This window comes from Apodemus sylvaticus, chromosome 19 (assembly GCF_947179515.1).
Source record: "Apodemus sylvaticus chromosome 19, mApoSyl1.1, whole genome shotgun sequence".
NCBI classification, from domain to species: Eukaryota; Metazoa; Chordata; class Mammalia; order Rodentia; family Muridae; genus Apodemus; species Apodemus sylvaticus.
In genome coordinates, this window is record NC_067490.1 from 27,070,589 (window position 1) to 27,122,646 (window position 52,058).

The 52,058-nt window shown below is 51.8% G+C and overlaps 1 protein-coding gene across 1 annotated transcript; it reads left to right on the forward strand.

Annotated features, from left to right (window-relative positions):
• The first annotated feature begins 285 nt into the window (after nucleotides 1–285).
• On the forward strand, nucleotides 286–39,869 carry Slc29a3 (solute carrier family 29 member 3). The gene is made up of 6 exons (XM_052163846.1): nucleotides 286–376; nucleotides 2,332–2,630; nucleotides 22,914–22,996; nucleotides 29,573–29,799; nucleotides 32,634–32,796; nucleotides 38,124–39,869. Coding segments are annotated over exons 1-6 (1,428 nt in total). The 5' UTR covers nucleotides 286–375; the 3' UTR covers nucleotides 38,779–39,869.
• The last annotated feature ends 12,189 nt before the right edge of the window (nucleotides 39,870–52,058 follow it).

The window sequence follows — 52,058 nt, forward strand, 5'->3', positions numbered from 1 at the left end:
GTGCATCTTGCTCTGGAAATATTGAGAGGGATCAGAGAGTGGTGGGGCACCCCAGGGAGCGAGGGGGGCGGGGAGATTTTCTCAGGTCTCAAGTCGTGGATACCAATAGGGAGTCAGGCAGCGACCCTTCCCAAAGCCTTACTTTTTACACTTTGCAATTGGACGCCTGCAGTTACTGCGGTACGCCAGGCTGAGGCGCGCGTGGGGGGCCGGGCCAGTGGGAGGAGTCAGCAAACCCGGAAGCGCTGAGCGGGGCGGGGCGAGCTGAGAAAGGGAGGGCGGGGCTGGCAGGACAAGGGCGGAGCCCGGCCTGGCTGAGCTCTGGTCGCAGTAGCCCAGCGCCCGGGACCTGGTGGAGGTAGCAGCGGCAGTGACAGTAAGTGCGGGTGCAGCAGCCCCCAGGCTTGGCTGGGTCTCCCCTTCCCGAGACTGAGCCTGGCCTCCCCACCACACTCTCTCTGGTCCTGCGTGTGGGGACAGGTCAGCCCGAAGGATCCAGAAGGCTTTGCGGGTCCGGATCGGATGCCACCGCTGCCTCTGCAGAGAGCACTTGTCTTAGCCTACTGTCAGGCTCGCTCTTGGTCCCCAGCCTGTGTCCTCAGGAGCCATCAAGGCGCACGGACTGGCCAGGAATGTTCTCAGTCCCCAGACTCCCACCCTTTCCATCTCTGACTGGCCCTTACCCCAGGACCCCAGGCAGGGGCAGGGGCAGCCTGGCCCCGGGGAAGTTCTCGGCCTCCCCTCCTTTCTTTGTCTTTCTCTATTCTTCCAAAGCCACAGCTACCTTTTATAAAGAGTAATAAGGCTTCGCTCAGTCCACTGCACCGCCCGTGACCTGGTTAGAGAGGATCCCTGGCAACTTCAGATGCTTGGTCAAGGCTGAATGGTCCTTGATGAATAGACACAGTGGCTAAGAAGGGACTTCGACCCTGTGTGGGTCTGGGTGGCCCACGCTGAGGCGCTGAGCCCTGCACCCACCCTCCTAGCCTGAACTTCTGGAAACGGAATGACTCCTTGCCAGTTCTCTGATGGTTCATGATTATCTTTCACATTTAAAAAAAAAAAGTATATATGTGTGTCCCTTTGTGTGGGTCTGTGCAGTTCTTTCGGGTGCCCACAAAAGCTACAGGAGGACATAGGATCCCCCAGAGCTGGAGTTAAAAGCAGTTGGGCTACCTGACTAGGGTACTCGGAACTGAACTCCCGGGTCATTTGAAAGAACAGCAAGTGCTCGCCACTGATGAGACATCTCTCCAGATTCTGTTTACATTTTTTAAAAACAATAATTTTAAGCACATTTGCATGGGGGGGGCGTCTAGTTAGAGGGTCATCTTTGGTCTCTGTGTGAATTAAGGCTACAGAAGGGCCCTGCTCAGCCTGACAGGACACTGTAGAACCTTCAGCCTGCCTGCGCCAGGGCACGGCTGCAGTAGGCAGGGATCTATCCATTCAGTCCACTTCGGCCATCTCTGCTCTTAACTTCTTGCTGCAGAAGCCTTTGGGAGGAAGGGCTGCAGGGACGTGGAACCAGCAGATAAAGTTACATTCCCAGATTATCCCTGGGCAGGGGGAATGAGGCTGGGGAATCCCCATTGAGGGGTGGGTGGCATCCAGACAGTGTGACTATACCATTCCATGCCACTATGACCTAGGCAAGTGGCTTGAGCCTTCTGAGTCTCAGATTCCTCAGTACCTAGTACCGCTGTCATGGCTGTCATTGCTGGCACTCTGAAGTCCTGCAGTCTTTTCTTTGTGAGATAGGGTCTCACTTAGTCCAGGCTAGCCCTGAAACTCCCTCTGTAGCAAGACTGACCCTGAATCCGGGTCTTCTTGCCTCTACCTCCAGGGTGTTTCGGGGTTGCAGATGTGCCTGTGCCACCATTCCTGGCTTAACCTGATTGAACAGCTAACATGCTTTGTTCAAAGTAAAAGGCACACACGCGAAAAATATAAGAATCAACACTGATGTTCCCTCCCTGTCCCAGTCTCCCTCCAAAACACCCACTGTTGGAAGGCCCCTGTGTACCTTTTTTATTTTTATTTTTATTTTTTCTCTGTGTACCTTTCAAGGTATGCCTGTTCCCATTGAGAGTTCGGATTTCTATGTAAATGCATTTAGCCCAGGCTTGCCCTTCTGCATAGCTTGCCTTAGCCCACACCTGCAATAACGTTCACCTGGCTGTGTTGTCCTTGCATGGTTGGAACCACCTCTGACATCACTACAGGTATCATTGCCAGCGTGGACGAGAGATATCTTCTAGGATACACCAGCCCCCAAACCTCAACGCGCACTCACTCACCTGCCCTGTCTATGTCTCTCTGCCCTCACAGTGGCCTTCGCCTCCGAGGACAATGTGTACCACAGCTCTAATGCTGTCTACAGAGCCCCGAGCAGCCATCACGAAGCTGACCAGGAAGCCCTGCTGGGGAAACTGCTGGACTACCCAGCCCCGGGCCTGCAGAGGCCAGAGGACCGCTTCAATGGGGCCTATATCATCTTCTTCAGCCTGGGGATTGGGGGCCTACTGCCCTGGAACTTTTTTGTCACTGCCAAGGAGTACTGGGCCTTTAAACTCCGAAACTGCTCCAGCCCAGCGTCAGGGAAGGACCCTGAGGACGCAGATATCCTGGTAAGGGATGTTTCCCTCACAGGGGGGAGGGGAGCAGGCAGTCCGGAGCCAGCACATCCTATGTGCTGAGGAATCTGCGTGTTGATGCAAAGCTTGCGTGTGCACAGCAAAAAGAATCCCCTGGGCCCGACACCCTGCATGGTGTGATACCCAGGCCTCATCTCGTTCACCTCCTGAGGCCGATGAGGTGGAGATGGGCAGACCCAGTCCATTCCTCAGATTGCCTGCCATTGTCCCTGGGACAAGGGTGGGCCTGATGGTTCTCTACACGGTGTGGTGGTGCACGTAAGAACACAGAATCCTTGATCCCAGCAATTTGAAGGTGTGACTCTTACAACATTAAGGCAGCTGTGAACTTACAGAAAATTCCAAACAGCAGTAGCTAAGACAAAGGAAGGTCATTTTTCTGTCACACTCAATTTCAGATAGGTGGGTTGCTTTGACACATGGGGTTCTCATGTCCTGGGTCACCTTATAGTCCAAGATGGCTGTTGACGCTCCAGCCATTATATCTTTAGGAAGAGAGAAAGGAGGGACCACCTGTTGCTTGTGAGAACACTTCCTAGAAGTTGTACCTTCCTTCTGTTTACATCCTATTGGTCCAAATTCAATCATGTGACTCAATCAGTTACAGAGAAGACTGGGAAATGTAGTCTTTTGTGTGTGTCCTATCACTTAAAACCAAGACTTCACACATGTTAAGATGCCCTGCACACACACACACACACACAGAGCTGTCAAATATAGTCGTTAAGCCTAGTTTTACAACATCCTTGCTATTCTGGAGGCCAGATAATATCAGTCTGTTTACTGTAGTTGGGAGCAAAGTACCACAGGCCAGGTGGGGGATGATTGCTCTAAAGAATGAAAGAATGGTTATGGCTCTAGATTGAGAGGCTGTGTCTGGTGATGGCTTTCTTGTTAGTGGCATCTTTCAGGTAGCACAAGGCATCTTGTGATGAGGGAAGATGAAGAGGTGTGTATCTATGTGAGTTTGGTCCTCCTCTGTCTTCTCATAAAGCCACCAGGATTCAACTGGGGTGGGGGTGGAGGGGCTCCACCCTGTGACTATCCACAATCTCCCCTAGACGTCATAGTTGGATTCAGTTTCCATCCTCTTAACCCATCCCTGTGAGGAGTGTATTTCTGTATAGGAAAGTTTTTTTTTTGGGGGGGGGGGGCTCTCAGACCATCTACCAACTATAACCCCAGGGGAACAGAGCCCTGGGGACACACGCAGGTCACTGTGGTCTGGAGCAGGTGGGTTAGAGGGAGGAAGTACCAAGGAAGGAGGTACTGACTTAAAAGTCCTTTGTTTTCTTCCCCTGCTCTGAGGATACTGCTTATCATAGGTCACCATGGCAACCTTCCCTCCATGGTGGCCATGGCCATGGTGTGTCTGTCAGCCCTAAGGAAAGCCATACCACCATCGGGGCCAAGGTAAAGGCCTAGTACGGGAGGTGGGCTCAAAGGAACCCTGAATGCCCCTGGTGAAGGGATCTGTGGAGCGCGTCTGCGGTGGCCTGGGGACAGAGCTGGCTTATAAGCACATGTAAACACAGGAGGTTAATACTGTTAAGCTATGCCGTCCTCCTCCACGGGTTCCTCGGCGACAAGAAGGGTTGTGCCAGCAGTCCCCAGCTGGCCCTCAGTGGCCCCAGGGCTGACTCACTTCTCTTTCTTTGGAAGGCCCTCTGAGTCCTTGACCAGTTCTCCAGAACGTGGCTTAGTTTTGTGTGGGAAAGTCACAGGATGACCAATTCCTGTGAGCGTCGCTCCGGGGGCCCCCACCTCATATGTGTCTGACTCATTCACTACCAGAACTACCCATGACACCTACCTAGCCCAGGGATTCTGCTCGATTTAGCTAAAATGAGGGACATTGGTTTCTAAGGTTTCACATGACCGCCGCATTTCCCTCACCCCACCCATACCGTCCTGGTGCGTGGGAGGGGGCTGTTTCTGCATGCCTATGGATTCACAGGCAGCTCCAGGGACTGCAAAGGCCATCACTGCATACGTGCACCTGAAGAGTGTCCTGGGGGAGGGGGCGAGGGAGACAGACCGCCTTGACCTGCAGTACCACTGCCCCCATGAGGGACTGTGGGACCAGGAGCAGCCTGAGAACGTGTGGGAGAAAGGCCCTATTCCACCCCGAGCCTGGAGTCGGGGCTTACTTGATCACGTGGGTGGCTGATGGGCGTGGCGAACCTCAGGAAGCTCCCCTGAACATGGCCTTTAGACCCTGCACCCTTCTCTGTGGTCCTCGTGTATATACCGGCCCTTCCGCCATCCTAGCGTGTCCATGACAATGAGGTCCATCCTTACGCGTCACGGGATAAGGCTCGGTACCCCCATTCCAGGCATTGTGTAAGCAGCCTCTCCGGCATCCTTCGGGTCTGGGCCTATTCTTTTGTGAACTAAGGACACAAGCCATCCAGTTTTCTGCAGGCCTTCGGGACCCTCCCTGCCCGATCGTCCATCTGTCTGTCTCCCCAGGCCAGGGCTAGGCTATGTGCACCTGTCCCACCCGCCTCCGACCATCATCGTCAGGCCTGTTTGCCAGAGAAGGGCCGGGGTGCCTGCAGCCCTTCCCAGCTGCAAGCGCTTAGCGTTCCAGGTCCTGCTAGGATCCTTTATTGCAGCTCTCAAGCACTGGCAGGTGCAGGCCTAGTACCTGCCGGCTGCCCGCAGCTCCTGGCTCTTGGCATCAGAGATGAGAGACCTGTCACCCCTCGATTCATGGGCCAGGCTGGGGAAGCGAGCGTGCTGTGGGGCTTTCTGCCTTTGACGGGGCTGTTTTTCTTTGCCTCCTCATCGGTGGCACCCGCTGCTACCCATCTCCCCCCTCCTCTCTCCCCATCTTGCTGATGGCCCCGCTCTGCCCTGTGTCCTGAGGGCCACTGAGAGAGGCGGGCGGATAGCCTGTTCCTCTTCAGCCTTCCTCCAGCGTGTTGCTAGGATGGAGGAATCTGGCCCGATAGGAATGTTGACAGCCTTTGCCCATGTGTCACCTTCGGGGACATCTCCCAACCCTGGGCTCATTTTCTTCTGCCTGTGGCAGGTTTGGAGATGGTTTAGAAAGCGCACTGCCTCCCCTGCCCTCTTCTCTTTGTTCTTGAGAATGAGGACCTCAGATGAAGCCACTGGGGTAGGGGGTGGGGCTAGGGGAGTTTGGGGCATCCACCCTGGTCCCAAACCATCTGAGCACCAATAGACTGATTGCCGAGAAAGGGTAGCTTGGGGTGGGGGGGGGCACCAGGGGGTGATGCTGTGTGGGTTCTGGTTTCCTAGACATACCAGACAATCCAGGGTGACACAGACTTTCTCTTACAGCCCCGAAAGATCTGAGTAACCTCTTCTGGAGACAGAAAGCCAGAAGCTCTGAGAGGTTAAGCAACCTGCCCAAGATCACACAGCAAGGCAGGGCTGGAGAGACGTGCATTGGGAAATGTGGGTGGGTGGATGATCACAGACTGGCCGAGCTCTGAGAGTGCTGTGTGGGAGGGAGGCTGCTGTGGCCTGAGGCCAGCCTGCCTTCTCACTTGACTTTGAAGACCAAGGGACCTGAGCCCTGCCCTTGGGCTCCGCCCCTGGTCCCAGGCTGTCAGTGTCCTTTATTAGTATCCTTACTGCTGTCTCTGAGGCTCTGTGTGTGTGCGTGTGTATGTATGTATGTGCTTATCTGTATGTATGACTGTGTGTGTGACTGTGTGTGTCTGTGTGTGTGTATCTCTGTGTATGTGTCTCTGTATGTCTGTGTGTGTGAGACTGTGTTTGTCTGTGTATCCATGTGTGTGTCTATGTGTGTGTGTGTGTGTGTGACTGTGTGTGTCTGTCTCTGTGTGTGAATATATGTGTGTTTGTGTGTGTCTGACTGTGTGTGTATGTATCTGTATGTGTCCGACTATGTGTGTGTATATGTGTGTATGTGTGTGTGTGACTGTATGTGTGTTTGTGTGTGTGACTGTGTGTATGTGTATGTATGTCTGACTGTGTGTGTTTGTATATGACAATATGTTTGTCTCTCTGTGTGTAACTGTGTGTCTGACTGTATGTGTATGTGTGTAGTAGGTAATTATTAGGAAAGAGTACCGCCCCACCAGGCTTCTGCACCACTCCGGTAAAGCATGACTCTTAAACTTGAATAGTTAACCAAATATCTTTATGTATATAAAACTCCCAATTACATAAAGCCAATTTACAATGATAAAGTCTTATCCCAATTATCTAACCTCTCCAAAACAGCAGAAATAGATCTGAAGCCATCTGGATATCCGCACCTCTTTCTCCGCCCCGCTGGTCTAGTCCACCCAGCCCTTTCTTTCTCTCTCCGCCCCTCCTTCTCTTAGCTCCTCCTCTCTCCCCTCCAATCACTGGCCTCTCACTACCTCAATGTGAATGGATAGGAAATATCTTGCAACATTTCACCTTTTCTGTTTAATTAAAAAAAACTTTCTCTCTAAATATAAATTGAGCACAACTATTACCATTTTGTAAAATATAAAGTATAAGATAGACCTAACACCCAGTCCATCCTGTTAATCAAACAGAACCTCTGTCATCTGTCCTATCTTAAAAGGCTATAATAATTAATACCTGACTCATGTCTTGGCTATAAATTTTATGGCATCTGAAAACCATCTATTTAAATCTATTATCAGCTTTCTCAAAGTTAAACAGCTTCAGCTGGCTATGAGACTAAGTCTCCAACCCCGTCAGAAATCCAAGAGCGACCAATAATAACTGAAAATTTGAGAAGCACAAAATATAGCTTCTAAAACTTAGCCAATTCATAGAGACAGCTGATCACCTGGACAGGCCCTGTACTTCGAAAAGTTGGAGCATCGGTCTTCAGCCTTCTGGCCCAGGATCATCTGACAGACCTTGGTAATGCAGAATTTTGAAGGGCTGATTACTCTGTCTTAGCAGAGATTATCAGTTGACTATTCTGCATAGTGTGTCCCTTTTTTGGACAGTGTTTGTCTGTAGATGAAAAGAGGCAAGTCTTGTCTGGTGGCTGTCTCACCACAACTGAAGCAACTCTATTGATGCTCAGTTTCTTCTTTGAATCCAAGAAAGGGAAGCTGTCAGGAGCAGACTAGTCTCACCAACATATGTATATGTATGGGTGTATGCGTGTATGTGTGTGTGACTGCATGTGTGACTCTGTGTGTGTGTGTCTGTGTATATATCTCTGTGTGACTGTGTTTGTGTGTGTGTCTGTGTGAGTATATGTGTGTCTGAGTGTGTGTGTATGTATGTATGTGTGTGTGACTGTGTCTGTATGTGCATGTATATGTGTGTGTCTGACTGTGTGTGTATATGTGTGTGTATGTGTGTGACTCTATGTGGGTGTGTTTGTGTGTTGCTGTGGGTGGTCCTTCCTATTGGGAGGACTCCTCGATGCACTCAGCCCCTGCTGCCGTCTAGATGGGCTCTCCTAGACCAAGAACAGCAAAATCAGTCCCCTCTGCCCCAGATGGGAGAGGCAGAACTCAGTTCCATGGGTGTTTCCTGAGAACCTCTCTGGGTCACAGGTTTACCTCTGTGCCCTCAGAGCCCCAATGCTCCTCCATCAAGGTCTCTCCCTGAAGCCCAGGTGGTCGAGCCAATCTTGGGTGAGCATAGCCCAGCCTCTCGAGACAGCAAGGGATGTAGGATCCAGACGACCAGGAGGATCGTTGTCTCTCCACATCGTCAGCCCTCAGGAAGTACACTGGGGAGCGTGTGGTTGGTGCTAGGCATATGGTAATACGTCACAAGGATGTCTGGCATGGGTTATCATGTGGCCTAGGAGGAAAGTTTATCCTGACCTAAGGGAGGGAAACAGATCTGGGGTCACTGTGGCGAACCCACCTTTCAGATGGGTTAGAATACAGGTTAAATGAGTCTCCTCCCTAGGGAAGGCCAAGTTTATCTGCTTCAGCAGGTGGGGGAGTCCCATTCCAGTATCTACAACCTACTGGTCCTGCTCCAACTGCTTAGATACAGGACAGTACCGCACGGGAGCTGCCCATGTAATTAAGAGCAGGCATTCCACTCCAGGGTTAAAAGGAACCGTGATGAACTGACTTCAAAAAGAGGAACTGGAGGATGGGTTGGAGAGGACTTGTTGGAGATCTGCTGACTGTTACTGAGTCCCCACCATGCTGCTTGTACCCACCCACTCCTTGACTTACCACCCACCATCCATAAAATACCCTGATGGATTAGTGTTTTGTCCCCAATTTCCAGACGGGAAAACCGAGGCTCCCAGGTTTGAGGCCACCAGCTCAAGATCATTTGCTAGCCAGTGACAGAACTGAGATTTAGACCAAGCTCAAGATCTTGCCATAATCGCCATGTCCTGACTTGTCCCTGTCCCCACCACAGTGGTGTCACCAGGAAGTCGCTACAAACTACCCACCTACCCAGTTCAGGCTCACTTGGGCATACACATGCCCAGCTTTGTAGCCTGGGAAGAATGGAGATCAAAGTCAAACGGCACTTAGTGGGGCAAAAAGCAATTATCATGAAATGGGAAGTGCTATAGCGCCAGAGACGGCAGGGAGCCTCCTCAAAGAACTCTTTCCAGTGTAAGTCAAGTTGCCAAACCTGGCACTGAGTGGCAAACCTCTTCCCTGCTTCAAGAACTACATCAACCCTACCTGGAAGTCCTCTGCTATAGTAGAGAGCCTGAGAGTCCTGGCCCTTACATAGCAAGGGGGCTAGAAACTGGAGGCTGGGGGCTGGGGACAGGGCTGGGTACCAGGGGCTAGAAACTCTGGAAGCTGGGGGCTGGGGGAGGCTTGGCTAATGTTGATTCTTCAGTGTATCAGCATTGTCTCTAAGCTGCATGTCAGCCAGAGATGGTCTTAGATCTCTTAACCCTGTCTCAGAGAGATGCCCGCCATGGGGTGGGACTGGGGAGCCTATTAAGTGTGACTAGGAAGAGGGCTACATATTTGTCTTCCTGTCTCCAGGGCTTATGGACAGAACCAGCGGGGCCTGTGGGGCCTCCTCAGGATAGGTGTTGTCTGAGGGGAACAAAAGCAAGATCACAGGAAGCCCTGAGAAAGGAAGGGGCCCCCTGGCCTCTTGCCCACTGTGAACCTCTGTGAGGCTTCCACAGGCCCAGGAGCCTCCCCTTAGTGATGAGGGTTTAGGATCATTTGTATCATTAGTATGTGGGAGGAAGTAGGCCGCGGGCTGCCTCCTGGGGCTGCAGGGCAGCTGGGAGAGCCCAGTCACATCCAGGATGTGACATGCTCTCCTGGTATTTGTTTGTTTGTTTGTTTGTTTTGTTTTTGTTTTTTGTTTTTTGAGACAGGGTTTCTCTGTATAGTCCCGGCTGTCCTGGAACTCACTCTGTAGACCAGGCTGGCCTCGAACTCAGAAATCCGCCTGCCTCTGCCTCCCAAGTGCTGGGATCAAAAGTGTGCGCCACCACCGCCCAGCTCTCCTGGCATTTTTACCATGCATCCTGTCCTGAAGCCTTCTCTGAAGCAGGCCACAGCGGCCTTTACCGAGCCTTTGCCTAGGGGCATGGAACCTGCCTCTGGTTCTGTGGTATTTAGCAGGCACCCAGCACCAGGCAGAGTCTTCATAAGCATGGTCTCCTGGTCCTTTGTCATGGACGTGTAGCAGTTCTGCAGGGACCATCACCCAGACTGAGCAGACAGGAAGTCACTCCCAGTAACACATACGTGACAACTGGGGCTAAGCCGAGGACACCAGTACTGGATGTCATCTCTGCTTTTAACTCCCCTGCCCTCCACGTCTGCATTTGTTTTAAAGTGTTTCCACTTCTTTTTGACCATAATGTTTGCTTCACCTGGCGAAGCCCACGTGTGCAACAAAACTGTACTTCCCAGAAGTGCTGTCTTTGTGTAAAAATGTAACAACCCCTTCAGCCTAGCGTGGTGGGGTAGGCCTATCTGTAATCCCAGGTACGCGGGAGGCAGAGGCGAGGTCAAGGCCAGCCTGGGTAACTTAGTGAGACCCTGTCTTAAAAGAAAAAGCAAAAAGCGTGCCGAGGAGTGAACAGCAGCGATAGGGTATTTGCCTAGTGTGTGAGAGGTCCTAGGTTTGGTCCCCAGTAAAACGTGAGTTAAGCCATTGAGCAAACCCCTCAGTGCGAGCAGGTGGGAGGGGCAGTGTGTAGTGGTGTATGCCAGGCGGGATGGACACAGTCTGCCCTTGGATTGGATCCTGGGCCAGTGTGCTTAGAGACCCTGGGAAGTGGAGATGGTACTTGGACAGCCTACTGGCCTGCTAGGGGGTGTTTACTAAATTAACAGGAGCAAGACTATGTCATTGGAGCTGATAGAGACAACTCAGAGAACACTTGATACTCTTCCAGAGGACCCAGGTTCAATTCCCAGCACCCACATGGTGGCTTGCAACCATCTGTAAGTCCAATTCCGGGGGATCCAACACCTTCTGGCCTCTGGGTACCAGGAATGCCTGTGGTACTCTGTGTGTGTGTGTGTGTGTGTGTGTGTGTGTGTGTACACTTTTAAAAAAGGGAGACCAGAGGAGAGGGCCCCAGAAAATAGTACATTTATTGATGTCTTAGGGTTTTAGTGCTATGAACAGACACCATGTATGACCAAGGCAACTCTTATAAAGGCAAACATTTCATTGGGGCTGACATACTCTTTCTGAGATTCAGTCCATTATCATCGTGGTGTGGCAGCGTCCAGGCAGGCATGGTGAGGAAGGAGCTGAGAGTTCTACATCTTGTTCAGAAGGCAAACAGGAGAAGACTGACTTATAGGCAGCTGGGAGGAGGGTCTTAAATCCCACGCCCACAGTGACACACCCACTCCAACAAGGCCACACCTCCTAATAGTGCCATTCCCTGGGCCAAGCATATTCAAACCACCACAGTAAGGAAGGCAAAAAGAAAACAGGGTAAGATGGAACTCTGGTCAGGACCCATCCATCATCCCTTTGCTTCCTAGACTGTCATGGGCGTGGCCTGTAATATAAGACACGTCCTGCCATTATGAGGCGTGAGGACCATGTGTCCTTGGCCTCTGCTCACAAAGGGACTGAGATCTGTGAGGAACCTGCTGGTGGCGCCTCCCACATCAGTGCTGGGTAAAATATCTGTCGTATTCTTAGCTCCTAGCCCTATCCTGCAGACTTGCCTCCCAAAGGGCAGATGTGGCCAGCTGTCAGGGGGACCAGACCTGTAAGAAGACTGTTCCCAGTATAGGGACACCACTGTCCTAGAGACAGGCAGATTCCTTCCCAAATGGAAAAGGGATAGTCTGTTTGGTCATGAACTTTTTAAAAGTCCAACCCTAGCTATCTCTCACCTTTCACACACTCCAAAGTGAACTGAGGCACCTGCCTGAGCCCAACCACGCCTCAAAAGGAGATAACAGTGGTCCGTAGGCTGCTAGGGGCTCCCACTATCAGCCACAGAGTGTGGGTAGGTGGCCATCACGCATAAGGGTCAGCTGCCTGTCTCCATGCCAACTACCCATCGCATGGCCTGTGTGGATGGCCGCTGTAAGCCATCTGTAAAAACCCAGAACCAAAACGGAGTCCATTTGTGAGTTCCCCTGTCTACGCTCTGCTACTAACCTCAGTCCAGCCAGCATGGCTCCCGGTGTGTAACACCTGTGATGCCCCCCCTTCTGCTCCAACTCTTCCTCTTTCCGTGAAGCTGTCAATCACATCTCCACCCCCCCTGCAGCTCCCCCTCCCTCTCTATCTCTTCCCACCTGCTCGCCATCCCCATCCATCCCTTTCTCTCCCTCTCCTCTCCCTGTCTGCCTTCCATGTTATTTCTTTTTGCATATATCTTTAGACTCTAGCGACAGCCTCCCCAGCGTGAGTAAGGGAGACCTGGGCTGTGGTGGTCTTTTTAATATGGTTGATTGTGGTGAGAAAGTTGGGAGCAAAACTGATTGGTGTCTTTGCACAAACTCAAAGTACTTTTTCCCCCCTTTTTTTTCTTTTTTCTTTTGGTTTTTCAAGACAGGGTTTCTCTTTGTAGCCCTGGCCATCCTGGAACTCACTCTGTAGACTAGGCTGGCCTCAAACTCAGAAATCTGCCTGCCTCTGCCTCCCAAGTGCTGGAATTAAAGGCATGCACCACCACCGCCCGGCAGTACTTTTCTTTTTAAAGATTTATTTATTTACTTATTTATTTTATGTCTCTGAGTCTATTGTCGCTGTCTTCAGACACACTAGAAGAGGGCATTGGATCCCATTACAGATGGTTGTGAGCCACCATGTGGTGGCTGGGATTTGAACTCAGAACATCTAGAAGAGCAGTCAATATTCTTAACCACTGAGCCATCTCTCCAGCCTCAAAGTACTTTTCTTAAGGGCAGTCCTTGGCTGAGAAAGTTCTGCAGGGACAGTGGAGGGCCTGGGTTTCTATTAGACTGTCAGTGGTGTGTGAGTGTGTATGTGTATGTGTGTGTATTTGTGTATGTGTTTTGTCTGTGTGAGTAAGTCTGTGTGTGAGTGTGTCTTGTGTGTGTCTGTGTGAGTGTATGTGTCAGTGTGAGTGTATATGTCCCTATCTAGGTGTCTGTGTGTGAGTCTGTGTGTGTCTATGTGTGTGTCTGTCTGTCTATGTGTCTGTGTGTGTCTATATGTCTGTGTATGAGTGAGTGTGTATATCTGTGTGAACATGTTTCTGTGTGAGTGTGTATGCATGTGTTTATGTGTCTGTGTGTGAGTGTGTCTGTGTGTGTGTCTATATAAGTGTGTATGTCTCTTTATGAGTTTGTGTATGTGTTTGAGTATGAGTGTGTATGTGTCTGCTGTGTATGAGTATGTTTGTGTCTGTATATGAGTATGTATGTGTGTGCATGTGTGTGTGTGCACCTGAATCCGTTCACAACCTGTAATTCTGACGCCACAAGACTCTTCAGAGAAGTTCGTTGCCACAATGGAAATGCTGTGCGTGTAGGAGGAAGCACCTGGCAGCGCTAGCAGCGAGGCCCTGAACAGCCGTGTCTCAGGCATGACCCTTGTCCCTCACTGCTACATGGGCCCCATCTAGGGTCTATAGAAGGCTGCTCTGTGTAGACATGGCTAGATGGGTAATAGGGGGTTCTAAGAGAGTCACCTTTCTGTGTCCTCATGGCTTTGGAGGAAGAGAGACAGGCAGACTTGGACACACATGTTGACTGTCTCTGGTGTGTGTGTGTGTGTGTGTGTGTGTTTCTCAGACTCCTTTTTCTCTGGTTCTTCCATCTGTGGCCTCCCCCAGAGCCACTGTTTGGCTGGCTGTTTCCGGTGCAGGGGGAATAGAAAGAGGAACAGGGGAGATGCTGGCTTGTCCCACTGAGGCCTAGAGAAAGCTTGTCAGGGGTGGGTGGGGTGGGGTGGGTAGAAAGAACACTGCTGTTTTACTCCTTCTCCTGAGGCAGGAGGACCACAGTTTGGGCGAGCCAGCTGTGTTTCACCCTTATTAGTGAATAGGAACTTATATGTCCATTTTAAGAGTGAGAAAATTAGCCGGGCAGTGGTGGCGCACGCCTTTAATCCGAGCACTCAGGAGGCAGAGGCAGAAGGATCTCTGAGTTCGAGGCCAGCCTGGTCTACAGAGTGAGTTCTAAGAAAGCCAGGGCTACACAGAGAAACCTTGTTTTAAAAAACAAAAACAAACAAACAAGCAGAAAAAGAGTAAAGAGGGCTGGAGAGACGAGGCTCTGAGGTCAGATTCCCACACGAGCAGGATGTGTGTGTAACTGCAGTCTTGAGGGGTAGAGATGAGAGGATCCCGGGTGCTTGTGGCCAGTCTAGCCAAACCTGTGAGCTCCCCAGGTTCAGCAGGAGACCCCGACTCAAAAATAAAATGAACACCTGAGGCATTGACCTCTGACCTTCACACTCACAAATACACACGTGTGTGTGCACACCCATAAGAACACATAGCATCCATGTGTGTATCTGTGTAAAATGAGATGAGACCGGGCCAGCCTGTAAAATCATCCTGTGAGGCCCAGAGATCAAACACTTCCCGGGCCCCAGGATACTCAGTGGAGCCACCATCTCAGGCAGGAGTGACCACATCGCTATGTTTACAGAAGGCTGAGGACCACCCTTGGCCCTCGGACTGGCTCTGGCCTGCCTGTGTTGGTGGTACAGGCCTGGGCACAAATCAGATTGTAGGGGTGGGGGAGGCTGGAGCCACAGCTCCAAGGAAGAGCATTCTTAACATCTTACATCCTCTGGGGACTTTGGACCCTTGGCAACCCTGGGTCTGCCGGGCAACCCTGGGTCTGCCGGGCAACCCTGGGTCTACCGGGCAACCCTGGTCTACCGTCCCCTCCCCCACCTTGTGCACAGCCTCTCTTTTAATGTGTGCCCCAGGCCTTGGGTGTGGAGTTCACCTCCCCTCATTCTAGTCCTGATCCGAGACTTCTTTTCCAAAGCAGGGCTCGCCCCAGGCCTCTAAGACCACCCTAGGTCAGAGCGGGGCTCCTGGACCCACTGTGGAAGGTGACAGAAGATGACAGAAGCATGCGGTTAGAGATGACCTGGCTGTGGGGACCCTGGTACCAGATGCGGGGAACGGTTTCCCAGGGCAGCCCGGGAAGAAGGCAGGCAGAGCCTCCTACAGGGAGGGCAGAGCCAAGGCTTTCTAGGAGTCCTCAGGGAGAGGAAGTAAGGAGCTGGTGGGGGGAGGGGAGGGCAGTGAGGTCAAAGTACCTTTTTTTTTTTTTAAGCTCTTGACCCACAGAGAAGGATGAGCCAGCCATCCCTGAAGGACACAGAAATTGCGAGTCAGGGCCGTCTTGTGCAATGGCTGGGCAGCAGAAGGAGGAGAGACAGTGCTTCCTTCTGTCAGGGAGGCCAAAAGGAGTGCTCCCTTCTGGTGGGGAGGGAAGAAGGAGTGCTCCTGACTCTCTGCAGACAGGGAAAGTATCTTTAGCCCAAGATAGCCCAAGGACTCAAGGGACCCAGGGCTGAGGGAACTATTTGATGGGAGCTCCCCATCCTTAGGGAGACCTATGGTGCAGGGAGACCTGGCGGACTGCAGGTTTTTGAGGCTTCCCTGTCTGATTCCAACTCAAGTTGTTCCCTCCTTTGGACCCCCAGTCCCCTCCCCACATCTGGAAGTGTCCCAGCCTTCAAGCTTCCCCAGTATCCCAGGCCCATGTCCCCTCCATGAGACCCCAGGAGCACAGGAAGCCACTGTCTTCCCTCTGTTTGCCTCTTACCTTGTTCAGACGGGAGTGGACTGTTTCAGGATGAGGGTGCATCCTTAACATCGCAGGCAGTGGAACCAGACAGCTGAAGGCAGCAGCCTGCATGGCCAATCGTTCTTGGCTGCAGCCTGCTCGCTGCTGCTAATTTCATGGCCCTGTGATCCAGGTAACGCTCTGCCGCCCTGAGCTACCATCCCCGGGCTGGAATCACTTTCCTTACCCTGCAGGAGCCCCCGCTAGCCTCCTCCACTGCAGACCGGAGGCGGGGGGCCCGCGCAGAACGGCTCAGTGACAGTCGCTTCAGACGCTGAGGCCGCTGAGGGCTCGTGACTAATGTACTCTGCTCATATCAAAGGATCCAACTGGCATTCCGAAGAGAGAGAATTTTACCCAAGGCCTGCCGGAGATAAACGGACTTGTTTCAGGGCCTCCCTGCCCAGAGAAACCTTCTTACCTGGACCCGGAGCCCAGATTCAGATTCTTCCAGAAGAGCAGCTTAGCTCGGGGCAAGGGGGAAAGGGGCTCTCAGCGAGGTGGCTGGAGGAAGTTCTCTGCTGGAAAATGGCTTTGCATTTGGCAGCCTGGCTCAGCTAGGCTTTTGAATTTCATTCGAAGAGTGGTCCTCTGGTTCCTGGTTTTCACTCCAGAGGACAGCAGATGAGAACGGCTTTTCTTATTGCAGTGCTAGTGAAGCAGGCAGCCCCTGCCCTGGCCAAGTCCACACTCGCAGGCCATTCATTGGGAGGCTGCTGGTACCAGCTACCCCTCAGCCAGGCTCTGTCCAAAGCCTGGGGTCTGTCCCATATCTTCCTGGGAGGCTTTGGGGGTGCTGACACCATCGGGAAGAAGCTTGGAAATCTGCCCACTGCTGCTCTCCATGCCACCTTCGGCCCAGCATGGTTTTGTGGTGCCAGGCACAGAGAGCAGGATCCCACACATGCCAGCCACGCACTCTGCCACCGAGCCACACCCCAGCCCATCTGGCCTCTTGAAAGTGACCTCTGCTTAACCACTGACCACCGCCATCTACCTCCTGGGGCCAATTGAGGCAAGAGTGTTCTTCTTAATACTGTGTAGACCTATTCGCCTGTGTACATGCCCAGGGTATGAGGAGAGACAATGCCCACATTCCTGGTCACCCCACAAACAGACAGGAGAGGTATCAAACCCCAACATTTGCTGCCTTGGGGCAGAAGAATATGACAGTCCCTACAGGGAGAAGCGTGGTTTGCATAGGTAGACCACAAGAGCCTCTTGAAAGGCTTGTCTTGTAAGCATCCACCGAGGAATGACACCCCTGATTCAAATAGTATGTAAACGCAAAGAGTGTTTGATTCTGCAGAAGTCCAGCACACTGGGGTCTCCCATTACCAAGACAGAGAGACAAGTGAGCCTGCAGGCCTGATTTACAGCACGTTAGGGGACTTAGGGGTAGATGACCTCTGTTAATCTGTTGGGTTCATCTCTTCAGACAATCCATTACAAGGGTGTGGGGGCTGGAAACTTGGTTGAGAGGTCTGGAACCTGCTGCTGACCCATTGTCCTTGCCTCAGGCCAGGTGGAAGGGCAGCCTCTGAGGCCTGGACTTGCCCAGATCTTGGAGATAGAGATTTAGGCCTAGTCTCCTGAACTGCCTATTTGAAGCCTGTCATGGAGTCAGCCTAGCTGTCTCAGTCTTACCATTGAGGCAGGCGACACACCATGGCCATGATAGAGTCTGGACTTGTACAACTCGTGGGGATCACAGAATGAAATGGCCGGTGTCCTCCAGAAATCCAGTGAGGGAAGAGACCTGCCCACCATCAGGTGTGCATCTCTGAAACTTGGCCGCCGTGCATGGTTAAGTGTGACTCGGGATGTCAGCCTCCTTGTCCTCCATCTTGTTTGAGCCACTGTGTCTTTGTTGTTTGTCTCTGAATATGCCAGGCTAGCTGGCCCATGGAAACCCTGGCTCTGTCTCCCATCTCCCCACCTGAGCCTTGGGGTTACAGACATGTGCTTCAGACCCAGTTTTACCTGGGATCTCTGTTGTATCATGGTTTTTTTGTTTGTTTGTTTTGTTTTGTTTTATCAGCCCCAAACAAGCTAGAGTTACCTGAGGAGTCTCAGTTGAGAAGACGCCTCCCTCAGATCACCTCTAAGCAGGAGACCTTTGTCTTAATTAGTGATTGATGTGGCAGGGCCCAGCCTGCTGGAGTCAGTGGGACCCGCAGGGAGGTGGCCCTGGATGGTATAAGAAAGCAGGCTGAGCCCGCCATGAGGAGGAGCAGGCCAGTCAGCAGAGTTCCGCTATGGCCAGTGCCTGCCTCCAGGTTCCTAGCTCTCTGCCCTCAGCCCTCAGTGGTGGAGTGTGACCTGGGCATTGAAAGATGAATTAACCCTTTCCTCCCCCACGTGACGGTGATGATGTTTCTCATAGCAACAGTAACCCTAACTAAGACATGGGGATTTACCGACTGGGCCATCTCCCTCATCCCAGCCTCGGGCTTCTAATTTGTAAAAATGGGGCCTATCCCAGACCTCCCTGCACTGACAGATTACTATAAAAACAAAGGGCTGGGAGGGGGGTGGTGGCTTTCCTACACCCACTGTAGTCACCACGGGTCCTAAGGTGACCTTTGGTGTCATCCCTCCTGCTGCTACCAAGCTCTTCCTGAGCCAGGCAACCCAGGGAGATGACAATGGGCGTGGGTGGGTTTCACTTCACACTGGGTTTGGGTACTAAAAACCCCCTCTGACATTAGCACCATAGGAGCATGGCTGTCTGGAACCCTGGAATGCCTGGCGACCCCGTTAAGGGCTTCCAGTAGGTCAGCTTCCAAAGGGAACATGGCAAGGTGACATCACCTCACGCCCAACTCTCCTCTGCACACGGCCCTCTTCCCTTGTCTGTAGGCACACTACCCTCGTCTTCCCAGATGCCACCCAGACTGGTCCTACAGGAAGCCCCTGGACACCCCCCCCCCCCCCCGTGTCTACCATACGGTGTCTCTTGTGCTTCCAAAGACCCCCAAAGGCAGTCAGGCAAGGAGGCACTTCTGCCCAGGAGCACTGCGCTGTGCTACACTGCACATGGCCATGAGATACCAGCAAAGGGATGAGGTAAAAGAGAAGGTGCTGTTGGCATGGATGGTGGCTGCCCGGCCATGACTGAGGGCCTAGGGTGTCCTGTGAGGTTCAGATCTTGTGCCTGGGGCCCAACCTGCTAGGGCAGAAAAGCCTGCTTGGCGAGGTCTTTCTGCTTCGTCACTGTCTTTTACCTGCTGTCCCACAAGGCCCACTTGGCCTTCAGGGCTTCAAGAGGCTGTATCAATCAACAGCAGCGCCATCGTGCAGGTCTCCACGGCTTGGGCAAAGCTCAGCCGTCGTCACATAATCACCTCTTTGTAGGGGTTCGACCAGGAGTCAGAGTGAAAGCCAAGGAAGTAAGATTGGCACAGAGAATAAACACAGGCTTCAGGACCCTAGAGCTGGCCACAGCACAGCAACAGACACGGCTAATACCCAGCTCCATGACGGCATCCCCAGAAGCCATGGGAACTGTATCACGTTTTAGAACTGCAGTTGGGATGGGAAGAGATGAGCAATTTCATCTGTGGGCGTCTTTTTATTTCCTACCTCACACTGGCCAGAGTTAACTCTGGGGCATTGAGTCAACCTCCCCCACCCCCAGCACCCTTCTGGGAGAGTTTTGAGGCCCTGCGTACAGCAGACAGTGTACAGGCTTGGTGGGCCTGGGTACTTGGTGGGTCAAGTGTCATTCACTGGAATCAGGGTGTGTCCACAGAGAGGTGTGAAGGTGAGGCTAGAGGGATGCGTGTTCCCAGCAAGCAGACCTTTGCTCCCCTGAGGACAAGTGCAGGCCTGAGGTCCAGGTTTGGCTTGGCTGGGTTCTCTGAGGCTGAACTGTTAGAGGGTCAGTTCGAAGCTTCCTTGGGTTTCTGACAGAATCTGGTACCTGGTGGCTGAGCACCCGACAGCTTTCGTTCTTACAGCCTCAGCAACTCGGGCTCACCTGCAGATCCTTGATGTATGGGGTTTCCCAGCAGGCCACCTTTCTCCTCAAAGTCAGCTGAGGAGAACCCAGCCTATCCTATCTGGTATCGATGGACAGTCAGTCATGTATGCCTGTCACATTTGCTTATCTCTCTTGGCTAGATGACTAGAGCGTCCTAGACCGTGGATGCTCCTGGTGGAGGTTATAGGGCCATCTTAGGTTGGGCCTGTAACCCCAGCTACTTAGGAGGCAGAGAGGATCCAAAGTTCAAGGTTTGGTTGGACAAAGACTGAGTTCAAAGACAGCCTGGGCAACTTGGTGAGACCGTGTCCCAAAATAAAGGGATCGAGGGCTGTAGCTCAGTAGTAGAGTGCTTGCCTGCCTATCAGGGACAGAGCCCTAGCTTCATGATGCCCTAATTACACACACACACACACACACACACACACACACACATTCTCCCTCTTCCTCTCTCTCTCTCTCTCTCTCTCACACACACATTCTCTCTTCCTCTCTCTCTCACACACACTCATTTTCTCTCTCTCTCTCTCTCTCTCTCTCACACACACACACACACACACACACACTCAGATTCATACATACTCATACAAATATACACATACACATTTTCACACATTCACACACTCACACATTCACACATAAATCACAGACATACACACAGACATACACATATACTCACGCACATTCTCTCTCTCCTCTCTCTCTCTTTCTCTCTCTCACACACACACTCTCTTCCTCTCCCTTTCTTTCTCCCTCCCTGTCTCTTTTACACACAAAACACACTGATACACACACACTCTCACACATGCACTCTCTCTCTCACACATACTCTCTCTCTCTCTCTCTCTCTCTCTCACACACACACACACACACACACACACACACACACACTCACAATGCAAGCACCATATTTGCATGGGAGGCGCCAGGCCCACTTCATATCATCACCATCTGCAGCTCCAGGCCCTGCTTCTGGAGCGATGGCCCAGCCTGAGTCCGTTCTCCCCCGCTGGCTTGTCCTTCATAAAGTACAGAAATGGGCTTCGTCCACAGCAAGGGACTCCGGGTCTCCTGCAGCTGTCAGTGCTGAAAAAGCTTCCCAACTTTAAAAGGCAGTCCTCAGCTTGGCTGTATGCAAACCAGAACATTCAGTTACCTGGAAAATCCCTGTCCCTAAAATACCCAGGGACTCTGAGCCTGCTTGGAAAAAGCGGAACCCCATGTGGCCACAGTCCCAGGTCTGGTCAGGGGATAGAGGGAGCCCGCGGGGACAGAGGGTCTCCACTTCTCCTCTGGCCTTTGTCCCTAACTCTCTCATCTCCTCTCCTCTGCCTGCCTGGCCTCACATGGGCTCAGCCAGTGTGTCAGGAGGTAATTGACTGACTGCCCAGCTCAGGGCAGGCTCTGCTGAGCCCATCAGGCCAGGGACAATGAGGGGCACCTCAGAGGCAGCAGGCTATTTCTAAGACTCACGGGTGATGAGCTGCGATTATCATTTTAATTTCAAGGCTGTCACTGTATAGTCAGGGTGCCCCTTCCAAAGAGCACAGAGCCCTCTGCAGCCCTCAGGGGACCTGAGAGGCTCTCACCACAGCTCAGGGCCACCCAGGACATTCATGCTCCTCATTTTTGTTCTGCACCATCAGTCAGACCCTCTGTCCGGGTCTGACCACAGCTCCACCGCTCCCTCCGGGACCTTTCCTTACCCCCTCCCTGGTGCAGTGCAGTTTTCCACTGTCTCCGCCCTGGGCAGGTCCCACCTCTTCCCTGGAACTCCGTGAAACTCTACTCTCTTCTGGTTAGCCAAACAGCAGGAAGTTCTCACAGATCTCTGGGGTTGGAACTGTGAAAAAAGCCTTCACACACCTTCTGTTACTCCCAGTGGGATGCGTCACGTTCCTGGAAGTGTGTGTGTGTATGTGTGTGTGTGTGTGTGTGTGTGTGTGAGCCTAGACAGGATGAGGGTTTTACACACACGCACTTCTTTGCACTTGGCTCCAGTGATCTCTTTCCTTCCTTGTGTGTTGGTTTCTTAAGAACTCCAGAGAGGAGTACTCACATGCTGCCTTTTCTTTGCTTAGAGTTAAATGGCTTAATCCATTTAAATCCCTCCTGTTTGTTACACAGAGAATGCTTAATGTGTGTAAGCCTTACTGCAGCTCAGAGCTCTTCTGGGGTTCGTGACCAAAGCAAGACAGTCAGCCCTTAGTTGACTTTCCCCCTCCCTCCCTCTCTCTCTTCCTCCTTCCCTCCGTCCCTCTCTCCTCCCCTCTCTCACCCCCTCCCTCCCTCCTTCCCATCCTCCCTTTCTCCTCTCCCTCTCCTAGTGCTGGGGGGGGGGGGTAGAAGGTGGCTGAATTCGCCTCCCCTGCAGTTAGTTTGTTGTGGTTGACTTTAAAGATAGGTATGCCCAGAGACAATCAAGACTGTCATCTAATGAATGAGTGGACGGACGGCTGTTGGGGTTTTCAGAGATGCATCCAGTTTGTACTAGCCAGTCTGTAGCCCTGAGTCCCAGCCTGCTGTGTGTGTGTGTGTGTGTGTGTGTGTGTGGTGTGTGTGTGTGTGTGTGTGTGCCCTCTCCAGCTCCCTGAGGATTGCCCTTTGTCCTGGCTCATCATGGAGGTATGCATTTACCCTTCTGGCTTTGACCTGCAGTAGATTTTTAGAAGTCTCCTATAAGCTGAGGTCTGGTCTAAATGGTCTGAGAAGCCGGTTACTATAGTCAAGGGGCTAACAAGATTAACAGGGTGAGCTTACCTTTTAGCTATCTGTAGAGCTCCATTCCCCTCCTCCAGTCTGTGGCTTGGGTAAGTGGAGCACTGGAAGTGTGGTCCTCCCAGGAGCTGAGAGCAGTGTCAGAGCCGACCCTGTGACCCCAGCACTCAGCCCCGCTACTAGAGCACAACTGCCATTGGAGGCTGTTGGCTGACTGACTGACTGAGTGAGCCTCAGATTGGAGATAGGGGTGGGACCGTGTGGAGTGCGGTAGACTTAGCCATGGCTCCTAGGTGTGTGGGGACAGTGAAAGTAGCCCTCCCTTGGGGGCCCTCACCACCTGAGTGACAAGCAGCCTCCTTCCTTGTGTGTTTCTAGAACTACTTTGAGAGCTACCTGGCGGTTGCCTCCACTGTGCCCTCCCTGCTGTGCCTGGTGGCTAACTTCCTGCTTGTCAACAGGTAGGTCAATGGCTCCCTCCCATGATCTTCCCCTCCCCCTGCCCGCTCCGTTCTCCCCCAATCTACAGCAGGAGTTTTCTGCTTAAATCGTGGTTCTCCAAATTGGAGGCAGGCAGTTCAGCCTTGCCATGCAGTTTACAGATCAGAGCCAGTGTCCTGGGGCTCCAGTCAGGGTTCCTGTTCATTTATAGCCACTTACAGTGACTCCCAGGTAAGGGCCATCTCCCTTTGAGAGGCCTGTAGGGCCGCAGGCTCTTGTAGCCAAGGCATGCTGTGTGGAGCAAGGCCCAAGGAAGCTGTTCTTCTATGTGCTCTGAGAATAGGCAGCTGCATCTTCTGAACGGTCCTACCTGCAGGAAGCAGTCACCACTGTAATATGTTGATGATACCAGCCGATGTGTCCCCTACTCATAGTGAGAGCTCGTAAAGATTGCAAAAGTCTTCTGGATAACACTGTGGAAGATGGAAATATTTGAGAGATAAGTAAGTTGGTATGGTCTATAGACTCTGCTAGCTGTCCCTCCCTGTGCAGTCTCAGTTTGTCCTGACAATGGCAATAGAGACTAGAGACTAGTTTCATCTGCATTTTCCTGAAGCTGTCTCGAGGCAATAAGCATAACTTCACTGTGGTCCAAAATCTTGGGCTTGAGCTCATAGAAATGTCACAGATCTTTGGTGACAAACTTATTTAGCTCTGGTCACTTAGTAGTAACTTAACTTCTGGATCTCCTGCTGAAAAACATTCTAAGGTACATCTGGCCTCAGGAAGGGTGCTAGGATTGATTAGTAATGTCTGCTCTGGGCACAGGAGGGAAGAACAGAATGTACCCTGTGTGCTACACCTGTGTATAGAGCAGTCTGTCTAAACAGGCACAGTTGTATAGAAGATCCCAAGGCATAGTGGCTTACAACAGTAACAGGAATTAGTTTCTTTTACTCTCTGGGGTTCTGGAGTCAGCCAGGCTCAGCAGAAACATGCTGATGCAGTCAGACCGTGCTGGGGCTGGAGACGCTCATCCTTTCCTACCTCCCTGTTGTCTCTCCTCATTGGCTTGTTCACATGGGGTCAGAGACTGTTCCCATTGTGACTGAAGAACAAATGTTCCCTGAGAGCCAGGGGCAAGCCACAGAGAGTCACTTTTGTCACACTCAACTGATTAAGCTGTCATAAAGCCTCCTCCATTTCAAGGGGACAAGGACCCTGTCTCCCCATAGAGGGAGTGTCAAAGAACCTGTATCCCTCTAAAACCAAAGTGTAGTCTAAGAGAGAACTCAGCCTCACCTCCTGGCCCCTAGAGCTACCTGCAGCCATCTCCTCCCTAGCCTTTAGACATCCATCCTTGGAGGTGCAAGTGATACAGAAAATTTGGAGGTGTCTTTGAGTTCAACAGAGCCTGTCTGAGCTCTCGGTCAGCTTATGTGGGGTGGGACAGGAAGAGACTGCAAAAAACTCAAGGGCTATCCTTAAAGTCACCCAAGCCAGTGACTTTTGGATTCTTGTGTTGCTAATAAGATAGAATTTACACGCCACAGAGAGTAGAATTTGGAAAAGAAGTTACAGATAAGTAGACATGAACTTTGGTGAGGGGACAGAGCTCCTGTACAGCAGGAAGGGTCCTAGGAAATGGGGTACTACAGAGCTGCTCCTGTGGGGCCCTATGAAGGACTTATGATGTCCTTCACAGAGATGACTTAGGTGTGGAGCGGAATGATGTGTCAGTACGGTTACGGTTGGCTCACCAATGATGTGTTCAGATACCCCTTCTTTTTATCAGTCACACCTTCAAGTATAGTTTCCAGGCAAGACTAGGAGATAAAAGGGACCCAGGACCAGAACCTCTCCTAGCATTACTGGTCTCCAGCAAGGACATTCTCAGAGTGGCTATCCTGGGCTCCCTGTCCCACCCGACCAGGGTCTATCCCCTGCTCTCATGGCTAAGCACTTCCAAGCCACTGAAGATAGTAGAATTCTAAACAGTGCCCAGAGAGGTGAGAGGAAGAGATGCCAAGACAGGGTGAGACACAAGAGCGCCTGCAGAGGCAGGGAGGTTCACCTCACCCACCCTCTGCCCTTCCAGGCCTTGTGACTGACTTCCCTATCCACCTGCTCCGTGGCACTGGGCACGTGCACAGCTGGGACAGCTCAGTTACCCATGGACAGGAATTCCTGTTGTCTTTAAAAGATCCACACCACCACCTCTCAGGGGCAGGGTAATATATACCTACCACCCCTTTGCTGCGCCACCCTGTCTGCGCAGTGACTGAGGAGGTTGGCACATCCTGGTCACAGATGTGCCACGGTGGAGCCGCATTCCTGATGTTTTCCTTGGTGGCCTTTGGAACCCGAAGCTGGCCCAGTTCTGGGGTCAGCAGAGCAGGCAAAAAACCCTCCTGGGACCTTGGAGTATATGACCTCCAGTCACGATAGACAGCTGCCAATCAGTGGCCTTGCATAAAGGAAAACAGCCCACTCACTCGGGTGACCACCGCAAGTAACTTGGCCATTGAGGCCAAAGGGTGAGATTGATTTCTAGAAGGATCTCCTCAGACTGTCTACGTGTGACACCTGAGTACTTAATTCCCCAATTTTATAGCCCCTTGGGCCAGGCTCCAGGCTTAGCTCTGGGCATGGGGGAAGGTGGTTAGGAGGGGGCTGGGCAGGGAAGTGGTTTCACAGGTTCCCTAGTCGACTATTGGCTGTAGGCGATATTCGAGGGCCTCTGGGAAACAGCTCTCCAGCCTCCCTGGTTGCCAGCTGCCAAGGACAGTTTAGGGCGAAGCTGTTTTTGATTTAATGTGGAAGATTGAACCGTCTCCTTCCTTCCCTCCCTCCCGGAGCACCCCGGCTTCTGGTCTGGCTCATCCATAATCGCCAAGTGTTTTATTATGTTAAATCTGCAGCTTTATAAATACAGATGAGCCAGATTTACATTTTGGAGATTTGGGAAGAAATCAGTCCCCTGGGGTCCTGGGCTCCCACTGGCAAGGGAGAGGAGTGTGAACAGGCCGAGCCCACCTCCAGGATCGTCAGGGCCATGTGGCCTCAGCCTGGCTCATAACCGGCGAACACCAGGCAAGCCGGCCAGCATATGCCTAGACCTCCCTAGAACCTCAAGAGTTTCCACAGTGTCTATAACCCTGGCCTCCAACATCATGGCATTGAGACTTGCTCCCATGGGGCTTCTGGGGGCTCTGCTGGAAGGTGCTTACGCAGGAGGGAGAGATCCCCTGGGAAGGAGCCCTGGGCAGGGGGGACAGCTATGAGCAGTTCAGTGGCTGCCTTTGCTGTAGGCTCTTCTTGCCTCTCCCCCCCCAGTAAGAAGCCACCGATGCCTACCAAAGCCCCAGACACCCCACCTTATCACCATAACCACGGGGAGGTGGCTAGGAGCAGGGGGATAGGGTGCAGCCACACCTCCTCTCTTCTGGTCCATCTCTGTCTCCAGCCGTCCTCATCAGGGGCCCCATGGAAAGCGTTAAAATGTTTTTGGTTTTTTTTTTTTTTGTTTGTTTGTTTGTTATTTGTATCACGGTGTCACCAAGAGGATTTTTTCAGCAAGACCTTCCTATCACCAGGCTCATTTTGGAAACGAGGAGGAAAGGTGGCAAGGGTAAAGGTTTGTCTGAGGTCACACAGCAAAGCCATGACAAAGCCAGGTTTTGTGCCGCTCTCCCTTCCTTATCTTGTGGGTGGGTAAGTGGCTCCTTAGGCCAGGAAGATGAGTCTTTGTGGGGCAGGTAAGCGTGTGTGCGGGGTCACCTTGAACATTAAGCCTGTGAGCCTACAGAGTACAATGGGGTTCACTTACCATTACAGCTTTGTGGGCTCCAGGCGTCCAGCCACTCCACCTGGCTCTTCCTCCAGCCCTAGCTTGCCTGAAGCAGAGTCTAAGAAGAGGCACCCCAGCGTGGGGTCTTAGTGGTTATGGGGGCTAGATGTTTCCCAGAAGCAGGCCCCCAAAACAAGGAGACATTTGAAAGTATGTAGTGAACCTGGAGATAAAGGTAAAGAGAGGAAGAAAGTAGTCAAGAGAGGACACCAGTCCCACAGAGAACCCCCAGAACCCCCAGGAATCTAAGGGAGCCCCCCTCCCGAGAGGGAGCTAGGACCGGTATCCACCAATCTCACCAGCCCTTGGCTGTAGGCTGCTGTTGGGAAGCCATTGATCCCAACTTAACCCTGAACCACAATGTCCTGAAACCAGCTCTGGAGTTTCAGGCAGTGTTGTTCCCCTAGCCTGGGACCCCGGTGTCTCTGTTAGTGGGCACACTAGTGACAAATGACATGCAGGAAGCATTATTTCTTCTCTAACAGAAAGTTAAAGTCAGATTTGTCCTCAGGCATAGCTGGGTCTGGGGACTCTCCTTTCCTTGGCGTCAGGGCTTTGTGGGTCTTCATGGAGTGGGTACGCTCCGTATCATAGTCCTCCCGCACACAGCTGGCAAGGTGGCAGCATCCAGCGGCCGGACACAGTCAGGCGGATGCTCCTGCATGGTCCATGACACCACCCCAGGGAGGGCTGGCTGGGCCGCGTGGGCCAGCTTCAGCCTCCTAACATGGGGGAGCCAGGATCACTAATGCTGTTCTTTGAAGCTGGACGGGTATGGGTGGTATAGCCCAGCTCCTTCACCATGCTGGAAGTGAGGGAACGTTTTCTCTCCCAGAGAAGAGATGCTGACAGACAAGCCTGCAGACCCGCCCCGTGCCCCCTCTAAAGATCAAGGCCGGTCTCATAAGTAGATGAGATGCTCGCATGCAGACTGGGGTTTTGCCTGTCTTCAGCTCACACAGGCAAGGCTCAGCCAGTCTTGTCTCTTCCTTGTAGCACCTCAGCTGTGCCCTGAGATGTCACCAGCCTCCCTGCCAAAGTCGCAGAGTACCTAGTACTGGGTGCACTGAGCCTGGTCACTCTGACGATCACACCTTCACTTCAGATATACAGTTGTTGCCCAGTGCCTGAGTGTAAGACAGGTACTTAATCAGGACACGGGGTCATAAAGGAGCCCGGGCTGGGGCTATGCTCACATAGGTTCACATCCCAGCCTCTAGGGGCGCCCTGTGTGTCCTTCCTTCCCCTTACACGGGGGGGGGGGGGGGGGGGGAGGCTGCCCCATTCTCCCTCCAGCCCTGATGGTGGAAGACATGCCACCAGCCAGGGGAAGGAGCGCCTGTAATAACCCCGCTTCCCTCCATGCAAATAGATTCACACCTAGCTGTGTACACAGATCTCTGTTTCCACCTTCCAAGTTTGACTTTGTCTTTGTCCTTGTTTTAATCCAGAAAACATCTTTGCGTCTAATCTGGCTTTTCTCTCCACCCCCACTCTCTCTCTAGTTAGTGGGAGACGGAATGGAACATCCAATGAGGCTTAAAGCGTATTCTAATCTGATGGTGGGTCCAGCCGCTTTGGGGCGGTGTCCTCTCTATTAGGGTAGAGGCCTGCACAGCCACCGATGATGGTTCCTATCCCTCCCTGCCCTCCTCCCTGGTCAGTGGGGGTCGGGGTAGGTAGCTGGAGTGCTTGGCTTGGGTGCAGGGTAGTGTTTTAATGGAATGCATGGGACTCTGGCACTGGCCTGTCAGGGCACGCTCTCAGTAGCTTCCATCCCAGCTAAGACCATCTAGGAGAAACTCCTGAGAGCTCCTGGCCTCATGGCTGAGTGATCTTGAGCCAGTGACCTTTCTGAGCTCAGCTTCCTTACCTATGTATAGTATATGTATACGTATAGGAATAGGTATAGGTATAGGTTTAGGTATAGGTATAGTATAGGTATAGTATAGGTATAGGTATAGTATAGGTATAGGTATAGATATAGGTATAGTATAGGTATATGTATAGTATAGGTATAGTATAGGTATATGTATAGTATAGGTATAGTATAGGTATAGGTATAGTATAGTTATAGGTATAGTATAGGTATAGGTATAGATATAGGTATAGTATAGGTATAGGTATATGTATAGTATAGGTATAGTATAGGTATAGTATAGGTATAGGTATAGGTATAGGTATAGTGTAGGTATAGTATAGGTATATGTGTAATATAGGTATAGGTATAGTATAGGTATAGGTATAATATACATATATGTATAGTAGGCCTGTCCCCCCACAGAGCTCTGTGGAAAGTGAACAAGGGAGAGCATAGAGAACATTTGGAAGGAATTGGGCACACACCAAGTTCTGTGACATCAATGACGGTGACACTCTTCCCTCCCCCACTGCCAAATTTGGATCCATCAGGAGTTCAGCGATGTAGCAGAAGTGGGGTCTTGCCTGGTGGCCTGGCCTTGAGCCTCACAGATTGGTGACAAACATCACTGTCTCTCGGCCTTGCCCTGGGCTCTGATCTCTGTGCTACAGAAAGCTCCCTGGCGCCCCCTCCCCCCATGGACACCCCATCCGCAGAAGTGGAAGCTGGGGTCCTAAGTCTCATTTGGATGTCACAGGACAGGTGGTATTCAAGGTCACGCCCCCATTGAGCTCACCCCCCTTCTCTCCCGTGGCTCCCCACCTCACCCTTGTGGAGGCCTGAGGGTGTCTGACCACCTCCCACTGCTTCCGGCCCTCCCCCCAGGGTCCAGGTGCATGTCCGAGTTCTGGCTTCGCTGTCCGTCTCGGTGGCCATTTTCATGGTCATGGTTGTGCTGGCGAAGGTGGATACCTCCTCCTGGACACGAGGCTTCTTCAGCGTCGCCATCGCCTGCATGGCCATCGTCAGCAGCTCCTCCACCATCTTCAATAGCAGCGTGTACGGCCTGACAGGCTCGTTCCCCATGAGGAACGCCCAGGCACTGATCTCAGGTGAGAGAGCCCACCACGAGAGGAAGCCACGGTGGTCCTTCCAGAAAAAGAAATGCGTCCTGGGTCCACTTTATTTTCCTAGCGTCACCAAGCAAACCGTCCCAGACTGGGTAGCTGGGAGCCATTCTTTCTGCTCTGTCTGCAGCTTAGACAGCAGATGGGGGTGGGGGTGGGGTGTGGTGGGGGATGGGACGTGGCTCTCCACTACCCCACCCAGTGTTCACAGGGGTGGGCCTGGGTGGCAGTGAGTATGGACCTCACCATGGTTGCTGGGCTATCTTGTGGCATAGGCCCAGGCTGTACACAGAGTGAGCATCAGAGGAGACTCAGGTAGCCATGGAAGCCATGTTGGGAGCAATGTCCAGGGTCCTTAGTTCACTTAGACTCCAGATGATTCTCTGGCTCCATGGAAGGTGTAGAGTCTTGGCAGCAGAGGAACACAGGTTGAGGGTGGGTAGGATCACAGCCATGGCAGAAGTACCCTATGCCTTCAAAGCATCGTCTCTGAAACCATCCTATCTTCCTTCCCTTCCCTCCCACCTTGCCTCCTCCCCCATTCAGCCCATTTCCTCTCCTTCATTTTTCCTTCCCCGACTCCTTTTCCTCCCTCCCTCTTTTCTGTCTTTCTTTCCTTTCCAGTTTTATAGAGGCTCTCCCCTGTGCCGGGGACATCCCATCAGAGCCGATAGTCTAGGGGCTAAGCTGCTGTTTCCCCCAGACCGTGCCATGCCGTGGCTTGCTTGCCTGGGCCCTGACTTGAGGCGTCTCTCTAGCTGAAGCCTCGAACTGGATGCTAAGCCGGTTGGTTGGTTACCGGGGACCTTGGCTGGTTTCTTTCCTCTCACCCAGATGGCCCCCCCCTGCAAGGTAAACAGAGCTGGGTCAGTTAGCATCTGTTTTATGTGAAGACCACTGTCCCCTGAAGCAAGCCCGGAGGCTGCTCCTCTCTGTGTCCCCAAGTGTCCCCGGTGCTTTTAAACACTTGCCTACCTGAGAAGAATCGTGGAACGGGCAGGCCTGTGCCTGTTAGTTAATATGCCAGGCGGGATGCAGCAGTGATGACAAGTGTCTCAGACAAGCGCATGTCCACCCCTCCCCGCTCCATACCAGTGCCAGACATCACTAATAGATCCCTATCTTTCCTCCTGAGCCTCTAATTCCCTCTCAAGCCAGCACTTGAGGCAATTACTCTCTGTGGATCAGAGGCTAGATAGGAGCTCCGTCTGTTTGCCATTTTTGATATAGGCTTAGGTTTCTCCTCTATCCCAGGAAACCCTTGGGCCCAAAGTAAAATAGAAATGAACTTGTCATTGGGTTTTCTGAATATAGTCAACATGTTCCTGGCATGGCTTCTAAAAAGCAGGGCTGGGCCCAGCGGAATGGCTGTCAAACGCTAATCCCTCTGTCACTGCTGACTGGCCTCAGAAAGAGGCTCTTATCCCCTCTCTTCCCACCCCTTCCCCATCCTTTTGAGCTCTTCAATACTGACACAGCCCTGCTGAACGCCGGCAAGGGCACGTGGGCCCCAACAGTCCACCTGAAGATCTCTAGAGTAAAGGGTCTTCTGGGAAATTTCTTTTTTCTTTGAAAGTCTAGTTTTGTTTTGTTTTGTTTTCAAGTGTGGGGTATACAGCACACACCCATAACCCCAGTACTTCACAGACTTGAGACAGGGGGAGTGTGAGTATCAGGCCAGGCAGGGCCACATAGTGAGAGTCGGCCTCAGAGAATTAAACAAACAGGTGAGATTAAGACTTTCCTGTCAGCACTAAGGTGTGCCAGGCCTCCCCGGCACCGGGCCAGCACCCTGGGCCAACCGAGCTGCCTCAGTTTTCCAACGGCCCCAGCCCCCTTTCCTTTTTGGTCCAGAGGAGCCCATCTGTGAATCCTGTGCATGTTGGCATCTGAGGAACAATTCATTTGTTTCGTGCGGGTGGTGGGTTTTTTTTCCTTCCCAAGCCCTCATTTGCATATATTTCCATAAGTGATGAGATAGAGAGAGTTATGAAGGATGAGCTCCCGGAGGCCCGGTTTGTGGCTGCCGATAATATTGTAGATTCAAGTTGGAAGGGAGCGGGGATCAGTCGGCAGGGCTGTTAAGATCTCTTCCTCCTGGCGGCCACCGACCGGCTCTCTGAGCTAGCCCCGCTTCTTCCAGAGCGCCCAGGTGGGGATTAAGGCTTCTCAGAAGTGGGCGCCCCTCCTGGCAAAGGGTTTACCCCATTGCTTCCGCTTTGATGTGGGAAAGATGGGAATAGCCAAGTAGCTAATTGGGAACCTGAAGATTTACTTGGCGTTCGCCTCCTGTCTGCGTCAGACTCTGTTTAACAAGCAATAATCCTTCTAATCCCTATGGCTGGCGGTCCTAAGGGTGGGCACTCCCAGTTACACAGGAGCAAGCCGAGGCACAGAGAGGTCAAGAGGCTTGTCAGGGATCACACAGCATGTGTCCCCAGGATCACTGTGCTAGTTTGTGTTTTGCCTGCCCTCAAGTCTGGGCTTCCAGCCCCACCTGGGCTGAGAACCTATCTGGGGGGAACTTGGAAGAACTGTCTACTGGCACCAAGGGCAGTTCCCGTAGTATGGGAGAGGCAGTAAGATGGACAGAAACGCTTGTCCAAAGCTCTGGACCTCAGGCTGCAGGGACTCTTCTCCCCTCCCCAACCTCCCGTCCAGCTGCATATGTTGTGAGCACCGAGGTGTTTTCAGTGGGGGATGGGGGAGGATGGAGGGTGGGGGGGATGGGGGAGGATGGGGGGAGGGTTGGATTCTGAGACAATGGGCCCTCCTGAGCCCGTTGCGATGTCCTCATGGTGTCCTCCTGCTCTCCATAGGAGGAGCCATGGGAGGGACAGTCAGCGCCGTGGCCTCGCTGGTGGACCTGGCAGCATCCAATGACGTGCGGGACAGTGCGCTAGCCTTCTTCCTCACCGCAGCGGTCTTCCTTGGGCTCTGTGTGGGGCTCTACCTGCTGCTGCCCCGACTGGAGTATGCCAGGTGAGGTCCCCCTCCCTCCACATCTGGTCATGTGATTGGACCATAGGTCCCTGTCCCCCAGGACTGTGAGTTTCCAGAGGGCCGAAGCATGAGGGAGTTTTGTTCGGGGATTGCAGGTGTGTGTATGTGTGTGTGTCCCTCCGTTGTGCTGTAACTCGGTCTTGGATGGGAGGAGCTGGCTCTGACCACACCTCTAAACCACGCCTCTAAACCAGTATTGTTTAAAAGCTTGTGGTCAGGAAAGACCACAGCGCAAATGGGATTGAGTAAGGAAACACGCTCCTAACTAACACTGGATGCACCCCTGCTCCCACCTCGTTGCCCCGCCCTGTGGTCACGCCTTGCAGCCACGCCCCACAACCATGCCCACGCCCACGCCTGGGTTTTGGCGGGAGGTGGGGGTCTAGCTGAGTTTGTCTCATTTATACCCGCAGACTCCTATTTCTCTTAAGGTCTTGGTACCTAGCTCTTATTTCTACATGCAAGGTAGGAAACCAGGAGTCAGAGCAGTCGAGAGTCAGGAGGTAGCAGGGCGAGGGTGAACAGGACTCCAAACCTCTATTTTCATCTCACTACCTGTGCAACCCCTGGTCTCTCTCAAGCTCCACCTATGTCTTTGTGCCTTCTACTGCTCTTTGAAAATTGAAGCTGAGGCTGAGGTTGTAACTAAGTTGGTAGAGTGCTTGGCTTTAATGTATGAAGCCCAGGGTTCGATCCCCAGTGCACACATATCAGGCATGGTGGCACAGACCTGTATCCAGCACTTAGGAGGCGAAGGATGATCAGACTTCCTTCCTTGTGAGCTTTGGGGCTATTCCCAGAGTGGTATTGTGGCCTTGAGGGTCTTGTTTTGTTCCTTTGTCACTGAATGGAATGACACTTGGAGAGTCCCCAGAGCTGCCTATTTCATCACACCCCAGCAATGCCTCCCCAAGGTGGTACTGGGGTGTTTCTCAGTTCACCTGGGGAAGCCAAAGACCGTCCAACTGAGCTCCGGGGACCCTGCTGCCCATGAAGCAACTATACTTTTGCTGACTAAACCTGGGTGAGAAATTCTGTTTGTAGAAACTCACGTATGGCTGGGGCCTGTGCAGGGTTTATCTCGGGTGTCTGTACTGACGATATCTCAGTCAAGGGGGCTCCCAGGGCTTGAGCCCAGAGTCACACAGCTGACTCCCACCACGTGCTCAGCTGCTCTGAGCTCTGAGCTGGGGACACTGGCCTGGGTTTCTGGACCTTCTGTGATAGCTAGTCTTATGTCAACTCCACATGAGCTCGAGTTATCTGAAAGGGAACCTCAGTTGAGGAAATGCCTCCATTGGATTCAGGGGTAAGACATTTTCTTAATTAGTGATTGATGGGGGAGGGCCCAGCCCACTGTGGGTGGAGCCATCTCTGGGCTTGATGGTCCTGAGTTCTATAAGAAAGCAGGCTGAGCAAGCCAGGGGGAGCAAGCCAGTAAGCAGCACCCCTCCATGGCCTCTGCATCAGCTCCTGCCTCCAGGATCCTGCCCTGTGTGAGTTCCCATCTTGACTTCCTTTGGTGATGAATAGCAATGTAGAAGTGTACGCTGAATAAACCCTTTCTCCCCAAGTTGCTTTGTGGTCAACAGTGTTTCATTTAAGCAATAGAAACCCTAACTAAAATACCTCCTGCCTCTATACAACTATCTTTTTTTTTTTTTTTTTTGTTTTTGTTTTTTTGAGACAGGGTTTCTCTGTATAGCCCTGGCTGTCCTGGAACTCTCTCTGTAGACCAGGCTGGCCTAGAACTCAGAAATCCACCTGCTTTTGCCTCCCAGAGTGCTGGGATTACAGGCTTGCGCCACCACCGCCCGGCTACTATAAAACTATCTTAAACAGAAGAAACTGAGGCCCAGAGAGGGGCAAGTCTAACTGGGGGTCTAAAAGAAAGGCAGACATAGGGTGGAAACCAGGCCCAGGTGTCAGCAACTACTGCCAACTAACTGCCCCCCCCCCCCATGTTTTGCAAGCCTTTGGTTTAGCCCATGTTAATACGGTCTGCCTGCGCCGCCTGCCTTTCAGACAGCTGGGGCCCAGAGAGCTTGAGAGGGTCAAGAAAGGCCACACAGCGAGGCAAAGTACTCTCAACAGAAGGTCTAAAAAGATGGATGGTGGTGGAGGTGAGAGGGATCCTGCAGAGGCGGCCGATCCTTCTTATCTGAGGACCTCGCCTCCTAGGAACTTCCCTAGATGCAACCAGGCACCCTCAGCACCGCAGGAAGCTACCTCCAGAGGAAGGAGATGCAGAGTGAGCCAGCCGTGGCCGTGCAGTGTGGTGGCCGTTCTCGGTTGTCAACTTGACTGCATCTGGAACTGACTGAAACCCACGCAGCTGGGGACACTTGTGAGGGGACATTTCTTATTTAGACCATTTCAGGTGGGAAGACCCACTTTTTTTTGTTTTGTTTTTTTGTTTCGTTTTTTTGTTTTGTTTTGTTTTGTTTTGTTTTTTCGAGACAGGGTTTCTCTGTGTAGCCCTGGCTGTCCTGGAACTCACTCTGTAGACCAGGCTGGCCTCGAACTCAGAAATCCGCCTGCCTCTGCCTCTCAAGTGCTGGGATTAAAGGCGTATACCACCAACACCTGGTTTAGGGGAGACCCACTTTTAATCCAGAAATTTTGAGGTGAGAAGATCCACCTTTAATCTGGGCCACACCTTCTGGTGGCAACCTATGTAAAGGGCTCGGAAGGAGGAAGGTTTTGCTCTTTGCCTGCCTGCTCTCCATCTCCCTACACTGACAGGATTCTGGCATATACTGAAGACTAGCTGTGACATCCAGTCTCATAACTACTGGAGATTTGGACTTTCTGGTGGTAGACAGCCATTATTGAACTAACTGGATCACGGCCTATAAGTCATCGTGGTGGTTTAGATAAGAATGCCCCCCCCCCCCATAGATTATATATTTGAGTGCTTAGTGAACAAGGAGTGGCTCTATTTGAGAAGGATTGGGGCGTGGCCTGTTGGAATAGGTGTGACTTTGTTGGAGGAAGTGTGACACTGGGTAGGGGTGGTGTGGGGTGGGCGGTGTGCTTTGAGGTTTCAAAAGCTTAAGCCAGGCTCAGTGGTTTTCTCTTCCTGCTGCCTGTGGATCAGGATAAAGAACTCTCAAATACTTCTCCCACCCTGTGTCTGTCTGCATGTTGCCATGTTTCCCACCAAGATGATAATGAAACGAACCTCTGAAACTGTAAGCCAACCGCAATTAAATACTTTCTTTTCTAAGAGTTGCTGTGATCATGGTTTCTCTTCATAGCAATAGAACAGCTAAGAAGACAGCCATTGTAAGAAATCCCCTCTCTTTTTAAAATTTTTTTTTTAGTATTTACCTTTATTTTATGTGCATTGGTGTTTTGCATGCACGTGTTTCTATGTGAAAATATCAGATCTTGGAGAAAGAGACAATTGTGAGTTGTCATGTGGATGCTGGGATTTGAACCCCAGCCTCTGGAAGAGCAGTCAGTGTCCTTAACTACTGAGCCATCTCTCCAGCTCCTTAAAATTTTTACGTGCATTGATGTTTTGCCTCCATGTGTGTCTATGTGAGGGTGTCAGATCCCCTAGTACTGAAGCTATAGACATCTGTGAGGCACTAGGTAGATGCTGGGACTTGAACTCTGGTCCTTTGGAAGAACAATAGTGTTCTTAACTGCTGAGCCATCTCTCCAGCTTGTCTTTTTTCTATGTGACCGCCACCCTTCCCCTGCCCCCGTGTGTGTGTGTGTGTGTGTGTGTGTGTGTGTGTGTGTGTGTGTGTGTGTACATGTACACTATGGTGTACATATGGAAGTCAGAAGACAACCTAAAAACGTCGTTCCTTTCATGCACAGTATATGTTCCAGGTACCCACTCATGTTATCAGGTATGGCATCAAGCACCTTTACCTATTGAGACATCTCAAAAATTTAAAAGTGCAAGTCTTTGAATCCACTGATCTTTCCTTGTGTGCCGGGCATACATGCAGATTACACACTGCCCTGGGACAGGCAGTATGGAAGGGCCAGGCAACCTGCGTGTCATCTGTAGGGGGCAGTTAAGGTGCATGCCTGGCTGGGATGCAAAGACAGAATGGAGGGCCATAGAGCCATGTGAGTGACCGGGTGGCCACAGGTCAGTTTGTCCAGGTTGTGATGGGTATGTGTTTGTGAATGCTGGGGTGTGCGGCCTAGGCTGCTGTGTGTATTATTTATAAAATGTATCTAGGCATTAAGGCTGAGGGCTTGAGGCCTGTATAGCTGGATTCCATGTTTGTTTCAGAATCTCTCTCTCTCTCTCTCTCTCTCTCTCTCTCTCTCTGTGTGTGTGATTTCATAGGGTTTTGTGGCGGCAGGGAGAGACATTGATTATTTGTTGAGACAGGGTCTCACTCTGTGGTCCAGGCTACCCTGGAATGCACTATATAGCTCAGGCTAGCTTCAGCTCACTGTGTAGCTTAGGATGACTTTGAACTTCAGACTCCTGTCTAAGTGCCAGGATTACTTATGAGCTTCCATGTGTGGTTTATGTGGTGCCTGAGATCAAACCAAGGGGCCTCATGCATGCTAAGCCAGGGTCCTTCTAAGTGAGCCACATCTGTACATTCCTGTTACAACACACACACACACACACACACACACACACACACACACACACACACAATGCGTCTCAATTGATGGAGACACCAACAAAGCTCACATTGAGAATTCTAGTATTTATTCTGCCCTTGAACCAAGGGCCCCAACAACCTAAAAAACGGGACTGTTAAAAAAACCTTCCCCATGCCCTAAATAGGCTGTAGCTAGGTCACTGGGCCACACAGTCCTCATCTGGAGACCAAACCTGCCAGGTTTGGTTTTGAGACAGTCTCTCACTACAAAGCTCAAGGTGCTCCCAAACTCACTGCCATCCTCCTGTCTCAGCCTCCTGAAGGCCAGGCCCCTGACCTGAGCCACCACACTCTGCTTACATGTTACATTCCTGAATGTTTTTACCCAAAATCTCCCCTTTCCAACTCCCAAAAGCAGGCTGGGAACTCCATTACCATGCAGTGATCAGGGCTGGTTTCCTGTCTCTGCTCATGGTATGGCCACCACCTTTAATCCAGGGACTGGAGTCCAGCCTGGCAGACTGGATAAACATGGCCAACAACTCGCCCCTCCTGTATCATAATGTGGGATCCTGGGCCGTGAGGTTCCCAGGGCTCGGGCTTTGCCTGTTGGGTCTCCGAGGGCACGGTGGTTATGCAGACTCTACCGTCTCCCTTCAGTGTCCCTGGAGTTCAGGTCTTCAGGGACCCACTGGCCATGTCCCTGTCTCTCTGCAGGTACTACATGAGGCCCGTTGTTCCAGTCCCAGTGTTTTCTGGTGAAGAGACCCCATCCCAGGATGCTCCCAGCACCTCCTCCGTGGCCCCTGCATCCAGTGCGGCACACACACCGCCCCTCGGACCTATCCTGAAGAAGACGGCTGGCCTCGGGTTCTGCATGGTTTCCCTCTACACCGTCAGCGCCCTCATCTTCCCCGCCATCTCCACCAACATCCAGTCCATGCACAAGGGCACCGGCTCCCCCTGGACCACCAAGTTCTTCGTGCCCCTCACCGTCTTCCTCCTTTACAACTTTGCAGACCTCTGCGGCCGACAGGTCACAGCCTGGATCCAGGCGCCAGGTCCTAGGAGCAAGCTTCTCCCCGTGCTGGCGCTCTCTCGGGTGTGCCTGGTGCCCCTCTTCTTGCTCTGTAACTACCAGCCGCGCTCACACCTGACTGTGGTGCTTTTCCAGTCCGACATCTACCCTGTGCTCTTCACCTGCCTCTTGGGGCTCAGTAACGGTTACCTCAGCACTCTGGTGCTCATCTACGGGCCCAAGATTGTGCCCCGCGAGCTGGCTGAGGCCACCAGTGTAGTGATGTTATTCTATATGTCTGTGGGCTTGATGCTGGGCTCGGCCTGTGCGGCCCTGCTTGAACACTTCATCTAGGAGAGGCGGCGAGGATGCGGGCACGGTGTGCGTGCGTGAGGCTTGGGTCCTTGGGAGATAGACGGGGTGAGCCGAGGTCTCACGGTGTTAAGCAAGGGGTTGGCATTTTGCTTGGTACAGAGCAGGGCCCATTCAGAATGCCTTTCTCTCGGACTGCTTGTGAGCCACAATCCTTGCACATCTTGTGCAAGGAGAGACATTCCAGACACAGCCCAGTGGCTTAGACCTGTACTCCCAGCATTCAAGGGGCTGAGCTGGAGGACTGCTGTGAGTTCAAGGCCAGCCTGGTGACATTGAAACTATTTCTCAAAAAAAAAAAAAAAAAGCTAAAAACAAAAAACCCCAAGACATTCCAAACACTTCAAGAGAACAAACACTCCAGAGCCAATTGCAGGACAAGGCTGTAGCCAGGATAGTAGGATAGTTGTTTAGCATCCATTCCCAGCACCGCATAAACTTGGACATGTTAGTGAAAGCCTGTAATCCTAGCTCTTGAAAAGGGGGAAGCAGGGGGATCAGAAATTCAAGGTCATCCTCAGCTCCATAGGGAGTTTGAGGCTAGCCTAGGCTACAGGAGACACTGTCTCAAAAATAAAAAAGAAAAGAAAAGAAAAAAAAGGCCCAGTTGTAAAGAGTGGGGTATGTTACCTTCATAGCTCATAAGTGGCCTGTGTCTAACTTGTAATTGTCACAAGACCAGAACCCAGCCTTACTCTTTCCAACTGACAGCGAGGTGGGTGAGAATCTTCAGGGCTCCCTGTTTTGAAAGAGGCCCCTGGATTTGAAGTCCCCTCTGACCTAGGGGCCAAGCACGCGCTGGTTCCTGGGTTCTGTGCATGAGAGTAGGCTAACCAGCTGGAAACAAAGCCCCACAAGGCAGGCCTCCTAAGCCTTCCTCCCTGAGGCCTGGGCTCCCGAAGGCTCCCTTTGCCAGGGCCTGGGCCTGGCAGGCTTGGTCTCCAGATGAAGACTGTATGGCCTTGTGGTCTTCCTACAGCCTATTTAGGGCATGGGGAAGTCTTCTTAACAGTCATGTTTACAGGTTGTTGGGGCCCCTGGTTCAAGGGCAGAATAAATACTGGGATCCTCAAGGCAGGATTTGTTGGTGTCTCCATCAATTGGGGTCTTGGCAGGAAGCGGGGTGCTAAGATTGGGTGATTTGGAGGGATGTAGGGACGGCTTAGGGACATGCTACCTTCCCCCACCCCCCATCCCCGTGCTGTAACAAAATGCCCGACTGAAGCAGCTTAAGGAAGGAAAGGTTCTCCTGGCTCACAGTTTAAGAGGGGACCCAGTCCCCTGTCATCAAGGTGGAATGGCACAGCAGTGGATGTGGAAGTGGCTGATCACACTGAGTGCACATCTAGGACCTCAGTCTACGGGACAGTGGGCGCCGCACTGCCTGCATTCAGGGCGGGTCTTCCTCGGTTACACTTCTCTGGAAACATCTCCACACAGACAAGGGTGGTTCTTCTCAAACCAGTCTCAGAGATGATGGAGAGTCACCATCTTCCTGTTCAAGAACCAGCCAAAGTGAGGCCCTTCCAGGCTTAGCCTGAGGAGGAACAGCAGTAAACGCTTCTAGACTGCACACAGGTGACATGACCTTGCTTGGGGCAAGTGGGGGCAGGTCCAGACAGCTGTGATCTCAGGAGAGAGGCAGAGACTCCCTCCTCCACCCTCCTGTCCAATATGTGTCCCTGGGGTTTATACAGCTACCAGGGAGGGAGGAAGCCGAGAGCTGAGGGTGGGCAGGAAGATGGTCTGCCCAAGGTGTCGCCCAGTGGGGCTAGCTGTCGCCTCTGCTGTCACGGGTTTCCAGATGTCAGCTCAACTTGCTCAGCAGAAGTCCGGGACTGCTTTGTTCTGGTTCATTTCCTGGCAGTTGTAGTTCAGGTAGTTTCAGAAGAGGACCTCCAGACTCTTGTCACCCCACTCAGGACACCAAGACCCCCCACGTGGATATGTGTGACACGGATACCAAGTTCTGGTTTCATAGGTGACAAGGGCTCTTGAGAGGCTGTTCTGGGAGGAGGGCTGGCTCCCGGATCAGAGAGCTTTACCAGACCGAGTGTCCTTTAAACTCAAGATTTCTGCAGCCAGAGGAGAGCTGGTCCCGGGATGTGACTACTGTCTGAGTCAAAAGGGAGGAGCATGGGCTGGGGGAACTTGCAGATGCTGACTGAGTGGGAGGCAGTGTAATCCCCACCAGTGGCGACAGCTTACGCTCCCCTACTGTGGTCTGATCACACTCCCACTCAGCTGAGAGATGGGAGAAGATGCCCTTGAGAGGTTTTCTAAACTTGAACCTAGTTAGAAAGAGGAAGGAAGGAAGGAAGGAAGGAAGGAAGGAAGGAAGGAAGGAAGGAACCTACCTTCTACTCCCAGTGTAATGCTGTGGATGGTCTCTGGTATGGGTCTGGGGCTAGACCCATCCCAGTCCTGTGTGTGCTAGGAATGGACCATGTGTTTGGTTAAATAGAAGCAGCTGTGGTGTGTGTGTGTGTGTATGTGTGTGTGTGCACGCGCACATATAATGCATAAGTGTACATGACAACGTTGAAGATGACGATGATGACGATGAGGCAGAGGGTGCGAGAAATAGACTGCTCTCACCTGCTCTGGTGGAGGGGTTGGCTCTTAGGGACCAGAGTGGCATCTGAATGGACTGGAAAGGTGGTAGAAGCTGTGACTTAGTAGCGTCCAGACAGAGAGATGAATCCATGCCCACCCTGGGTATAGGGGAGACGTGGCTGCTCCGCTGGCAGGGTTATCTTTTGACTCTCCTAAGTGGGCATATTACCAAAGAGCCGTCCCTCTTAGAGAAGGGAGCAGGGAGGAAGAGTGCTGTTCCAGGCAGGGACAGACACAGGACAGGTTGTGAGCAGCCTGTGCGTTTAGCTGCCCTGCTCCCCCCGTCTTGAGACTTCTGACCACAGTGACATGTGGCGCGTAGCATCTTGCCACAGGTGGAGGATTCCTCTATGCCGATTCCATGCCTTGGGCCGTGGATGAGCTCAGAGAGGCTCGATGAGCTTTCCAAGTCACTCAGCTACGGAAGAGCACAGTGGAAATTCAGCCCAGGCCTTCTGAGACTCACAGGCCTCCCCCGGCCTCCTTCCTTGCTCCTCCAAAGTCTGAAGTTACTCCGTGGCTCTGTTTCTATGTTGTTGAGAGAGGCTCCACTAAGAATCTTGGTTCAAGATTCTTCTGCCTCAGCCTCCCAAGTGCACTAGGCTTAACTGCCTGTTCCTTCATGCCCGGCTTCTTCTCCTTGGTTCTTTATATACATCGCTTGTTTCCGTTTTCTGCCATCTGGATGCACTGCTCAGAACCCTGACCTGGTGCTGGTTCCGTTGAACTGAGAGGTAAGTTGGGTTAGACCCCTGCCAAGCAGGGCCCACTTCAATCCTGCCCCAGCCCAGAGCACACACATCTTCTGCTCCTCACAGGGTAAGGGATCTGGGATTGCTAAAGCCCTGCTGCCCCTGATCCCTTGTGCCTTCCTCCCCCCATAGCATGTCCTGCCGTGACTGTCACTCCAGCATGGGCAGTGGGACCTGGGACCCAGTGTCAAGAAGTCTCACTGGAGCGCAAATCGGCCTTCCTGTATCTTGATTCCTTGTCTCAGAAGCGAGAACAACGGTCAGTCCCGTGACTGTGACAGTATGCCATGCCCACTTCCCACCCGCACAAAGTGCACATCACAACATGCACTGTGGCATGGCCCAGCTCTCCGCTCCCACTCCAGCCTCAGTCATGTGGTAGATTAAAAAAAAAAAAAAGTGGGCTTGACCTCCGACCTGTGAGCACAACTTAGGCTGCCCAACTTAAGCTTGATTCCAAACAATGGTGGTGAAGATGGTGTGTTCTCAGCTCTTAGCAAATGTTTCTTTCCACTTCTTGCTGCTTAATCAGCTTGTCGAAATAGCCAGCAGCTTCCCTGTGTGTGGCCATACCCTGCCCCGTACTCAATGTTCACCCTTGCCCTGATCCAGGCCTTGCTAGCAGCTGTCTATGCCAATACTTATGGGTCTGCGTCCCAGGCGCCCCCATCCCAGAGTCAGGAGAACTGACTCTGGGGAAGGGAAGGCTTGGGAGCTGAGTTGCTATGCAACCCTGACCCTTAGACAAGCCTCCTCACTCAGGCTAAGCTTGAGAAAGGGTTGCCCCCTCCAAGGAGCAGAGATAAATATAAAACAAACCGAACAAACTAAAAAACCAGGTGTCCCCTCCTTAGGGCAAGAGCTTGAGCCACCGTCCAGCCCACTGACGTGGATGTGCAGTCTGTCCTCTTCCAGGCTAGGTGACAGTGGGTCAGTTCAGTGTCTCAGTTTGTCAGTGGGATTGTAGCCCAGCCACTGCAAGGTGGTGATCAAGCACAGAATGTATCAGAGTAGCCTCTGGTACACTAGACTGAAGGTCCCTCTACTCATGTATGGAAAGAAACCCTAACGCCACATTCAGTGGCATTTGGAGGTCAGGGCTCTCAAAGGTGACCTCACAATGACCGTCTGGAAATCAGGAGTGGGGTTGGGGGCCTTATGAAAGAAATCCAAGAGAGCTCCCATCCCTTAGTGAAGACTAAGTAAGAGGAAGGTCATGGGTCATGTGGAGAGCAGACGCCAGGATCAAACCTCTGTGGTCTTGGTGTTAGACTTCCTGGTCTCCTTAACTGTAAGGCGTATCTTTCAGAAGCCACTAAGCCCATGACATGGTTTTGTTTGTTTGTTGTTGTTTGTTTGTTTTTATTTTGTTTTTTGTTTTTTTTATGTGAGTATTCGGAGACAGAAATCAGTACCGGAAATGAGGTGCTGTAGAACACTGTACTTTTATTTTGGGAATCTGGGTTACTGGGACATAGCACAGTGGGCAAAGTGCTTGCCTTGCAAACACAAGGACCTGAGTTTGATAACCCAAGCCTCCTCCCCTGGCACATTTGTAATCTCAGCATGGAGGCGGAATCAGGCAGATCTGTAGGGTTCACAGGTCAACCAGCCTAACCTACGTGCAAGTCCCAGGCCAGTGAGGGACTCTTGTCTCTCAAAAAGGACAGTGGATGGTATCTGAGAAAGATCCGGGGGTTGCCCTCTGGTCCTTTGTGTGCACATGTTCACAGTACACAGACACATGAACATATCCATGCATGTATACGCAAGACCTGGGATAGGGAAAAGAGGGTTTTGTGGGGCATTGTACTGTATCTGCCTGGTGGTGGTGGTATACACCTGTAATCCCAGCACTCTGGGAGGCAGAGGCAGGCGGATTTCTGAGTTTGAGGCCAGCCTGGTCTACAGAGTGAGTTCCAGGGCAGCCAGGGCTATACAGGGAAACCCTGTCTCGAAAAAACCAAATCCAAAAAACCAAAACCAAACCAAACCAAAAAAACAACAAAGAAACAAACAAAACAAAATAAGTACTCAATTGTGACGAACACCTTTAAAAGTGATTCTGGTGAGGGTTCAGGGGGAACTATGTTCTAAAAGGCCTGAATATTAGAGAATTCCTGTGCAACATTGATGTAGTGATGGATATTGTTGTGATCATAAAAAGAGAAAGGCAAGAGAATATGTTCTGGGGTGGTGTGGGGAAAGGGGGGCCTCAGCGGGCCCAGGCCGAGGCATCCCTTCCCCCTGAGGGACCGGACACACTGGTACAGAATAGAGTTTATTCAGGGCATGGGGAGGGGAGTTAAGGGGGTAGTAGAGGCAGAGAAAGACAGAGGGGGAGGAGGGTAGAGAAGCAGAGGCCGGCCATGACCACATGGAGAGAGGGGGGCAGGAGAGAGAGAAGAGCCCAGGAGGGCAAAAGAGAAGCTGAGAGTGAGAATAAGAGAGAGGAGAGGCCGAGCACCCTCTTTTATAGTAGGCCAGGTCTGCCTGACTCTTGCCAGGTAACTGTGGAGTGGAGCTTAGAATCCTAACAGATATCCCAAAAGGCCTTCAGTTAAAACTTGTGGCTGAGGTCGGAACAGCCTGCTGGACAGCAAGGATTTCAGGTTATGAAGTCTATGAGGCCCAGAGAAGAGAATGCAGTGGTTTGGCCGGGCAGTGGTGGCACATGCGCTACATGCATTTAAACCCTGGCTGGGCAGTGGTGGCACACACATTTAATCCCAGCACTTGGGAGGCAGAGGCAGGTGGATCTCTGTGAGTTTCAGGACAGCCAGGTCTCTGTCTCAAACAAAACAAAACAAAACAAAACAAAACAAAACAAAACGACATAGTGTCTTGAATGACAATGTCCCCCATAGGTTCAGATGTGTAGCCGCCAGCAACTACAGAGAACCAGGTAGACTTGGAAGGAAAGCTGGGGCTTAGAAAGGAGAATGGTCGGGCGAGAGGAATAATGAAGCCAAGACAACGGTCTGATCAGGGCTCAGTGTTTAATGATTAAGTGAGAATTTAAAGGGAGGGGAACCCTCCCCCAGTGAGCCTGATCTCCTTTGGAAAAACCGGTTCGGCTGCTCAGTGGGAGGCTGGCTCATCTCTGGAGGCTGCAGATCTTGGGAGAATAAGCCTTCTCCTGAGCCTGAAGACTCCGCCCCAGGTGGGCTAGGTGACTGTGGCAAACAATGAGGTCTCCACACAGATATTTAAATACTTGATCCCCATTTGGTGCCACTGTTGGGGAATGTTTAGGAGGAACCTTGCGGGAGAAAGCATGCCACTGCCGGAGCAGAACATTCTAGAGCCCTGGGCTTCACATGTTCTTCCTGCCTCATTCTAAGACCTAATATCCAGGTCTTAATCTGGGGTTCCTGGGTGGGATGAGGAATTCACGGAATCCCTGTGGTCACCCGCTGCAGTGTGCTTGCCTCCCTTGGGGATAGGAGAAGTCAGAGCTGTGACCAAATCATCAGAGTCAGAAACTTGATGTGCGTGTTCCAACTTGGGCTCCAACCCGAGTCACCTACATTAGATGGGGCTGTGCTCAAGAATGACTTCTGGGAGGCTGGAGAGATGTCTCAGCATGTAAGAGCACTGGCTGTTCCAGAGGTCCCAGATTCAATTCTCAGCACCCACAAAGCAGCTCACAATGGTCTAGAACTTCAGTTCGAGGGGAATCTGATACCCTTACATGGACACAGATGCAGGCAAAACACCAATGCACATGAAACAAAAGAAAGACCTTAATTAAAAGAACAAAAGAGTTTTTTAACCTGTTGGTCAATGACCTTAGACAAGCCTCTGTAGCTCTGGTTCCTTGTGGACCTGTCTCCATGACTTCTTGTGAAGACTGAACCAGTTCATACAGAGCTATCTGGTCAACCCAGTTAGAGGATCACTTGTCCTCCCGGACACTGCTTCCATAAGGAGGAACAAAGGAGACAAGATGGTGATCCTGGTCTAGAGCCTTGGCTGGCAGGTGACATCATGGGAGAGCAAGTCTGCTCTCTGCTCTCAGAGACAGGAGGATGCCCTACAGGGCTAAAGGGTGAAGCAAATCTACCCAAAGTTTCATTTCTGGTCATACACTAAGCCAGTCACATCCCACACAATTCAGGAAGTGGCTCTGGCACAGGCGAAAAGCTATACATCTGAAAGGGCCTGATAGGTGCCCCTGTGGCATCTTCCCATGACTGGTTCGAAGTCACCTGTTGGGTCTGAGGTCTGAGAAACAGAGGAACTGTCAATCGTTCAGTCACGCCCAGAGCAAGCATTAGCGTGGGCGCTTCAGAGGAGCCAAAGTGGAGACTGAGGCATGCAGCTGTATGCAGCAGAGGCAGCCGAGGCTGAAGCCCTCCGGGACCAGTCCTGCAACAGCAGGTCTCATCAGACCCTTCAGAAGCACTTGCTAGGATGCAGAGGGCTTGATCCACCCTCCGGGCCCCATTGCATAGCTCGGTTGGGATGATGAGTTCCCAGATGTCACCACTGCTGCCCGTAGGAGGACCTCCATGCTCTGAAAGATGGATGACGGCTGTCAGGAGCTTGCCCTGGGCTGGAGAGGGAGGGAAGGCTTCATCTGCTCCTCTTCTGGCTGAGGGCTCTCCTGGAAGGTTCTGGAAGGAACAGGTGCATTGCGGGCTCAGTCAGCCTTCTGCGGACACAGTCACGGACTTGGGGTACCATCTGCATTCCAAGTGCCATCTCCTGCCTCTCTGTGTGCCCCAATTCGTGGTGGTTTCCCTCCTCCTCCACTACACCTTTCCACCTGCTCTCCTCTCACCTGAGGCCGGAGGGAGGGCGGGGTGGGGTGGGGTGGGGGTGAAGAAGGGGGGAGGACTGAGGGGTGAGTCTAGATATGGAGCTGTGATCTCACTTCTGGCGGGCATTGTTGGAACCCAGGTGGGGTGCAGGGCCACCTCCTGCAGTGAGAGGGTCACACCTTCTACCTGCTCTCTGGAGCTCATTAAACTGCTGAGGTAAGGCTCAGCCTCTCTCTCTCTCTCTCTCTCTCTCTCTCTCTCTCTCTGCTGAGTCTTTGCTGAGACTCAAAGAGGGAAATGAGCCACTGCCAACTCAGAAAACACTCTTTGAAACAGAAACTGAACCTTCTGCATTTTCTAATAATGCCTCGTGAACTAAAAATGCAGAAGTCTCGCCTTGCTTTTTCAAAAATCCCCTTTCTGAAAAGAGATGTCTGGAGCTAGCCATCTGCTTACCAAGCTCCCAGGGATGGAATGGGAAGATCAGGTGACCCCCCCAACATGCCAGGCCAGTTGATGCCAGTTTCATGCTGAGTGACTGGCCTCTGGGTGGTTTTGAGGAGGTGGCAAAAGTCCTAACTCCTCTGTTTTTTTGTTTGTTCACCACTCCACATCCTGTCCTATCGGGTAAAGGTCAGCCACTTCAATTCTGGAACTGTGGGGGAGAATCGGAGCTGGCTTAGAACTGGGGGACTCTGGATAAGGCATTGAGCTCTCTGAAGCCCAGGATCTCGAATTATTAGTCTTGTGGATGCCAAAATTCTGACCATGTTGGGAGACGAACCTGACACTGAGTTTGTAAGGCTTTCCGAGCCCGTGTTGTGCTCCCAGGACCATTGGATGGCTTCCCTCCATCAGTACTCTCACTGGGTTTGGACTCAACTAGGATTCACACCTCTGGGCATGTCTGTGGGGGAGGGGAAGACCCATGTGGGCGGCCCCATCCCCTAAGCTGTGGGCGGGCCCCATCCCCTAAACTGTGAGCGGGCCCCATCCCCTAAACTGTGGGCGGCCCCATCCCCTAAGCTGTGGGCGGCCCCATCCCCTAAACTGTGGGCGGCTCCATCCCCTAAGCTGGGGACGGGATAACAAGGAGAAGGAGAGCTGGGCACCAGCAGTCTCTTCTGTTTCCTGACTGAAGATGCAGTGTTACTAGCTGCTTCACTCTGGCTTGCCACTCCTTCCTCACCAGGATGGACTGTTTCTCCTCAACACTTCCTCAACACTTGCCTTTTTTTTTTTTTTTTGGTCAAGCTTTTGATTGGAGCTATAAGAAAATAAAAACAAGCTCTCAGAGCCCTTTTAAAGGCCCCTGGACAGAGTTATAGGACCAAAGGAACTTGACAGCCTGGAACCATGGAGCCCACAACTTTTCCCCATGCTGGAGCATGTTCTAGGGACCTGGGATACCTAACCCCCTTGCCAATATTGTAAACCTGTGATGAGGGATTTTGTAGGCCTTGCCCTACTCTTATGCCCCTATGGACAGGCTGGTAGGGCTTTCCCAAGCACAGGGGAAGCTTGGGGTTGGGTGGAGTAGGTTGGTGCATCCATACATATACCTAGGAGACCCTTCTAGACACATAACTGAGCATCTGAGAACTTCTGAGAAACCAGAGAACGTTCAAGCCAACAGCTCTAGCTGTGTGTCAAGGTGGGAAGAGCTACACAGCGGGGCTCCAGGGCTCCTGCTTGTTCTCTTGTCCGTGTTCTACAAATCTTTTCATTACTAGAATGAAACTCTTCTCCCTTGGAGGTGGGCAAGGCTCTGGTTTCTTCTTGGCCCTTGTCCACTGTCTTTCTAGATGCTCATAGCTGGGCTTTATTCCAGAGTATAGCCAGGATTAGCAGAGATTAGCAGAGACCTCGCAGCTCCTTTCTTGAATACTTTTTTCCTTTAGCTCTGATGTTCTCAACCTTTCTAACGCTGTGACCCTTTAATACACTTCCTCATATTGTGGCGGTCTACCAGTCATAAAATTATTTCATTGCTACTTCATAACTTCATTTTGCTACTGTTGTGAATCATAATATAAATATCTGATTGCAACCCCAGTGGAAAAAAAATCATTCAAAACCCCAAGGGGGCGTGACCCACAGGTTGAGAAACATTGCTCTCGGGTCATACACGGCCCACCATGGATAGGGCCCATAGATGTCTCTCAGCAGTGGCTGGCTGCTATTTTGCCTTTTAGGGGTATCTGCCTTAATTCACAGATGGGGGGTGGAGTTCTATTGTGTTACCTCATGAGGCTGGTTGACATTGACAAAAGCCACAGGCGCCATCCTGATATCTTGTGTGTAGCGGGAAGTCCCGAGTGGTACTACTTGGTCCCTGCCCACCCGCATCTCCACTATGGGAGGGTTTGGTGCTCAGTTGGTGAGGGCGACAGTCAGTGGGTAGAAGATGTCAGTCAGTGACTTCATCACACAAAGTGGGGTCCTCCCTAAGTAGAATCCAGATTTTCTCTACTTCCTCAGCCCATGGTTCCACAGCCCACATCTTACTGCAAGTATAAACCCTTTCCCAACCCCCCTCCCTCTTTGGACACCCCTCTGGAAAGACAGACTCTGCTCTGGAGGTTGAATGGCTTGTTCAAGAAAACCAGACAGGAGCAGTAGCTCCCACTTTCTTCCCAGAGCCCTTGAAAATGCAGCAGAGGCCGGTGAACAGCTCTTGGTGCCTGTCATACTAGTTTGCTTGTTGAGACAGGATCTCACTCTAGGTCAGGCTGGCCTGGAATTCATAGAAATCCTCCTGCCTCGACCTCCGAAGTGCTGAGGTGACAGACATGAGGCACAATGTTCAGCCAGTGCCTATCAAATTCCTCAGACCATCTCAGCTGTACCACGGCTCTGATGCGGAGTAAGGTGGTGGGAGGCTCGGTGAGAAGGTGCATCCCATAGGTCCATGGGCCTAAGAGAGCCACCCGAGCTGCTGGCACTCGGACGTGAGAACTGGGATCTCCTCCACTGCCTCTCCTGCTCACTATTTCTCTGCATGGAGTCAGTGCCTGGTTGTCCCCGAGTGACTGCAGGCAGAGGCTTAAACCCAGAATGGAGGTGACGGCTGGTTCCAGTGTCTGGGTCCTAATAAACCTGCAGGAGATTTGTTCAGCTTTCTGTTCTAGTTCTTCAGCTCCTCCTTACAACATCGTGTTCTTCCCCCTTTTCTCTGAGGCACAGTGAGTCTTTCATTGGCCCTGGGGGATGGATGGTTCTACTAGCTAATCCCTGGGATCTGTCAGCCTCTGCTGGGATCCCCAGTGCTGGGATTATAAATATTATAAATAGGTTTTCCTAGATAAGGTTTCTTTGTGTAGCCCTGACTATCACAGAACTTGCTCTGTACACCAGGCTGGCCTTGAACTCCCAGAGATCTGTCTCTCAATTGCTGGGGTTAAAGGTGATCACAGCTCAAGTCCTCATGCTTGATCAACAAGCAATTACCAACTGACCTGTCTCGCGGGCCTATGTTCTTTTTAAGAGAATAAGCCCAGGTTCAAGATCTCGCCCACTGGACATGAATGAGTGTTACTAGTCTTTCTAAGGTTTCTTGCTCTGTTTATGACAGGTGATATTGATCCGCTATTAATGATACATGGGGATTTTAAGATTTGTTTTATTGGGAAAGGCACATGATCCACTGCTGTATGCATGTATGTGTACAGAGCCATATTGGGGCAGTCAATCCCTGGCTTTGGGCAGGAATTTGCCATTAGGACATAATAGGGAAGTAGGTTAAAGCAGGAATTTTTATCCTTGGGTGGAGTGCTAAGAGTGTACTTGACTATGGTCAAGGTTAACTTCTCCCAGATAGCCAGGATCCTGCTCCACCTAGGGCCGAGTGCTCGAAGTAAAGGTTAAGTTCATTGTTCCTCCAGGTCTAGGAATTCCTGAATTAAGCAGGTGACCCACCCAGCTGCTGGAGCAGTCAAGGCAAGGACCTCCAAGAGAAGCTAGACAACTTCCACCGGAACTCAGCCCGGAGTCTGGGGGGGGGGAAGGGTTTGCCCAAACTGTTAAAAGGTCTAGCGCCATTAAAGTTTCCGGCCTCGATCAGTGAATATTGTCCTGGCCATTCTTCTTTTCGCACCTTCCCTATCCATCCCTCAGCTTCTGTTCCAGCTACCCACTTCATAATAGCTGCAGGCAGCTATGGAACCCAACATGTATGGGTCAGAAGATAGCTTAGGTGAATCAGTTCTCTTCTTCTACTATCTAGGCCCTGGGGATCAAACTTAGATGGTGGCACGCTCCCACCCAGCCTTCTCACCAGCCCACGTGTGCACAGGTTGGGTTTTGGTGGTGGTGGTGGTAGTGTTTGTTTTGTTTTTATAAAAAGTAAATGTAAGTAAAACAACAACAGAGCAGAAATATTCACTTATCAATGCAAGTGGTCCTTGTCTACTTATCAAACAGGGTTTCTCTGTGTAGCCCTGGCTGTCCTGGAACTCACTCTGTAGACCAGGCTGGCCTCAAACTCAGAAATCTGCTTGCCTCTGCCTCCCAAGTGCTGGGATTAAAGGCATGTACCACCACTGCCTGGCTTCTCTCTCTCTCTTTCTCTCCTCTCTCTCTCTCGTGTGTCTGTTTTTATTTTACACTTTTACCATGGAAATATTGAAGCATTTACAAAAGAAAATTAGGATACTATGATGACTTTCACGTACCAGCTTCAATCACATTCTCCCGCGTGTCTAGCCCTTGAGCTCACAACCCTTGCTATAGAGGCCTCCTATGTTTCCTTCTGTAAATAATTTGCTATGTATGCCCTTTAAAGAGAATAAGGCCTTGTAAAGCATAAGCTAACATACATGCCACGAATACATTTATCTGAACCTACAGAACACACACCACACAGAGTGCCCGGTCTGTCAGCCACAGACTGCGTGTCATCACAGCACGTCAGCCGTGGCAAATGTGTCACTCTGATATCAGACATTGATAGGTGGGCACCGTGGGGGGCATTGGTCGGGAGTGGGTGGTGGGAGAGATTGGGAAGTCTGTGCTTTCAGTTTTGCCATAAAAATCGAAAAGCTCTCGATCCCGTCAGGAAACTAAAAAAACGAGCAACACTTTCATGCTCTATGATTAGAACGCCTGCCTCCCTCACTGGGCTGGGAGT

Excerpts from the sequence above, each read along its gene's own strand:
- Slc29a3 (XM_052163846.1), top strand. Across the intron at positions 2,631-22,913 it reads CTGAGGACGCAGATATCCTG|AACTACTTTGAGAGCTACCT; the intron begins GTAAGGGATGTT and ends GTGTGTTTCTAG. Across the intron at positions 32,797-38,123 it reads CCCCGACTGGAGTATGCCAG|GTACTACATGAGGCCCGTTG; the intron begins GTGAGGTCCCCC and ends GTCTCTCTGCAG.